The sequence below is a fragment of the Coregonus clupeaformis genome, unplaced genomic scaffold (genome assembly GCF_020615455.1).
Source record: "Coregonus clupeaformis isolate EN_2021a unplaced genomic scaffold, ASM2061545v1 scaf0164, whole genome shotgun sequence".
In the NCBI taxonomy this organism is placed as follows: Eukaryota; Metazoa; Chordata; class Actinopteri; order Salmoniformes; family Salmonidae; genus Coregonus; species Coregonus clupeaformis.
Window position 1 is genome coordinate 47,541 of NW_025533619.1, and position 65,609 is coordinate 113,149.

At 46.0% G+C, this 65,609-nt stretch overlaps 2 protein-coding genes across 2 annotated transcripts; one reads left to right on the plus strand and one right to left on the minus strand.

Annotated features, from left to right (window-relative positions):
• Positions 1-10,310: 10,310 nt before the first annotated feature.
• On the plus strand, positions 10,311-28,476 carry LOC121570713 (BAH and coiled-coil domain-containing protein 1-like; the record flags this gene model as incomplete). Its single annotated transcript, XM_045213873.1, has 15 exons — positions 10,311-10,431; positions 11,723-11,993; positions 12,445-12,645; positions 14,367-14,540; positions 15,423-15,709; positions 17,238-17,321; positions 18,324-18,465; positions 18,940-19,057; positions 19,849-19,924; positions 22,508-22,616; positions 23,801-23,917; positions 24,434-24,568; positions 24,737-26,016; positions 26,567-26,803; positions 27,205-28,476. Coding segments are annotated over 15 exons (3,568 nt in total), but the record flags the coding sequence as incomplete, so codon positions are not given.
• Positions 28,477-51,866: 23,390 nt separating this feature from the next.
• LOC121568699 (actin, non-muscle 6.2-like) lies at positions 51,867-56,137 on the minus strand. Its single transcript, XM_041879094.2, has 6 exons — positions 56,016-56,137; positions 55,363-55,489; positions 53,994-54,233; positions 53,296-53,734; positions 52,548-52,729; positions 51,867-52,338 (listed from the first exon to the last, which is right to left on the minus strand). Exons 2-6 carry the CDS (start codon positions 55,486-55,488, stop codon positions 52,255-52,257), a joined length of 1,071 nt encoding a protein of 356 aa, XP_041735028.2. The 5' UTR covers position 55,489; positions 56,016-56,137; the 3' UTR covers positions 51,867-52,254.
• Between the last annotated feature and the right edge of the window lie 9,472 nt (positions 56,138-65,609).

Sequence of the window (65,609 nt, forward strand, 5' to 3'; positions counted from 1 at the left end):
GTTGATCAGGATGCCGTTGGTGGGAAAGCGGTGATGAGAGTCCTATCCACAATCCGACTAGCTGGCACCCAGGTCCTTTCCTCAGGTCCATAGCCCTCCCAGTCAATGAGGTACTGGAGACCCCTACCCCTCCGTCTGGACCGAAGCAGGCGGCGGACGGTGTAAACCAGACCACCTTCGACGAGCCGTGGAGGAGGAGGACAAGGCGCAGCAGGGACCAGCGGACTCCTGGGCACAGGCAGGGGCTGCAGCAATCCGGCTGGGGGCTGGCAGGACGACTTGTGTTGGTTGCAGATGGGGCAGGCTTGGGACGAATTCCCGTACATCCTTCCTCAGAGAGGGCCACCAGAACCTCTGGGCGAGCAGGTTGTAAGTGCGGGTGGAGCCAGGGTGACAAGCTAGGCGGGAGTCATGTCCCCACTGAACGACCTGGGACCTCAGGTCTTCGGGGACAAAAAGGCGGTCAGCTGGGCAAGTGCTGGGACCTGGCTGGTTACGGAGAGCCTCCAGCACCTGTTCCTCAACAGCCCAGGTCAGAGCTGCAACGATGCAGGGACTTGGCAGAATCGACACAGGGTCCTTGGAGGGGTCAGGAGCGGAGTTAGTAGGTACTGGCCGAGGGGGTAGTGCGGCGGCAAGCAGGCAGGTTCGGTGGCAGTCCTCTCCCCACTCCCTGATCACCCCGGTCACCCAGTCGAGCTGAGGGTTGTGCCGGGCGGAGCCATGGGTAACCCAGGATGAGGGGTTGGCCTGGAGAGGGGGAGCAGGTGAAACTGGATAGTTTCTTGATGGTTTCCCGGACAGACCCATCGAGACCGGGGCCGTGACATGAGTGACCGATCCGAGTAAGTGTCCGTCCAGTGCCCGGGCAGGAATAGGAGGTGTCAAACGGAGGTTCTCCAGTCCCAGTTGGCGTGCCAGCTTGATGTCCATTATGTTGGCTTCGGCGCCAGAATCCACCAGAGCAGCCAGGGTGTGAGTTGAGTCAGGGAGGCGGAGGTGAACTTGCAGCAGGGGTTTGCGGTCGGAGGACTGGATGGTCATTGAACTCAACCGGACTCCCCCTATGCCCGGTGAGCTTCGGCCCTTTAAAGGGCAGGTTACCACACGATGTCCATCACCTCCACAATAGAGGCAGAGGTTTGAGGTGAAGCGTCGCTGGCGCTCTGCAGGAGTGAGAGAGGCTCGCCCAATCTCCATAGGCTCAGACTGATCAAGCTGACCTGGGTGAGTGGCAGTAGATGACAGGAACCCAGTCGGATCTCTCCGAATGCCGGTAGTAGGTGGACCTTGGCGCCCCCTCTCACGACGACGGGTCTGTATCCTACTGTCGATCCTGACAGTCAGTGCGATGGCTTCATCAAGAGTGGAAGGCAGTTCCTGGGAGACCAACTCGTCCTTGATATAGTCAGCCAAACTATGGAAGAACGCGTCCACCAACGATGGTGTGTTCCAAGAACTTCGTCTAGCCAGGGTTCGGAAGTCGATGGAATGGTCTGCGACTGTACGTCTGCCTTGTCGAATACTGAACAGTTCACGAGACGCCTCTGCGGTTGGTGAATCCAGGTCAAACACCTTCAGCATCTCCTCAGCAAACAGGTCGAAGGTTGCACATGCGGGGGTTTGACGTTCGAACTCTGCTGTTCCCCAGAGTCGAGCTCGGCCCGTCAGGTGAGTGATGGCATACCCAACCTTAGCCCCCTCCGTGGCGAAGGTCCTTGGCTGCAAGGAGAACTGAAGTCGGCAGCTAGTCAGGAATGGCCGGACCTGGGTTGAATCGCCGTTGAACCGCTCGGGGTTTCCAATCTTGGGTTCCGGAGCAGCGGCTGCAATGACCGGGGCAGGTAACTCGGGGCAGGGCTGGTGGGCAGACTGGCTGGGGTCAGGTTGGTGAGGAGTTGAATGATCATGGCGAGTTGTTGTTGCTGCTGCTGGGACTGCTGCTGGTGCTGCTGGAACTGCTGATGCTGTTGGTAGCCGGCCTGAAGCAGAGAGGTGATGTCGCCGCTCATGCGGCCTAGCTCTCTCTCAGTGTGTTCCAGGCGTAGCATGGCGGTGGGTTGCTCAGGTTCTTCGGTTTCCATGTCGGGGGAAGTGTGCGCTGGGTCCATGATGGTCAGATCGTACTGTCACGGTTCAGACAGACGACAAGAGGACCACAATTGCGTCACACCAGAAAGTTTATTTAAACTTAAGGGGAAAGGGATGTAGGGAGTGAGTGAAGGCTCCAGGGGTTATCCCGTCCGATGTGCTGGGTCTGTGCCTCCCCCAGTGGCAGCGATGCGTCCGATGACGCCGGTGGTTGGTGGTCCAGAAGTCCTGGGGGGGAGGAAACACAGACACAACGGGGCGGGAATGAAACCAGGCAGCAGTACAGTTCAAGGGAAATCCAAAATACGTAGTAGCAAGGCAGAAGGCTGGTCAGAGTTACCGGGATTGAAGAGTAGTCAGGAGTCGTAATGGCAGAAGCAGGTCTGGATCTCCTGAAGCAGAAGAGTATCCAAAAACCAGGCAGGTCCGGGGTCACAAAACCAGGGTGAGCCAGAAGCGCGAGCAAACAGGTTCCGGGTGTGAGCTTTGCAGACGATCTGACACCGGAGAGCTGAAAGACAGGGCCTTAAATACTGGGAGAGGTTAGTGGGTAATGCAGCGCAGCTGGCAGAGTAATTAGAGCCGAGCAGAGCAGGGACAGGTGGAGCTAGTTAGGCTGAGTAGAGAGAGGGAGGTGAGCAGAGTGGAAGATAGTGGAAACCAATTAAGGTGGTAACCCGGTGGAGTGAGAGGGCTCATGACAGTTACAGTAAGGTCTCCATGACTGGTCTCCAGTTTCAGTAAGGTCTCCATGACTGGCCTCTAGTTACAGTAATGTCTCCATTACTGGCCTCCAGTTACAGTAAGGTATCCATGACTGGCCTCCAGTTACAGTAATGTCTCCATGACTGGCCTCCAGTTACAGTAATGTCTCCATGACTGGTCTCCAGTTACAGTAAGTTCTGCATTACTGGCCTCCAGCTACAGTAAGGTCTCCATGACTGGCCTCCAGTTACAGTAAGGTCTCCATGACTGGCCTCCAGCTACAGTAAGGTCTGGGTGACTGGCCTCCAGCTATAGTAATGTCTCCATGACTGGTCTCCAGTTACATTAAGGTCTGCATGACTTACTCCAGTTACAGTAAGGTCTCCATGACTGGCCTCCAGCTACAGTAAGGTCTCCATGACTGGTCTCCAGTTACAGTAAGGTCTGGGTGACTGGCCTCCAGCTACAGTAATGTCTCCATGACTGGTCTCCAGTTACATTAAGGTCTGCATGACTGGCGTCCAGCTACAGTAATGTCTCCATGACTGGTCTCCAGTTACAGTAAGGTCTCCATGACTGGTCTCCAGTTACAGTAAAATCTCCATTACTGGCCTCCAGTTACAGTAAGGTCTCCATGACTGGCCTCCAGTTACAGTAATGTCTCCATTACTGGCCTCCAGTTACAGTAAGGTATCCATGACTGGCCTCCAGTTACAGTAATGTCTCCATGACTGGCCTCCAGTTACAGTAATGTCTCCATGACTGGTCTCCAGTTACAGTAAGTTCTGCATGACTGGCCTCCAGCTACAGTAAGGTCTCCATGACTGGCCTCCAGTTACAGTAAGGTCTCCATGACTGGCCTCCAGCTACAGTAAGGTCTGGGTGACTGGCCTCCAGCTACAGTAATGTCTCCATGACTGGTCTCCAGTTACATTAAGGTCTGCATGACTTACTCCAGTTACAGTAAGGTCTCCATGACTGGACTCCAGCTACAGTAAGGTCTCCATGACTGGCCTCTAGTTAAAGTAAGGTCTCCATGACTGGCCTCCAGCTACAGTAAGGTCTCCATGACTGGTCTCTAGCTACAGTAAGGTCTCCATGACTGGTCTCTAGTTACAGTAATGTCTCCATGACTGGCCTCCAGTTACAGTAAGGTCTCCATGACTGGTCTCCAGTTACAGTAAGGTCTCCATGACTGTTATCCAGTTACAGTAATGTCTCCATGACTGGTCTCCAGTTACAGTAAGGTCTGGGTGACTGGCCTCCAGCTACAGTAATGTCTCCATGACTGTTCTCCAGTTACAGTAAGTTCTCCATGACTGGCCTCCAGTTACAGTAAGGTCTCCATGACTGGTCTCCAGTTACAGTAAGGTCTCCATGACTGGCCTCCAGCTACAGTAATATCTCCATGACTGGCCTCCAGTTACAGTAAGGTCTCCATGACTGGCCTCCAGCTACAGTAAGGTCTCCATGACTGGCCTCCAGCTACAGAAATGTCTCCATGACTGGCCTCCAGTTACAGTAAGGTCTCCATGACTGGCCTCCAGCTACAGTAAGTTCTCCATGACTGGCCTCCAGTTACAGTAAGGTCTCCATGACATGTCTCCAGTTACAGTAAGGTCTCCATGACTGGCCTCCAGCTACAGTAATATCTCCATGACTGGCCTCCAGTTACAGTAAGGTCTCCATGACTGGCCTACAGCTACAGTAATGTCTCCATGACTGGTCTCCAGTTACATTAAGGTCTGCATGACTGGCGTCCAGCTACAGTAATGTCTCCATGACTGGTCTCCAGTTACAGTAAGGTCTCCATGACTGGTCTCCAGTTTCAGTAAGGTCTCCATGACTGGCCTCCAGTTACAGTAATGTCTCCATTACTGGCCTCCAGTTACAGTAAGGTATCCATGACTGGCCTCCAGTTACAGTAATGTCTCCATGACTGGCCTCCAGTTACAGTAATGTCTCCATGACTGGTCTCCAGTTACAGTAAGTTCTGCATTACTGGCCTCCAGCTACAGTAAGGTCTCCATGACTGGCCTCCAGCTACAGTAAGGTCTGGGTGACTGGCCTCCAGCTATAGTAATGTCTCCATGACTGGTCTCCAGTTACATTAAGGTCTGCATGACTTACTCCAGTTACAGTAAGGTCTCCATGACTGGCCTCCAGCTACAGTAAGGTCTCCATGACTGGCCTCTAGTTAAAGTAAGGTCTCCATGACTGGCCTCCAGCTACAGTAAGGTCTCCATGACTGGTCTCTAGCTACAGTAAGGTCTCCATGACTGGTCTCTAGTTACAGCAATGTCTCCATGACTGGCCTCCAGTTACAGTAAGGTCTCCATGACTGGTCTCCAGTTACAGTAAGGTCTCCATGACTGTTATCCAGTTACAGTAATGTCTCCATGACTGTTATCCAGTTACAGTAATGTCTCCATGACTGGTCTCCAGTTACAGTAAGGTCTGGGTGACTGGCCTCCAGCTACAGTAATGTCTCCATGACTGGTCTCCAGTTACAGTATGGTCTCCATGACTGGCCTCCAGCTACAGTAATGTCTCCATGACTGGCCTCCAGTTACAGTAAGTTCTCCATGACTGGTCTCCAGTTACAGTAAGGTCTGCATGACTGGCCTCCAGCTACAGTAAGGTCTCCATGACTGGCCTCCAGTTAGAGTAAGGTCTCCATGACTGGCCTCCAGCTACAGTAATGTCTCCATGACTGGCCTCCAGTTACAGTAAGGTCTCCATGACTGGTCTCTAGTTACAGTAAGTTCTGCATGACTGGCCTCCAGCTACAGTAAGGTATCCATGACTGGCCTCCAGTTACAGTAAGGTCTCCATTACTGGCCTCCAGCGACAGTAATGTCTCCATGACTGGCCTCCAGTTACAGTAAGGTCTCCATGACTGGTCTCCAGTTACAGTAAGGTCTGCATGACTGGCCTCCAGCTACAGTAAGGTATCCATGACTGGCCTCCCGTTACAGTAAGTCTCCATGACTGGCCTCCAGCTACAGTAAGGTCTGGGTGACTGGCCTCCAGCTACAGTAATGTCTCCATGACTGGTCTCCAGTTACATTAAGGGCTGCATGACTGGCCTCCAGCTACAGTAATGTCTCCATGACTGGTCTCCAATTACAGTAAGGTCTCCATGACTGGCCTCCAGTTACAGTAAGGTCTCCATGACTGGCCTCCAGTTACAGTAATGTCTCCATGACTTGTCTCCAGTTACAGTAAGGTCTCCATGACTGGTCTCCAGTTACAGTCAGGTCTCCATGACTGGCCTCCAGTTACAGTAATGTCTCCATTACTGGCCTCCAGTTACAGTAAGGTCTCCATGACTGGCCTCCAGTTACAGTAATGTCTCCATTACTGGCCTCCAGTTACAGAAAGGTCTCCATGACTGGCCTCCATTTACAGTAATGTCTCCATGACTGGCCTCCAGTTACAGTAATGTCTCCATGACTGGTCTCCAGTTACAGTAAGGTCTGCATGACTGGCCTCCAGCTACAGTAAGGTCTCCATGACTGGCCTCCAGTTACAGTAAGGTCTCCATGACTGGCCTCCAGCTACAGTAAGGTCTGGGTGACTGGCCTCCAGCTACAGTAATGTCTCCATGACTGGTCTCCAGTTACATTAAGGTCTGCATGACTGGCGTCCAGCTACAGTAATGTCTCCATGACTGGTCTCCAATTACAGTAAGGTCTCCATGACTGGCCTCCAGTTACAGTAAGGTCTCCATTACTGGACTCCAGTTACAGTAAGGTCTCCATGACTGGCCTCCAGTTACAGTAATGTCTCCATGACTGGTCTCCAGTTACATTAAGGTCTCCATGACTGGTCTCTAGTTACAGTAATGTCTCCATGACTGGCCTCCAGTTACAGTAAGGTCTCCATGACTGGTCTCCAGTTACAGTAAGGTCTCCATGACTGTTATCCAGTTACAGTAATGTCTCCATGACTGGTCTCCAGTTACAGTAAGGTCTGGGTGACTGGCCTCCTGCTACAGTAATCTCTCCATGACTGGTCTCCAGTTACAGTATGGTCTCCATGACTGGCCTCCAGCTACAATAAGGTCTCCATGACTGGTCTCCAGTTACAGTAAGGTCTGCATGACTGGCCTCCAGCTACAGTAAGGTCTCCATGACTGGCCTCCAGTTAGAGTAAGGTCTCCATGACTGGCCTCCAGCTACAGTAATTTCTCCATGACTGGCCTCCAGTTACAGTAAGGTCTCCATGACTGGTCTCTAGTTACAGTAAGTTCTGCATGACTGGCCTCCAGCTACAGTAAGGTCTCCATGACTGGCCTCCAGTTACAGTAAGGTCTCCATGACTGGCCTCCATCAACAGTAATGTCTCCATGACTGGCCTCCAGTTACAGTAAGGTCTCCATGACTGGTCTCCAGTTACAGTAAGGTCTGCATGACTGGCCTCCAGCTACAGTAAGGTCTCCATGACTGGCCTCCCGTTACAGTAAGTCTCCATGACTGGCCTCCAGCTACAGTAAGGTCTGGGTGACTGGCCTCCAGCTACAGTAATGTCTCCATGACTGGTCTCCAGTTACATTAAGGGCTGCATGACTGGCCTCCAGCTACAGTAATGTCTCCATGACTGGTCTCCAATTACAGTAAGGTCTCCATGACTGGCCTCCAGTTACAGTAAGGTCTCCATGACTGGCCTCCAGTTACAGTAATGTCTCCATGACTTGTCTCCAGTTACAGTAAGGTCTCCATGACTGGTCTCCAGTTACAGTAAGGTCTCCATGACTGGCCTCCAGTTACAGTAATGTCTCCATTACTGGCCTCCAGTTACAGTAAGGTCTCCATGACTGGCCTCCAGTTACAGTAATGTCTCCATTACTGGCCTCCAGTTACAGTAAGGTCTCCATGACTGGCCTCCATTTACAGTAATGTCTCCATGACTGGCCTCCAGTTACAGTAATGTCTCCATGACTGGTCTCCAGTTACAGTAAGGTCTCCATGACTGGCCTCCAGTTACAGTAAGGTCTCCATGACTGGCCTCCAGCTACATTAAGGTCTGGGTGACTGGCCTCCAGCTACAGTAATGTCTCCATGACTGGTCTCCAGTTACATTAAGGTCTGCATGACTGGCGTCCAGCTACAGTAATGTCTCCATGACTGGTCTCCAATTACAGTAAGGTCTCCATTACTGGACTCCAGTTACAGTAAGGTCTCCATGACTGGCCTCCAGTTACAGTAATGTCTCCATGACTGGTCTCCAGTTACATTAAGGTCTCCATGACTCGTCTCCAGTTATAGTAATGTCTCCATGACTGGCCTCCAGTTACAGTAAGGTCTCCATGACTGGTCTCTAGTTACAGTAATGTCTCCATGACTGGTCTCTAGTTACAGTAATGTCTCCATGACTGGTCTCCAATTACAGTAAGGTCTCCATGACCTGCCTCCAGTTACAGTAAGGTCTCCATTACTGGACTCCAGTTACAGTAAGGTCTCCATGACTGGCCTCCAGTTACAGTAATGTCTCCATGACTGGTCTCCAGTTACATTAAGGTCTCCATGACTGGTCTCCAGTTATAGTAATGTCTCCATGACTGGCCTCCAGTTACAGTAAGGTCTCCATGACTGGCCTCCAGTAACAGTAAGGTCTCCATGACTGGCCTCCAGTAACAGTAAGGTCTCCATGACTGGCCTCCAGTAACAGTAAGGTCTCCATGACTGGCCTCCAGTTACAGTAAGGACTCCATGTTTGGCCTCCAGTTACAGTAAGGTCTCCATGACTGGTCTCCAGTTATAGTAAGGTCTCCATGACTGGCCTCCAGTTACAGTAATATCTCCATGACTGGCCTCCAGTTACAGTAAGGTCTCCATGACTGGTCTCCAGTTATAGTAAGGACTCCATGTCTGGCCTCCAGTTACAGTAAGGTCTCCACGACTGACCTGCAGCTACAGGAAGGTGGGTGTTTTTGAATGAGACACGGTGCACACAGGGACATATTGGCCCAATGTTGTGTTACATTGGAGGGCTATGTAAAACCAATTTCCTTTGGTAGAGTTGCTTGGGCGCTTTGTGTTGCTGGCTGTTCTGATTGGACTGTGTGTGTGTGTGTGTGTGTGTGTGTGTGTGCGTGCGTGCGCACGTGCGTGCGTGTATCTGTATCTTTGTGTGTGTTTAACTCTGTGTGTGTGTATGCTTGTGTGTGTGCATGTGTGTGCGTGTGTGTGTACAATCTAGGAGCTGCTAATCAACTGTGTTTAATTAGTCAGTGTGGGGCTGTGTGCTTGTTCACCCTGCCGGCCCTCTGAGGGGATGGGCTCTGTCACGTTGTTTGTCAGTGTGTGAGGGAGGGAAGGGATCGGAGGGGTCCGCCTCTCAGGGACAGCTCACACTTCTGCCACCTCTGCCATTCTCCTGTCAGTCACACACACACACACACACACACACACACACAAATACACACACACACACACACACACACACACACACACACACATACAGACAGACCTGCGTCACATCTAGTCTACCCCTCTTTCCCTCCTTCCATCACTTTCTCTCCCTCCATCCATCTCTCTCTCCCTCTCTATCCCTCTCCCTCCCTCCCTCCCTCCCTCCCATCCTCCCTCCCTCCCTCCCTCCTTGCTATTACAGATGTACTTCAATGTGCACATATGAAGTACAAGCACACACACACACACACACACACACACACACAGTCAGTTTGTCACATTTTTACCTGGCACATATTACACACACACATGCACGCACGCACGCACATACGCTATTCTAGCCCGTGTGTAATGATGTAAACAGAGGACTTACAGCTCAGCGTAATAGATAGTTCCCTTTTAACTCTGAAAGGTTTTGAGCCTGCGATCCACAATCCCGATTAGGCGGGGGGGGAATGCCGCTGCTAGCTTTCCCAGTCAATTGTGACTGATGGCATGGCTAAGGCTGTGCACACAGTAGGAGAGGGGAAGTTAATCTTTTGTTTGAGTATGGTCTGGCTCACATCTGTGTGGTTGCCGGGCAGGTTTCCAGGGGGAAATTCAAGGGCATTTTCCCTCTGCTTCTATCCAGCCCTGTGATGTTGCTATTCTGTAGGGAGAAGAGGAGCTGCTAGCCACACTGATATGGAAATGGCAACTGGAGAGCTATGATATTCAACTGCCAGAACAATAGAAGCCGCATACAAATGCAGAACGTGCCTTCAGACCATTCACTGATTCCCTGTATCTTTCAAAGCGTCTCTCTGTGCCTGTATAGGCCAGGGGGAACTCCCTTGATAAAGCGTTCCGGCTTCTTATTCCTCCAACAATCCCAGGTTCGCCCTGTTAGATCCCAATTTTTCAAGCGTGCCGGTTTGGGGGTTTGGGAGAACAGGGCTCCGGGGTTTTCTCTTCTTCTGTTCTTGTGTTCATCAGCTATAACAACCCACAGAGAGGTGACTCAACCCCTCCTTTTCCCCCTCTGATCTTTCTCTCTTTCATTCCACCACTATTCTTCTTCCTCTCTAATGAATGCGTCTCCTGTTTTTTGACTGGCAGGTCGTTAGGGGCGGGACTTGGCCTGTCGCCCGAGGACCTGCAGGGAGGAGGGGGCGGGGACACCCAGAGGAAGAAGAAGAAGCTGTCCAATCGGGGCTTTGAGCGGCTTGGCGCGGCAGAGGTCAGGGTTCTTTAGTTTTATCTCTTTGTCCTCTATCCCTTCAAAACAGCTACACACTCTGTAGAACACCCTTACAGTTACTGAACTCTTTTCTGAGCCCCTCCATACAGTATTCTACCATTACTGCTATGTAGCCTGCTAGCCTTTGTGTTATACCGTATGCTATGTTAGCTAGTACGAACCAACACTGTTAGCCTAGCCCCGCTAATGCTAGTTGTTGTGTATATATTGTATGTTGTGTGATCTATGTTTACCCTAATAGCCTATATTTTAAATTAAAGTGTGAGGGTTTTGTACACACTCTTTGTTTCTTTTTTTCTTGACACATTTCTAGTCATTAGTACCAGTGGAGGCTGGTGGGAGGAGCTATAGGAGGATGGGCACATTGTAATGGCTGGAATGGAGTCAATGGAACGGAGTCAAACATGTGGTTTCCATATATTTTATGTGTTTGATACCGTTCCATTAATTCCATTCCAGCCATTACAATGAGCCCGTCCACCTATAGCTCATCCCACCAGCCTCCACTGATTAGAACCCTTAGGGGAAACTCAAAAGAGTCAAATCCCCAGCTCTCCATGTTAATATATTTTTCATTTGTGGATCTTCTTCTGTTCCTCTGGCCGTCTGTGTGCTGAGCTGAGCTATGTCCCTCTGGCCGTCTGTGTGTTGAGCTGAGCTCTGTCCCTCTGGCTGTTTGTGGGCTGAACTGAGCTCTGTCCATCTGGCTGTCTGTGGACTGAACTGAGCTCTGTCCCTCTGGCTGTCTCTGGACTGAACTGAGCTCTGTCCCTCTGGCTGTCTGTGGGCTGAACTGAGCTCTGTCCCTCTGGCTGTCTGTGGGCTGAACTGAGCTCTGTCCATCTGGCTGTCTGTGGGCTGAACTGAGCTCTGTCCCTCTGGCTGTCTGTGAGCTGAACTGAGCTGAGCTCTGTCCCTCTGGCTGTCTCTGGACTGAACTGAGCTCTGTCCCTCTGGCTGTCTGTGGGCTGAACTGAGCTCTGTCCCTCTGGCTGTCTGTGAGCTGAACTGAGCTGAGCTCTGTCCCTCTGGCTGTCTTTGAGCTGAACTGAGCTCTGTCCCTCTGGCTGTCTGTGAGCTGAACTGAGCTCTGTCCCTCTGGCTGTCTGTGTCCGGAAGTGTAACGGTCTCACTCTCTCTCTTTCTGCTCTCTCTCTCTCTGTTCTCTCTCAATTTATATTTCTGTTCTCTCTCTCCCTCTCCATCGCTCTCTCTTTCTCTCTCGCTCTATTCCTATCTCTTTCTTTCTCTCTTGTCTCTGTTCTGATAGATAAAGGTGCAGGGCAGCAGCAGAAAGAGTGTCCTCCATGGTGTCCTCAGCTCTAAGCTGGCCCGTGACGTGGCTCATCACCACCAGCACCTCAGACAGCACAAGGCCCAGGGCGGGAAGAGGACTGGGATGGGGGCGGGGCCACGGGATAAGGAGGAGGCGGCCTCTGCGTCTAGTTCCGCCCCCAAGCACCATGGATGTCGAGGCCAAGCCACCTCCAAGGCTGAGTCCCGACGAGTCATCAACGAGTCCGGCGGTCAGAGTGACACTGGTAAGATTCATGATGATTGATTTCATTTGCAACCTTTGGAGTTTTCTCACAATGTTGTGTTGTTTCAGTTATGTGACGGACATGTGACTTTATTTAGGCATGTTATTTGTGTCATATGATGTGGAACCACATGGTGGGAACCACACTTTTTTCTGTATTGGGATAGTGAGTGCATTCCTTATTTTGCCCTGACCTGAGCAGTGACTGGTGTGCTCTGTATGTGTAGGCTACCATAGAGAGAAACACTACCATAGCCCACCTATAATAATAATAATAATAATAATAATAATAATAATAATAATATGGCTGCCCTGTAGTTAAGTTATTAGACCGACGATGTCCGTTCTAGTGTTGTAATTCTATCTCTATGGTGTGTACCGATCTGAGTCACGGCACAAATGTAACCGGCGGGTCCTATACTCATACTCTATGTGTGTCCTCCCTCTCTCAGCAGCCAGTGGAGACAGCGGCGGCCAGGAGGGCTGGACGGGGACCCCGCTAATGATGCGTGGGGGCAGGAGGAAGGGGATGGGGATGGGGGGAGCTCTGGGGGTCCAGGGGTCCACACGGCTGCAGCAGCCCAGAGCCAGGAACCAGGAAGCCATGGAGGAGGGACAGACCACCCCCGCAGAGAGTGAATCCTCCGACCAGGGTGAGTGGGCTGAGGTGTCTGGGTGGAGGGGTGGGGGGGACAGTGTAAGAGGGGTGAGTAGGGGTCAGGGTGAGTGGGAGAGGTGAGAGTGGGTTATGGAGACAGGGACAGATAAGGTTGGGTGAGTGGGACAGGGAAACGGGGACAGATAAAGTTGGGTGAGTGGGACAGGGAGACGGGGTGAGTGGGGCAGGGAAACGGGGACTGATAAGGTTGGGTGAGTGGGACAGGGAGACGGGGTGAGTGGGGCAGGGAAACGGGGACAGATAAGGTTGGGACAGGGAAACGGGGACAGATAAGGTTGGGTGAGTGGGACAGGGAGACTGGGTGAGTGGGGCAGGGAAACGGGGACAGATAAGGTTGGGTGAGTGGGACAGGGAGACGGGGACAGATAAGGTTGGGTGAGTGGGACAGGGAAACGGGGACAGATAAGGTTGGGTGAGTGGGACAGGGAGATGGGGTGAGTGGGGCAGGGAAACAGGGACAGAAAAGGTTGAGTGAGTGGGAGACAGGGGGTGAGTGAGACAGGGAGACAGGGGGTGAGTGGGACAGGCAGACATGGGGTAAGTGGGACAGGGTGACGGGGTGAGTGGGACAGGGAGACGGGGAGAGTGGGACAGGGTGACGGGTGAGTGGGACAGGGAGACGGGGTGAGTGGGACAGGGAGACAGAGTGAGTGTTCAGGTGGGGTGTGAGAGATTCCTGTCCTACTGGCAAGCTCTCTTCTCCAGCCAGGTCAGGTACACAGGCACGCTATACCCTTCACTCAACACACTATACCCTTCACTCAACACACTATACCCTTCACTCAACACACTATACCCTTCACTAAGTGTGGAAGGCACCTCTGACCTGTCACCAAGCTCATAAACAACCTTCTTCATTAGTAAGCTACTTCTATAGAGCACGGGAAGCATTTAAAATCATATCACATTGTCTCATGCACTCTATACACAAGTTAAGGAATAAAATACACACACACACACACACACATTCAGAAGGCTGCCACTCGAGCCCTCGTGTGAGCTTTGTTAATTTGTTAATTACTCTGAAAGTGATCCCTGTCAGTGTTCAGAGGTAAGTGAGAACGTGTTGATGAACGCCTCGTAAATGACAAGTGGTGTCGGCAGCGCGCGGACACCCGACACCTCCGCTAGTACGTGTGTGTGTGTGTGTGGGTGTGGGTGTGTGAAGCTGGGCCACAGCTGTGGATAGCTGCCTGTGAGAAGCTCTGACAGGCCATGGAGACAAGCAGGCTGGACCACAGAGCAGTTACAGGCTGCAGAGACACACACCCACACCACGTGCACGCAACACAAGACCACACACACACACACACACACACCAAGACAGACATACATACACACGCATGAGCAAGCGAGCTAGCACATGCACGCAAACCCACACACACACAAACACACACATACACACACAATCACTCAGAACTCAGTACTCCAGACACACTTTAGGTCCCAGCCACAGAAAACAGCAGTCAGAAGCTCCTGGTATTTCATCATTATGAATGGTTATTTGTTTTCCTCCAGGAAGACAACAAGATAACAAGGCAGTTGCTAAATGTTAGAATGTAGAAAACAAGTTTTAGACAATGGGGAAATACAAGCCTCTAAATGCTTTCTAATGATAAGCAAAGGAAGTCTGTTAAAGGAACTAGATAGGCTGGATTTAAACACAATACTGAATGAATGTTGTTCTCTCTTTAGAAGAGGAAGAAGAGGAAGGAAGTTATGACAGTGACGAAGGACAAGACATTAAAGCACAACCCTCCCGAGACGTCTTATCATGCTCCGCCGTGATTGGTCCATCCCCCTCGTCTGTCGTCAAGCTGGAGGCCAATCAGAAAGCCCGGAACAAGAGAGAGAGGCAGGAGCTTTACGGTAAGAAGACAGGCCTGGTGTGTGTCTGTGTGTGTGTTTGTGTGTCTGTGTGTGTGTTTGTGTGTCTGTGTGTATGTGTGTGTGTGTGTGTGTATGTGTGTGTGTGTGTGTGTGAGTTACGCTATACCAATTCTGTCACCAGTGGAAATATCTAAAATGAAGAATCGCTGTAACATTGATCAGCTTTGACATGTTTACAATGTTTACTAAATATGTGTCATACACAAGTACAGATGCTCACAAGGGACATGGTACTATAAACATCTATACCCCCCCACCCCCCAAATTTGTTTTTAAAAATAAAAAAATACATCTCCACGAGAAGCATCTGTTTTGTTTTAGTCTGTGGGGTCATTACTGGTCTAAATTCTTCTCTAACTCCTGATTGAGAGAAAAGAAAGGAATGAAACACTGGTTCAGGACGAATAATACAGAGTATCTGTTAGTCGGTACCTCATCAACTGTTAGCTCCTACCTTACTAATTCAGAGAGCACATTGGCTCCCCTACCACTGACCCTCCACACTCACACCTGTCTACCATTGACCCTCCACACTCACACCTGTCTACCACTGACCCTCCACACTCACACCTGTCTACCACTGACCCTCCACACTGACACCTGTCTACCACTGACCCTCCACACTCACACCTGTCTACCACTGACCCTCCACACTTACACCTGTCTATTCTTACTGGCACTGATTTGACAGATTGTGTCTGTTTTGAGGAACTTGACTATAATATGTGGTTATTTTACCTACCTTTAGTTGAATGCACTAATTGGATTGTAAGTCACACTGAATTAGAGTGCTAAATGACTCAAATACTAAATGTAATTAGTCATGTATTACTACATATAATTATCGATTGAACCGCGCAGGTTCCCAGAGTCTGTCCGGGGCGGAGGGAGAGGTGAAGGTGAGGAAGAGGGCCCCCTGTAGGCTTGGCATGGTCACTGCAGCCAAGAAGCACCCAGAGTACCAGGACCAGTCAGAGGGGGTGAAGAGGGCTGGCGGACCCAGGCCCCAGGAGCCTCGCTGGGAGAGCCTAGGGACCAGGGGCAGCCTCTACCGGAGGACCATGGGGTCAGTCACCTTCTCCACCACCAGTGAGAGGCTGAAGAGGGCCACACGCAAGAACACCATGCTGAGAGGACCCATTAACAAGGTTAGTGTTAAGGATTTCACCCTGCTTGCTTGGCGAGTACCGCTTCCTCCTGTTTCGGGTCATACTAAGGCTCTAACCCAGGACCACTGCCTCACAAAGACACCTGACCTCCCTCCTGAAGAGTCTTACCCAGTCGCGTCACCGAAAAGCTAGCTATTCGGCACTGCAAGTGGAGACACAGGGTGTGTCCTAGAGATCAGGATTATTCAGTCATTGATATGCACCTGAGTGCCTAATGTACAGTGGTGTGTATGTGACGTATGGAATCAATCCAGGTGATGTTTCCCCTAGGTACAGTGGTGGAAAAAGTACTCAATTGTCATATTTAAAGATACCTTAATAGAAAATGACTCAAGTAAAATTGAAAGTCACCCAGTAAAATACTACTGAGTAAAAGTCTAAAAGTATGTGGTTTTACATGTACTTAAGTATCAAAAGTCAATGTAATTGTTAATATATATTTAAGTATCAAAAGTAAAAGTATAAATCATTTCAAATTCCTTATATTAAGCAAACCAGATGGCACAATCTTCCATTTTTTATTTATTTACGGATAGCCAGGGGCACGCTCCAATACTCAGACATAATTTACAAACGAAGCATCTGTTTAGTGAGTCCACCAGATCAGAGGCAGTAGGGATGACCAGGAATGTTCTCTTGATAAGTGCGTGAATTGGACCATTTTCATGTCCTGCTAAGCATTACAATTTTGGGGTGTCAGGGAAAATGTATGGAGTAAAAAATACATTATTTTCTTTAGGAATGTAGTGAAGTAAAAGTAAAAGTTGTCAAAGATATGATAGTAAAGTAAAGTACAGATACCCCCAAAAACAACTTAAGTACTTTACACCACTGCCTAGGTACAGATCTAGGATCAGCTTCTCTTCTCCAAATCCTAACCTTAACCAATAGTGGGGGAAAATGCGAAACTGAACCAAGTTACAATTACACAACTTCAATCTCTTAGAACATGTGAAGTTAACCAAGAGTGTGATACACTCTTAGAAAAAAGGGTTCCAAAAGGGTTCTTCGGCTGTCCCCATAGGATACCTCTTTTGGGTTCCATGTAGAATGCTCTATGGAAAGGGTTCTACATGGAACCCAAAAGGGTTCTACCTGGAACCAAAAGGGTTCTTTCTGGAACCAAAAATGATTATTCAAAGGGTTCTCCTATGGGGACTGCCGAAGAACCCTTTTAGGTTTTTTCTTTTGCAACATTTAGAATTTAGACAATTACACAACTTCAATCTCTTAGAATATGTGAAAGGTTAACCAAGAGTGTGATATATATTGCAACATTTAGAATTTCAACAATTACACAACTTCAAACTCTTACTCAATCTCTCACATAACCATTGCATAATCCGATTGCTGCCAAATTCAACCAACGCCATTCTCTCCTCACACTGGGATGTTTCATACTGTAGCACTAACTAGCGATGCAGAGATCCACGCAAGCGCACACATGCTCACACGCACACTAATTTACTCACTCACTCACTCCTCTCTTCCTGGTCACATGTTACAGAGGAGAAGTTGCTGGTCAGGCGGTGTCCAATCACCTCAGAGTAACGACAACACTTGCAGGGGGAGGAGGATCCGAAACAAACAGGTAATCAGAATCACTCAATCAGCCCTCAATGCTCAACTCTAACCTCTAACCTTTCATTTGGCTGATCTGATTTGCCGTTGGTAGGTCCTATATTCATAGGCTATATGATGCTCGGAGGTTGTTGTATGTACCGGTATGTCAAAGCGTTTAGCAAAGCATCTGACAGCCTGGAATTCAAAGTGATATGCTCTGTGTCACCATGGATATAGTTCCAGGCTACATCCGACTCCCTCCCTGCTGAGTACCTGTGTGAGAGTGGGCAGGAAATTGGGGGATGGGGGAGTGTGGATCACACCTTCTTATGTGGAAGAGTGAAACTATGTCAGGGAAAATGGCTACCTCCAGGGGACATATACATGCACTGTTTAGTGTCAATCTCTTAGTTGCATGCTAACTAACTAACTATCTATCTATCTCTCTCTCTCTCTCTCTCTCTCTCTCTCTCTCTCTCTCTCTCTCTCTCTCTCTCTCTCTCTCTCTCTCTCTCTCTCTCTCGCTCAATTCAATTTAAGGGGCTTTATTGGCATGGGAAACATATGTGTACATTGCCAAAGCAAGTGAAATGGATAAACAAAAGTGAAATAAACAATAAAAAGTGAACAATAAATATTACACTGACACAAGTTCCAAAATAATGGAGACATTTCAAATGTCATATTATGTCTATATACAGTGTTGTAACGATGTGGAAATAGTTAAAGTACAAAAGGGAAAATAAATGAACATAAATATAGGTTGTATTTACAATGGTGTTTGTTCTTCACTGGTTGCCCTTTTCTTGTTGCAACAGGTCACAAATCTTGCTGCTGTGATTGCACACTGTGGTATTTTACCCAATAGAAATGGGAGTTTATCAACATTTGATTTGTTTTCGAATTCTTTGTGGGTCTGTGTAATCTGAGGGAAATATGTGTCTCTAATATGGTCATACATTTGGCAGGAGGTTAGGAAGTGCAGCTCAGTTTCCACCTCATTTCTCTCTCTCTCTCTCTCTCTCTCCAGCCCAAGGGCCGTGCGGTGAGCCGGCTACTAGAGAGCATGGCGGCGGACGAGGGCTTTCAGATGGACGAGGATGATAGTAGCTTCTCCGAGGGGGATGAGGACAGTAACCCGTCATACCCTCACAACCCCAGGAGCCCACTAGGTGAGGAGGGAACACTGTCACACACACAGTTGTGTATTGCTATCCTTGTGGGGACCAAATAATTGATTCCCATCCAAAACCTCTAACCCTAACCCTAAAACTATACCTAACCCTAACTCCTAACACTAAACCTAACCGTAAACCCAAACCCTAACCTTAATTCTAACCCTAACCCTAATTTGACCCTAACCTAACCCCTAAGCCTGAAATAGCATTTTTCCTCGTGGGGACAGGCAAAATGTCCCCACTTGTCTGAATTTTCCTTGTTTTACTATCCTTGTGAGGACTTGTGGTATCCACAAGGATAGTTGAACACACACCCACACACACACGCACACACACACACACACACACACACACATAAACACACACACACGATAGGAGGGAACATAGATGCACTTCCATACACACTGTTGATGTGTGCTGTCTTTCATAAAATGACTGTGTGTGTATCTGTGTGTACGACTCACCCAGCAGCCCCCAGCTGTGTCCTGACCAAACAGCTGCTGACAGATGGACTCAGGGTGCTCATCTCCAAGGAGGACGAACTTCTCTACGCAGCCCGGGTCCACACACTGGAGCTGCCAGACATGTGAGCATACATTTACATGGACATTTGAGTCATTTAGCAGACACTCTTATCCAGAGCAACTTACAGTAGTGAGTGCATACACACGCACACGCACACACACACACACACACACACACACACACACACACACACACACATATATACAGTATATACAGTATCAACCAATACTCCTCAGTGGCTGGGAGCGATGGTTGGTCTTCTCTACAGTGAATCCACACACCCCCTGCAGAGCGCTCTCTCTTCCTTACTCTCTCATTCTTTCTCCCTCTCTCTCCTCCTCCTCCTCCTCACTCTCTCTCTCTAACCCCCTTTCTCTCCTCCACCTCCTCACTCGCTCTCTATCTCCCTCTCCCTCTAACACCCCCCCTCCCTCTCTCTCCTCCTGAACTCTCTCTCTCTAACCCCCTTTCTCTCCTCCTCCTCCTCACTCTCTCTCTATCTCCCCCTCCCTATAACCCACCCCCCCCTCTCTCTGTTACATAACTCCATGTCTTCTCACACACAGCTCACTCTGAGCAGAAGAGTGTTGATAATGCTGCTCCGCCAGCAGGCAATAAAAGGTGGAACGGGGGAGTGGGAGAGTGACACGTGAAGCCAGGCAGGCATAATACCCACACATCTGAAAATAGCTTTCTCTCTCTCTCTCTCTCTCTCTCTCTCTCTCTCTCTCTCTCTCTCTCTCTCTCTCTCTCTCTCTCTCTCTCTCTCTCTCTCTCTCTCTCTCTCTCTCTCTCTCTCTCTCTCTCTCTCTCTCTCTCTCTCTCTCTCTCTCTCTCTCTCTCTCTCTCCAGCTACAGCATTGTTATTGACGGGGAGAGAGGAAACCGCCCCAGAATCTACTCCCTGGAGCAACTGCTGCAGGAAGCGGTGAGTTCAGTTCCTACCCCCTCTTAGAAAACAATAGCTTCCCCCACCCCTAGACCTCTGGGCTGTGGCACCGCTGGACTAACCCTCTCTGGATCCTCCTCAACCCCCTCCCATTCCTCTCCTCTCCTCTCCTCTCCTCTCCTCTCCTCTCCTCTCCTCTCCTCTCCTCTCCTCTCCTCTCCTCTCCTCTCCTCTCCTCTCCTCTCCTCTCCTCTCCTCTACTGTCCTCTACTGTCCTCTACTGTCCTCTACTGTCCTCTACCCTCTTTGAGTTTCTGTGCCTGTGTGTGTGTACGTTAAAGTCACTGTGTAGGGATAATCCCTCTAGCACCTGCTCCATACATGTTTTGTGTCTTAATGGGAAACGATGCAGACTTCCCCTCCTGGTAGCACAGGCTACCCATACTGATGGAGACACAGGCTTATACTGTAGACAAACTGTAACTGCCAAAATAAAGGAAACAGTGGTGGTTCCTGAGTTAATGAAGCAATTAACATCCCATCATGCTTAGTGTCATGTATAAAAATGACCAGTTGCCCATTATTTTGGCTACCATGGCTAGAAGAAGAGATCTCAGTGACTTTGAAAGAGGGGTCTCAAAGGAGCAGAGGGGGTTTAACGGGTGTGTGTGTGTGTGCGTGTCTCAGTCACCAGATCTCAACCCAACTGAACATTTATGGGAGATTCTGGAGCGGTGCCTGAGACAGCGTTTCCCACCCAATTATGGATTTTCTTGTGGAAGAATGGTGTCGGATCCCTCCAATAGAGTTCCAAACACATGTAGAATCTATGCCAAGGTGCATTGAAGCTGTTCTGGCAGCTCGTGGTGGCCCAACGCCCTATTAAGACACTTTATGTTGGTGTTTCCTTTATTTTGTCAGTTACCTGTAGATGTAGCAGAACATATAAAGGACAGTTCAGGGTCATGTTCATTAGGCACCAAACGGAAGAAACCACACTGAAACAGGGAGGGATTACCTGGACGTGTCCAAGAAGGAAACGCTCTCTTCCAAATTTTGAAGCGCTTAAAAACAAATCCCGAATGAACACGACCCTGCAAATGATGAGCAGGATAGGATAGTAGCCTGCTCAGAGGAAATATATACCAGAATCTCAACCCTCAGTTAGATTTTCTTATTAGCACCTGGGTTTGAGTACCAGAGTGTGTGTGTTTGCCCTCTGTAGTTTCTGGTGGTGCTCCATGCTAAGCTAACATTACAGTTTATCTAAGCCATCAGTGAAATGGAGCCTAATTATACACTGTAAACCGCAGGGCATTCTTGGCGGGCGTTCATTTGCGTTTCGCTGTGTAACCTGTTCAAGCTAGCTTCCTCTTTCCTGTGTGTGTGTGTGTGTGTGTGTGTGTGTGTGTGTGTGTGTTTTCTCCTGGAAGGAAAGCTCTGCTGGTGTTTATTGTAAACCGAACCGGTGACTTTTGCCCCACATTCTGATGACATCCTGGTGCTACGGCTCAGTGGCAGCTGGGTCATCTCATAACAGAGACGTCAGACACACACACACACACACACACACACACCACACACACGCACACCTTCCTCCACCCAGAAGAGGAGAGGAGAAAGAGAGGAGTGTGTAGAGGACAACCTGGTGGTTCCTCAATGTTTTTTTGCATCACTTCTCCTTGCCATACTTTAGTAACTAGGAGGATCCTCTCTCTCTCTCTCTCTCTCTCTCTCTCTCTCTCTCTCTCTCTCTCTCTCTCTCTCTCTCTCTCTCTCTCTCTCTCTCTCTCTCTCTCTCTCTCTCTCTCTCTCTCTCTCTCTCTCTCTTCTCTCTCTCTCTCTCTCCTCTCTCTCTCTCCTCTCTCTCTCTCTCTCTCTCTCTCTCTCTCTCTCTCTCTCTCTCTCTCTCTCTCTCTGTGTGCCTTCCGCCGTGTAACGTGTGTGTGCGTGTCCGCTGTGTAAACGGCCGTCAGATAGCAGCTGTTCATAATTACACCATACTTCCACTTTCTTGTCTTTCAATTCTTCCAACAGCCATTCATGTATAACTCTTACACCAAGACCCCATATTCCCCTGAGCAGAGCCTGAGGTCCCACTCACACACACATATGCATGCACGTGCGTGTGTGCTCAGAAACATACAACCGTGAACACACAAACACACAGTCACACAAAAACACAACCAAAAAACACACATACACACGCCTGCCTATACCCCACACATCATCAGTCAAAGGACCCCTCTCCATGGCAACTGTAAATTAAAACATCCTGAAAGGGGCTCCACTGAGTGGCGGATGCTGGGCCCTGGCTGCATTGTCAGGGAGGAGAATCTGGCAACCTGCAATCACAGTCCCCCCATTCATCTCCTCCTTAGTATTACTTCAGCAAGTCAGGATTTACTGCATCACAGCTTCCGCTCCTTTCAGCTGTGACTGGCTCATTGGCATGAGATAATGCTGCTTGGCGGTGTGGCACAGTGACCAGCCGTGTGTGTGTGTGTGTTTGTGTGTGTGTTTGTGTGTGTGTTTGTGTGTGTGTGTGCGTGTGCGTGTGTGTGTGTCTTTGCTGTCTGTCTGTAATGAATCTTGGTGACTCAGTGTCTGTTTGACTTTCAGGTCCTGGATGTGCTTCCAGAGACAGAGTCGGTGCTCGCTGAGGGGACGAGGGTGTGTGCCTACTGGAGCGAACGCTCTCGTTGCCTATACCCAGGCAACATACGGAGAGGTGAGAGATAACAACTACAAACTGGCCTCACTTTCATCCATGGTGTCCACGTTCATCCATTTGTGTTATTATTAATTTTATTCATTTAGCATTGTATTCATTTTTTTTGCATTATCATTTCATTCCTATGTGCATTTCATTAAAAAATTGCATTAGCAATTTAGACGTTTGTTAGCATTTTATTCATTTTAGCATTTTACTCATTTCAGCATTTTTGTCAAATAAAATACAATTTTATTGGTCACATGCACATATTTAGCCGATGTTATTGCGGGTGTAGTGAAATGCTTGTGTTCCTAGCTCCAACAGTGCAGTAGTATCTAACAATACACAACAATACACACAAATCTAAAAGTAAAATAATGGAATTAAGGAATATATAAATATTACATTGAGCAATGTCGGAGTGGCATTGACTAAAATACAGTAGAATAGAATACAGTATATACATATGAGATGAGTAAAGCAGTATGTAAACATTATTAAAGTGACTAGTGTTCCATTATTAAAGTGGCCAGTGATTCCATGTCTATGTATATAGGGCAGCAGCCTTTAAGGTGAAGGGTTGCATAACCGGGTGGAAGCCGGCTAGTGATGGCTATTTTACAGTCAGATGGCCTTGAGATAGAAGCTGTTTTTCAGTCTCTCGGTCCCAGCTTTGATGCACCTGTACTGACCTTACCTTCTGGATGATAGCGGGATAAACAGGCTGTGGCTCGGGTGGTTGATGTCATTGTTGCATTTTAGTCATTTTAGCATTTTATTCATTTTTAGCATTTTATTCATTTTAGCAATTTATTAACTTTGACTATTTAGCTAACTGTAACGAAGACGCAGGAAGTCAGGAAGCAAGTGCAGTTGGTGAGTTTAATAACAAGGAACATGAAGATATACAAAACAGGAGTAGCGTACTAGACATGAAAACAAAACCAATACTGCCTGAGGACTGAGGCTACTGAGGGCTAAATAAAGGGGAAGTAATCAAGGTAATGGAGAAGTCCAGGTGTGCATAACGATGGGGAGCAGGTGTGCGTAATGATGGTTGCCAGGTGTGCGTAATGTGGGTTGCCAGGGCCGGTGGTTAGTAGACCGGCGACGTCGAGCGCCGGAGCGGGAGAGCGGGAGTAGGCGTTACACTAACAATGCCTGTGGTTTAAATGTGTCTATACTTTCTGCTCTTGCAGGTGGTTCAGGGGAGGAGGGGAAGCAGGGAGGTGTGATGGTGGAGTTCGATGATGGAGACAGGGGGAGGATCTCCCTCCCAAACATCCGCCTCCTCCCCCCGGGATACCAGATCCACTGTGAGTGTCTCTTTTGTATCGCTCTGTCGTCCACCTTGTATGCTTACAGGGTTACTGAATATACTAGACCTTCTAATTACAATTATTATGAGACCTTATAAGACCTTCCAATCACATTATGAATTATGGACACATTGGGAATCATGGACAATATCTTGCTGCTTTTTAAACATTACTTTTACTTTATTGACCAACTCAGTGGCCTGAAATTGGAAGGTTGGGAGTTCGATCCCTAGCCGAGTCATACCAAAGACCGAAAAAATGGGACCCAATGCATTAAGGAGATAGATTGGGGGTAATGCCCTGTGATAGACTAACGTCCTGTCCAGGAGGTGTACTAGCTGCCTCACACTACAGAAACAGGAGGTAGGCTCCTGCTCCTATCAGCTGTTCCGGCTCGCACTAGCCAAGGCTTGTGCAAGACTACTTACTTATACGTATTACTTATGACAATGATTATGCAAGTGTATGTTAGAGATGTATTAACCCCCATCTCCACTTCCTGTCCCTCTGTAGGTGCGGAGTCGTCCCCTGCCCACCTGGTGTCTAGCAGCCGGGCGGCTCGGAGGAGCTTCAGTCTGGAGAAAGCCCCCATAAATGAGAGACCCTCTGAGAGACAGGCCAACACAGAGCCTGTCAGGAGACGACCAGGTCAGACAAGATCATCTACATAGATGCTTTATATCCAGTAGATTTAGCCTGATGGGACGCAAAAAAAGGGTGTGTCATTCATTTCTTGAAACCTCTTGATCTAGTAAAGGTAGATGTAGTGTGTACTGATTGGTGACTTACCAGACATTCAATTGGTTTGAATTCCAGGGAGACCCAAAGGTTCAGGGAAGAAGAAGAACCTGTCAGACAGCACCAATAAGAACGCAGCCCCTCTGCTCAGCTGGCCGGCTGTGGCCGTCCCCAGGAAGAGGGCCTCTGAAAATCTGTTCCAGCTCAACAGGACTCCCAGGAAGGCCCTGAGGGGGACGAGGGAGGCCCACCTGTTCCCCCTGCCCCCGGCCCCTGTATCTGCCCCGGCCAAGGGCCTGTTCAGCAGCAGCTCCTTCGAGGTTGACTCCTTCAGCAGCATCGCTAACGGCTACTCCTCCTTCTGTAGCACCCAGCCCACCGGCATGTCCCTGGGTTCCAGGACCGGGCATTATGTCCAGAGACGGAGGCCCGGCGAGGTGCCGCGGAGCAGCAGGAAGAGCGGTCAGGAGTTCCTGGTCAAACTGGATCACGAGGGGGTGACTTCACCTAAGACGAAGAACAGCAAGGCCCTGCTGCTGCTGGGCGGCAGCTCTGGGTTCGGGGCCAAAGGCGTAGGCGGCCTCCCCAGGCCTGAGGCCTACTCCCACCCAGTCCTGCTGGTCAAGGACAACAGGAAGGGAGGTTCTGCCTCGAGGGCTGAGCTCCTCCTAAAGGGTGCCCCTCCTTCACAGAGGAAGGCTTCTCCCTCCCTGGCTATGGGGGAGTACGGTGTCGGCGAGCTGGGTCTCAGCTGCCACCGGGACTGCCACAGCTCCTACTCGGACCTGGACGACGAAGAGGAGGAGGAACAGGAGGAGAGGAGGAGGAGAAGGGCGGCTGCGCTGGCCACAGCAGCCTCTGGAGGCCTGAGGACAGCGGGAAGCTTCCTCTCGCGTCTCTCCGTCTCGTCCTCTTCCTCTGGTTCCTCAAGTTCATCCAGCTCGGGCTCCATGTCCAGTTCCAGCCTGTGCTCCTCAGATAATGACTCGTCCTACAGCTCGGAGGATGAGGAGAGCTCCACGCTGCTGCTACAGAGCTGCCTGTCCTCCCACCACGGCCTGTTGCAGCCCCCCGAGCCCCCAGCTGCAGCCGGACCCCACCAGGGCCAACAGTCCTTCGTGGCCAAGGCCGTGGCTGTATCCAACACCAAGGGAGGAGGAGGAGAGGCCCCCAATGACCACAGTGCCAACAACAAGCTTCTCAAGAGGAAGGAGTGCGGCAGCTCGTCCCCCTCCAAACCCCCCAGAGACCTAGTGAAGAGGCAGAAGATTATCCCCGATGATGCAGGCCCAAGACCCAAGATGAACACGTTCCTACCGGGGAGACAGATGTGGAGGTGGTCGGGGAACCCCACTCAGGTGAGACGAGTTGATAATTTTTTAAGATACGGTGTTCACACCAAAAACTATTATGTGGTCATTAAATGTATGCCAATCTATTACTGCCCCAATCCTTCCCCAATTCCTCCATATCATAGGTACATGAAACCGAAACCCTAACCCTAACCCTCCCCCAATCCTCCATAGCAGAGGTACATGAGACCCTAACCCTAACCCTGGCCCTCCCCCAATCCTCCATAGCAGAGGTACATGAGCGTTAGAGCTGCACAATTGACCAGAGATACAAACTACTTAAGGCGACTTTAAGCACACCTAGACTGGTATTAAATCCAACACAAATAATCAACCTGTCCACTGAGATTGATTTATAAAGGTGATTTCTCCTTGAGCTGACTACTTGAGTTGACAGCCACATCGTTTACAGAAAACGTGATCTCTGCAAAACATCAGGGAAATTGCTTTTAAAAGTTGATCGTATTGAACAGGATGTTTATCTGAGTTGGATTGAATCCCGGGCCCTAGTTCCTAGACATGACTGTGTGTACTGAGTGTACCTGCATCTTCACAGAGGCGGGGGCTGAAGGGGAAGTCCAGGAAGCTGTTCTACAAGGCCATCGTACGGGGAAGGGACACAGTGCGAGTGGGCGACTGTGCCGTGTTCCTCTCTGCCGGCCGGCCCCACCTGCCCTATGTGGGCCGCATCGAGAACTTCTGGGAATCGTGGAGCTCCAGCATGGTGGTGAAGGTTAAGTGGTTCTACCACCCAGAGGAGACCAAGCTGGGCAAGAGGCACCGCGACGGCAAGGTACATCCACATTCAGGTTTAGACCACTCTATTGCCATTTGGGTTGCAAAATCCTGGTTTTAGGAACTGGGCATCCTTCAACCGGGATTTCTGGAAAACCTGTGCATTTTGGAAATTTTGGGAACCTGTGAATTTTGGGATTTTTAGTTGGGAATGTGCCTTGATGTTGCTCAAGCGATAAAAAAATATGTTATTATACCAATCGTAGTGCACAGGTTGTTTATCTGTTTGAAATGCGACCATAGTGTCACATTACAGGTGGTAGCAAACTTTCATAGACTTTTGGTATCTCAGCATATTATGGTTTCAGAGTTGAAGTCGATTCAAAATACTTGCTGTTCTCTCTCTCTCTCTCTCTCTCTCTCTCTCTCTCTCTCTCTCTCTCTCTCTCTGTCTCCTAGCACGCTCTGTATCAGTCGTGCCACGAGGACGAGAATGATGTCCAGACAATCTCCCACAAGTGCCAGGTGGTGGGCCGCGAGGAGTATGAGGAGAGGACCCGCGGCCATAGACCCAGCAGCAGCGTGACCATCCAGGGCCTGTACTATCTGGCTGGCACCTACGACCCCACCAGCGGTCAACTGCTCACTGCTGAGGGGGTGTCCATCGTCTGCTGAGCTGAGGACATCTTGTCCTGAGGATACTACTGAACCACCCATCTGATGGGTCTGATGGGAAATGAAGGTGGAAGGTCCACACGGCTTTGCCTGGAGGTGCCCATGGCCTGACTCAGTCCATAGGAGGGTTCCCAGATGGGTCAGTCCTGGAGGAAGTGAAGGTCAAGGTGCCTGTGGCTTTGCCTGAAGGACCCCTGGCCTTACTCAGTCAGTGCTGACTACTGGGGGACGTCAGGGCCAAGGCAGGGCTGTCCCCTGTCTACACTGGATATCTCAACATACATGGCTGCTAGACTAGGGTCTAGTTAGAAGAAGGGGAGGGGGTAGCCATTCACAGCAGTGAACCCCGTTCTGCTCCCACCCTCACTGGGTAACTTAAGACAAAGATCTGGGTCCTGGACCTGAACAACCAGGACCCAAGAGTTCAATGACATCCGACTGACTTTCCATCGGTCTAACTTAACATCTCTTTAGTTTAGACTGAGGATGGCATGTTTGAGGGACAGTTTCACGCCTGATCTTTACACCACTCACCCATAATAGGTCACCAAATTAGAGCTGAACGTAGGTTTGGATTGGACAGCTCAAGGCACCATAAGGTCCCTCCGGACTAGGCCAGTGGAGCGAGTGAGGTATGGGATGTAGTCTCCATAGTTCGTCTTCGTGATTCCAGGGATGTTAAAATATGTATAAGATATCGATGATAAAGATGTAAATATTTGGAATGATCTTTCCAATCAAGCCATACACTTCAGTACCTCTTGTCTCTCTTATGGATCAGGTGTATATTGTATAGGTCAATTATTTGTTATTTTTGTTGTTGTTGTTGTCTATATGTATATAACAACTATTTTATATAGAAGTATATATGAAAGGTATCTTTCCATGTTTTTTTATTGATTTATTTTTCTATGAGGGGTGAATATGGCTCTTTGTGTTTTTCTTTGGGACGATGAGCTGAAGATGCACTACACATGCCCTGCTGAGAGAGAGAGACAGACAGACAGACAGACAGACAGACAGGCAGGCAGACAGGCAGACAGGCAGGCAGGCAGGCAGACAGACAGACAGACAGACAGCAGGCAGACAGGCAGCAGGCAGACAGGCAGCAGGCAGACAGGCAGACAGACAGAGAGAGAGCCAGACAGGCAGACAGACAGAGAGCCAGACAGGCAGACAGACAGAGAGCCAGACAGGCAGACAGACAGAGAGACAGGCAGGCAGACAGGCAGACAGGCAGAGACAGACAGAGACAGACAGAGAGAGAGAGAGAGGGAGGAGAGAGAGAGACAGAGAGAGAGAGAGAGCACAGAAATGAGAGAAGGATATGACAGGAGAGGTCTCACTCTCTCAGAGAGAGGAGCCATCCTGTTGAAGTGTAAATGTGTCCTTAAATGTGTTACTTTCCACATTTGTTATTTTGTTTTATAACCATCTTTATTTATGTACCTTTCAGTTTTTCCTCGCCACATAGCAGATCCACATGGACTGCATTCACGGGTTACAAAAGAATACTATTAACAAGTGTGAAATACATATATTTACATATATTTATTTTTATTGGTATTGAAATACATTCTAATATTGCCCTGGCATCACTTTAACTATGCCATTGTGGCATGCGCTCCAAATTATTCAATTCAAAATGAGTTGGTCTGCATATGCAGGTGTTTAGAAGTACTATACTTCAAGTACACAGTTGGACCCGTAAAAACCAAAGCTTCTACTCTGTAAGATCTTCATGAAGTACTATTGAAGTATTACTTACTGAAGAACATCAAGCAGCTGTATTATTCAGAGATCACTGGGAACTTGATAATCAAACTGTTTCTCACTCTGAGAATACAAGACATCCCCCTTTGCTTTGTGACAATGGGTTTTCTTGCACATGTACCTGTAGCTCTGTGAGGTCCAAAATCCCTGTGGCCAAAAGTCTTCGGTCACCTGAAACAGGTGGCTGATAAGGTCATACCAAGGTCAAGGTACTGTCAAAAAGTTTGAGTATTGACAATTTGTTGGAGATTCGTCAGTTGGGTTTATTGATTAATTAATAGACGTCTCTTAATTAGGAACACACATGCACTCAATGTTAACGGTGAAGGACAATCAAATTAACATAGCAATGGATATCGTTTAAAAGGCTCACTTAATCAAAATGTTTCTTTTAAATGTTTTATTTTATTTTGTGCCAAATACATTTTGTCTCAGTCTCTGTCGTTTTGATATGCAATCCTGACTGTATTTTCAAGTTCTTACAGTTTTTATTTGCTCATCATCAATCTTTATTTATTGTCGATGTTGCTGTTTGCTCGCCAAGCCAAGAGCTCTCTATGACAACGTGACGTTGTTTCTCCATGTGATGTCGCATTTGGATTTCTTAATAACAGTTAGGTCTTGTAGAGGCTGCATAGTGAAAAGGAATAAAGGAACACTGGATTATTCTCATCCACAACCCTCTCTGAATAACTTGACGTTTGGACCCTCCTGCTCTCTGTCTGTGGTGGCGCGACTGACTACATTGCAAACGTTGCATCAACCAATAGTTCTGCGCCACATCATCGACTGCACAGTCGGACATCAGATTGCTATGTCATATGATGTGGTTAGCTGATATGTTAAACACCTACCCAAGTGTTGAGATCTGGCAGGCGTCTGCAATGTAGTCAGGCAGGAACGCCACCTATGACTCTGCACCCCTGTAGCTCCATCTCAGGGTCCCTCAGTGTCTGTGACCCTAACTTCCTGAAAGATTGACCTCCCATTTGTTTCAAGCAACAAAAATTTTTAACGGTCTAAGGCCGGGATGTGTGTTTGTGTGGCCGGGATGTTTGTGTGTGTGTGTGTGTGCATGCGTATGTATGTGTGCGTGTACTTGCGTGCAAGATACTGCATGCCTGTTAGAGGCCACTGGATATGATGATATTAGAATGTAGGTTTGGAACTCACGTGTCTTCACTTGTCTAGCGAGAAAGACAGCCTTAGCATTTTGTTTGGAGGCCAGGTGCTATACTAAGATGGCTCAGAGAAGTTGCATTGAAGTTCAGTGATTGGGCAAAATATTGCAAAGGCTCATGGGCCAAATGAAATCAGGACGCAGGAGCATCTTTCTTTTCAACTGACTTTTGGTTATAAGGGAACGAAAATATAAGGTGTGAAAGGTATACAGTCTCCCATAGAGTTGCTTGGTAAATATTAACATAATTTTGACGTATTATGTTTATTATGATTCTTATTTTAATATTGTTAAATTGAATTATCTCCTGCGTGTGTCAATGTTGTAAAGACATGTAGATGTGTATAGCAAGTTTGGGGGTAAATGTTTTACAAAAATATACTTTAATAATATAAACCTGTAAAAACTGTTTTAGTATCAAGATTTTTTTATCTGGCTTATGAATAAATATCACATCTTAAAACGACGTATTATTTGTATTGCTAATTTATACACCTATGTCCGGCACCTATGTCTGGATGATAATTAACAATTTGTCTTGATTAATTATTTGAAAACAATATGAATTAGCCGCTTGTGCTGTCCTTCATTGGCCAAAAAGATCTTGATCGTTGGTGCTGGTGAGACTGCTCTGTTTCGACCAATGAGAAGGGTTGTGGAATCTGGAGTGCCTTGCACCACGTTCCATGACAAGCATGGATGCAGTGAGTAGTGTACTCACAGTGTGATGAGTGCAAGGTTTGGCTCAATCCCAATTTAATTTGAAATTCCAATTCGATTCTTGAATTCACTCATGAAGTGGAGAATTTATATTGAATACAATTTGAATTTAAACAATGTTCAAGTTTTGGAATTGGAATTGAATTGGAATTAGACGGTTTGGACTTTTTGTTTTAAATCATTTCAACTTTACCTCTATAATTCCAGTATACTGTATCTAGGCTGCCTGAACCGTGACATGATCAGCCTGAAACCCTGAGGGAATTTAATTGGAATGGGAATTTGTGGAATTGTTGGGGATAATATTGAATTAGGAATTTAATTATTGAAATTTACCTAACATTGGAATTGAGAGGAATTGAATTTTCTCTGAATTCCAAACTGACCTGGAATTTGAATTGAATTAAATGGAATTTACAGGGAGAGAGAATTGAATTAGAATCGAATTTGTGGAATTAACCCCAACCCTGGAGGAGTGTCTGTGTAAGATTCCTCTTTCTCAGTCAGTTATCACCACACTGAAGACCCGTGGATTTGCACATACAGAACTAACAATTGAGTTAAAACTGTTCAGTACTCAGCCAGTTAGTGTGTTCCCTCTGTTCTTCTCTCAGCACTGCCTCAAGGTCCAAGCTAAGGTGTCTCCCACATCCCACCAGCCATACATAGGTCTACCATATCTGCACATACAGTGCCTTGCAAAAGTATTCATCCCATTTGGCGTTTTTCCAATTTTTTTGCGTTACAACCTGTAATTTAAATGGATGTTTATTTGGATTTCATGTAATGGACATACACATTACATACATATATAAATATAAATACATACATATTATGGGTGGTCCTCTGTAGCTCAATTGGTAGAGCATGGCGCTTGTAACGCCAGGGTAGTGGGTTCGATCCCCGGGACCACCCATACATAAAAATGTATGCACACATGACTGTAAGTCGCTTTGGATAAAAGCGTCTGCTAAATGGCATATTATACACAAAATAGTCCAAATTGGTGAAGTGAAATAAAAAAAACAACTTGTTTCAAAAAATTCTAAAAAAATAAATAACGGAAAAGTGGTGCGTGCATATGTATTCACCCCCTTTGCTATGAAGCCCCTAAATAAGATCTGGTGCAACCAATTACCTTCAGAAGTCACATCATTAGTTAAATAAAGCCCACCTGTGTGCAATCGTAAGTGTCACATGATCTGTCACATGATCTCAGTATATATACACCTGTTCTGAAAGGCCCCAGAGTCTGCAACACCACTAAGCAAGGGGCACCACCAAGCAAGCAGCACCAAGAAGACCAAGGAGCTCTCCAAACAGGTCAGGGACAAAGTTGTGGAGTACAGATCAGGGTTGGGTTATAAAAAAATATAAAAAACTTTGAACATCCCACGGAGCACCATTAAATCCATTATTAAAAAATTTAAAGAATATGGCACCACAACAAACCTGCCAAGAGAGGGCCGCCCACCAAAACTCACGGACCAGGCAAGGAGGGCATTAATCAGAGAGGCAACAAAGAGACCAAAGATAACCCTGAAGGAGCTGCAAAGCTCCACAGATTAGACTAAAATTGAGCTTTTTGGCCATCAAGGAAAACGCTATGTCTGGCGCAAACCCAACACCTCTCATCACCCCGAGAACACCATCCCCACAGTGAAGCATGGTGGTGGCAGCATCATGCTGTGGGGATGTTTTTCCATCGGCAGGGACTGGGAAACTGGTCAGAATTGAAGGAATGATGGATGGCGCTAAATACAGGGAAATTCTTGAGGGAAACCTGTTTCAGTCTTCCAGAGAATTGAGACTGGGACAGAGGTTCACCTTCCAGCAGGACAATGACCCTAAGCATACTGCTAAAGCAACACTTGAGTGGTTTAAGGGGAAACATTTAAATGTCTTGGAATGGCCTAGTCAAAGCCCAGACCTCAATCCAATTGAGAATCTGTGGTATGACTTAAAGATTGCTGTACACCAGCGGAACCCATCCAACTTGAAGGAGCTGGAGCAGTTTTGCCTTGAAGAATGGGCAAAAATCCCAGTGGCTAGATGTGCTAAGCTTATAGAGACATACCCCAATTTCTATTTTTTTATTTTTTATTTAACCTTTATTTAACTAGGCAAGTCAGTTAAGAACAAATTCTTATTTACAATGACGGCCTAAATTGTATTGACTTTGGGGGGGGGTGAATAGTTATGCACACTCAAGTTTTTTTGTCTTATTTCTTGTTTGTTTCACCCCAAAAAATATTTTGCATCTTCAAAGTGGTAGGCATGTTGTGTAAATCAAATGATACAAACCCCCCAAAAATCCATTTTAATTCCAGGTTGTAAGGCAACAAAGTAGGAAAAATGCCAAGGGGGGTGAATACTTTCGCAAGCCACTGTATGTGTGTTTCCTCGACAACTTGACAAAGACAATCTCCATTACCAGACTCAAGTGAGATAACCTCGCTGGCATTACCGGAGGGTGGGCACAATATGGGTCACTGACCTTTCTCTCCGAGGGGCCTGGGGGTCCAGCGCCACATTCCCCTCCCCCCAACTCCTCCACTCCCCCTGACCTCCTCCACCTCCTCCTCCCTGGCTTAGACTGGGGGTTAATGAGACATCAGTCATCACAATCTCCACCAGTGGCCCCAGTGAACACAAACACTGCTGTTTACTGTGAGCAGCCCTTTGTGTGTTAACCATGGCCACTGCCCCATGTCCAGGCCAGGGCTCGCTCTGCGTCATTACTGCAGGGGTGGTAGGAGCTAGCTGGCCGAATCACAGTGCGGATGGAGGGTGAAGGTGGAGGGTAATTACCAAAGGGGTGGGAGAGGTGCCTCAAGTCGCCTCTCCGTGCTCCAAAGATATGCAATCAAAACAAAGACCTTAGAGTTCATTACAGGCTTGGGTAACTTCATGACAACATGGGTTTGAGTATAAACCTTAGTAACCTACAGTACATTTTGTTATTCAACCCTAATAGCACAAACGGGTCCATTTTGTCCCCAAGGGGTCAAAAACTTCATTTTCAAAACACTTTTTTTGGACTTTGTCAAGCAACTATTTACCGACATAAAACACAATTTACCATGACTTCTGTGTTAATATGGAGGAATGAAAATAAAATCTCTCTTTTGTATAATAGTGGTGCCTATATCACCCATACCGGTATGTCAGAGGAGCTCAATCGCCAATTTCTCAGACTAAGTATCACAGAAACAAAACACTTTGAATGAATAATAATTTATCTCCCGAGTGGCGCAGTGGTCTAAGGCACTGCATCGCAGTGCTAACTGTGCCACTAGAGATCCCGGTTCAAATCTAGGCTCTGTCGCAGCCGGCCGCGACCGGGAGACCCATTGGGCGGCGCGCAATTGGCCCAGGGTAGGGGAGGGAATGGCCGGCAGGGATGTAGCTCAGTTGATAGAGCATGGCGTTTGCAACGCCAGGGTTGTGGGTTCGATTCCCACGGGGGGCCAGTATAAAAAAAATATGTATTCACTAACTGTAAGTCGCTCTGGATAAGAATGACTGTAATGTAAATGAATAACAATAACTTTTCCTGACAAGTTGCTATGGATGATATTGATCAAAATAACTGTTCAAACCGTGAAAAACATACAAAAACGTATATTTCTTTTAAATAAATGTGGACAAATATATGCTTATTTTGGGGAATTAAAACAATTTGCTTAAGTAACAAAAAATCCATCCAAAAACCACTAATTCTTATAATTTACAGTGTTAAATAACACAAATATGTGAGAACTGTATTTTTTGTGATTTTTTTTTCATTTTGTCATTATAATATGGTTGGTAGCAACGTGAAAATCGTTGTGGAAATCTGTTTTAGCTCAAGTCGACTACAAAACCCACAATGCAATGCTGTCTATGTGCTGGCTAGATAGCTATAGTGTCAGTAGTGTTAGTAGTGTTAGTAGTGCTAGTCTATAGTGTCAGTAGTGTTAGTCTATAGTGTTAGTAGTGTTAGTCTATAGTGTTAGTAGTGTTAGTAGTGTTAGTCTATAGTGTTAGTAGTGTTAGTCTATAGTGTTAGTAGTGTTAGTAGTGTTAGTCTATAGTGTTAGTAGTGTTTGTAGTGTTAGTCTATAGTGTTAGTAGTGTTAGTAGTGTTAGTCTATAGTGTTAGTAGTGTTAGTCTATAGTGTTAGTAGTGTTAGTAGTGTTAGTCTATAGTGTTAGTAGTGTTAGTCTATTGTGTTAGTAGTGTTAGTCTATAGTGTTAGTAGTGGTAGTCTATAGTGTTAGTCTATAATCTAACACTTGTTTTTCCTGCCATGGCCTAGATACAGCCATGGTACCCCTAATCCATCTCTCTGTTGATCATTACCAGTGGGTTGTACAGATTCTGTATCGACTTTGCTAGCCAAGCTTTCCACAGCATTACATGGGATTACTGTCTCACCCCTACATATGGTGCTAACATGCTTATGCAATGATATGGCACTCTGTTGACAAATACTATTTACTGTATTTCAATTAATTTTAAATACATTTTAAGGAAGTATTTAGATATCTTTTTTGAAAATACAAGTATTTGGATATACATTTTGAAAGTATTGGCATGAAATACTCTTAATACACATTACATTGTATTTTCGCATACAAATATTGAAATAGGCAAGTATTTGAACCCAGGTCTGGTTGACTCAGTAACAACTGCAAGACACACATGCCGTGTTTTCTCAGTCTGTGTTAATTACTCAGTTTTTTTATTTTTTCAGACTCCCTCCTCCATGCCATCTCCCCTCATCCACTCTGTTCACTGTTAGGCCTCTGTTAAGACTCAGCCACTCCAGCTGAAAGATGGATGAGAATAGGTGCTGAAGGACAAAAACAGGCTGGGAACAGAATTGTGGTACTGTTCATGGATGATGCTATGTCTATCCAGCTGAAGTTTGCCCTTGGACCTGGATACTGGGAATTAAGGATTGATTAGGACCTCATATATCTTAGATCTCTGGTAAACACAATCATCTGTATACCAGCAACATGACAAATTAACAGATTATTTCATTAGATAACTCTTAGATAACAATAACCATACATGAATTATAAAATAAATACACTGAGTGTACAAAACATTAGGAGCACCTGCTCTTTCCATGACATAGACTGACCAGGTGAATCCAGGTGAAAGCTATTATCCTTTATTGATGTAATGTGTTAAATCCACTTAAATCAGTGTAGATGAAGGAGTGGAGACAGGTTAAATAAGGATTTCTAAGCCTTGAGATGATTGAGACATGGATTGTGTATGTGTGCCATTCAGAGGGTGAATGGGCAAGACAAAAGATTTGTGTTTTTGAACGGGGTATGGTAGTAGGTGCCAGGCACACCGGTTTGTGTCAAGAACTGAAACGCTGGTTTTTCACACGCAACAGTTTCCCATGTGTATCAAGAATGGTCCACCACCCAAAGGACATCTAGTCAACTTGACACAACTGGAGTCAACATGTTCTTAATGTTTTGTACACTAGAGAGAATGGTCTTCAGCCAAGCAAATAGCACAGAGAGAATAGGAGCACACCGTAAGAGTCTGTCCCTTACTGACATTGGCTAGCTGTTGGATGTTGGTGAGAGATCATGAAGCTTCTGATGTCTGCCAGGGAGGCTCCTCATGACGAGGGAGGACTCTTGCCTCCTGGCTGTGTGTGCTGTATGTGGCCCCACAGGGGGTGCTGTGCTGTGTAGCTTCGCTCTGCTACGGGACTTTAATAATAGTGGACGACTGCTAGACAGAGCTGTGAGGCTATCATAGGAAATTATAAGGCTGTTCTTTATGAGGTGGCTCACAGCGCCACTTCAAGGGTGTAGCTCTGCTGTTGGAAGTCACGAAGGGGATCTGCCTGCCGGCCACTGCCTAATAGCCCTCTATCACCTCTCAGGGTCTGTGTTTGATCACGCTCATTTGGGTACCCCCTGTCACTATGTCGGTGACAGGTTACAAAATGGCGTCGGGGAAACTTGAAGGAATGGGCCCTCGTGGCCTCCAAACCTTCAAAGTTGTCACCTGCACAAAATGTGTCAGTGGCCCCTGGCCCTGTGGGAACCAACAACGGCCAAAAGTTATGGGCTGTCATAAAACACCCTCTCGTACTGTCCCGTGTGTAAGTGGTGGGACAGCTGGAAAAGCAGCCACACCTCGTAAATAAGGAAGAGGGGCCTGTGGCTGTTATGGTTGTTATAGGCTTCCTTCTGAACCAGCAAGGCCAGTGAGACTGGAGCAATTAGCGGCAACCCTTCTACAACCTATTAGACTAGGGCTGTCCATAGATACTTAAACATGTCGGTGCATTTTTTTTTCTTGCTATGCATGGCCGTGTGGCCATCCACGACTCCAACACCATCATCAAGTTTGCCAATGACACGACGGTGGTGGACCTGATCACCAACGACGATGAGACAGCCTATAGGGACGAGGTCAGAGACCTGGCAGTGTGGTGCCAGGACAACAACTTCTCCCTCAACGTGGGCAAGACAAAGGAGCTGATCGTGGACTACCGGAAAAGGAGGACAGAACACGCCCCCATTCACATTGACGGGGCTGTAGTGGAGCGGTCCACATCACTAAGGACCTATCATGGTCCAAACACACCAACACAGTCATGAGGAGGGCAGGACAAAGCCTATTCCCCCTCAGGAGGCTGAGAAGATTTGACATGGGCCCTCAGATCCTCAAAAAGTTCTACAGCAGCACCATTGAGAGCGTCATGACTGGCTGCATCACCGCTTGGTATGACTACTGCTCGGCATCTGACCGCAAGGCGCTACAGAGGGTAGTGTGTACGGCCCAGTACATCACTTGGGCCGAACTCCCTGCCATCCAGGACCTCTATACCAGGCGGTGTCAGAGGAAGGCCCTAAAAATTGTCAAAGACTCCATCTACCCCAGTCATGACTGTTCTCTCTGCTATTGCACGGAAAACGATACCGGAAAGCTAATTCTGGGACAAAAAGGCTCCTGAAGAGCTTCTACCCCCAAGCCATAAGACTGCTAAATAGTTATCCAAATAGCTACCCGGACTATCTGCACTGACCCTTTTTGCACAAACTCTTTTTGACTATGCACACACAGTGGACTCTACCCACACACTCACACATACTTACATTGACACTCATACGCTGCTGCTACTGTCTATAATCTATCCTGTTACCTAATCACTTTACCCCTACCTTTATGTACATACAGTTGAAGTCGTAAGTTTACATACACCTTAGCCAAATACATTTAAACTCAGTTTTTCACAATTCCTGACATTTAATCCTAGTAAAAATTCAGTCTTAGGTCAGTTAGGATCACCACTTTATTTTAAGAATGTGAAATGTCAGAATAATAGTAGAGAGAATGATTTATTTCAGCTTTTATTTATTTCATCACATTCCCAGTGGGTCAGAAGTTTACATACACTCAATTAGTATTTGGTAGCATTACCTTTAAATTGTTTAACTTGGGTCAAACATTTCGGGTAGCCTTCCACAAGCTTCCCACAATAAGTTGGGTGAATTTTGGCTCATTCCTTCTGACAGAGCTGGTGTAACTGAGTCAGGTTTGTAGGCCTTCTTGCTCGTACACTCTTTTTCAGTTCTGCACACACATTTTCTATAGGATTGAGGTCAGGGCTTTGTGATGGCCACTCCAATACCTTGACTTTGTTGTCCTTAAGCCATTTTGCCACAACTTTGGAAGTATGCTTGGGGTCATTGTCCATTTGGAAGACCCATTTGCGACCAAGCTTTAACTTCCTGACTGATGTCTTGAGATGTTGCTTCGATATATCCACATACATTTCCTTCCTCATGATGCCATCTATTTTGTGAAGTGCACCAGTCCCTCCTGCAGCAAAGCACCCCCACAGCATGATGCTGCCACCCCTGTTCTTCACGGTTGGGATGATGTTCTTCGGCTTGCAAGCAACCACCTTTTTCCTCCAAACATAACGATGGTCATTATGACCAAACAGTTCTATTTTTGTTTCATCAGACCAGAGGACATTTCTCCAAAAGTACGATCTTTGTTCCCATGTGCAGATGCAAACCGTAGTCTGGCTTTTTCATGGCGGTTTTGGAGCAGTGGCTTCTTCCTTGCTGAGCGGCCTTTCAGGTTATGTCGATATAGGACTCGTTTTACTGTGGATATAGATACTTTTGTACCTGTTTCCTCCAGCATCTTCACAAGGTCCTTTGCTGTTGTTCTGGGATTGATTTGCACTTTAAGCACCAAAGTACGTTCATCTCTAGGAGACAGAACGCGTCTCCTTCCTGAGCGTTCCCCCCTCCCTCTCCCCTCTCCCCTCTCAACCTCCCCTCTCTCCTCCCCCCTCCCTTCTCCCCTCTCAACCTCCCTTCTCTCTCCTCCCCTCTCCCCTCTCCCCTCTCCCCTCTCCCCTCCCCTCTCTCTCTCCCTTCCCTCTCCCCTCTCAACCTTCTCTCTCCTCCCCTCCCTCTCCCTCCTCTCCCTCTCCTCTCTCGTCCCCTCTCCCCTCTCCCTTGGCCTGGCTTGTTCCTGGGAGTGTTGTGTAGTTTACCCCCTCATCCACAGCCAACACAGCTAGCTTCCTGAAACCCATGGCTGTTTACACAGCATTCTTCCTCTATTGACAGTGTTCTCCAGCTCTCTGGCGCAGCGCGCTACAAACAGCTGTTCAGCTAAGAGTGAGTGGGCTCCTCTAAACCACACAGGGCTCTCATGAAGCTTCCAGCTCCCAGCTCCTCTGATAACTGCCTGCGTGTGCTGGCACGGCTGGTACTGTTACCGCAGCACAGCGCACTGCCTCACACGCACACAAACACACACACGCACAGGCTAGATTAGGGTTGGAGCGAAAACCCACAGGACGGTAGCTCTCCAGGAACAGGGTTGGAGAGCCCTGATCTTTAAGGTATAGCAACAGGGCCACTGTCTCCACACTGAGTCAACAGAGTTGGACTGTCATGTTATTACAGTAACAGACTGGGTCAGGGTCATGCAGATCATGCTGCCATACTGCACTATGAATAGCCATCTCCTCCTGTAGGAGTTATTCCCCCCCTCCCTTCCTTGTGTTCATCCTCCCTTTTCCTCCCCCTCCTCATCACACACACACACACACACACACACACACACACACACACACACACACACACACACACACACACACACACACACACGTAACACACACACACACACACACACACACAAGCAAACACACACACACATACAACACAAGCAAACACACACAGCTGGTTGCTGGGTCAGGAGGAGAGGAGGAAATCTGAGAGAAAGGCTACCATCACCCTAAGCAGCAACGGGGACAGGAGACACCCCATTAATCACAATACAATGGCTCCTGCCTGGGGGGGGCATGGGAATATTGTAGGGGCCTGTTTGTGTGTAAGCATGTTTATATATTTATGTGAGGGTGTGTTCGCATTTGTGTGACTGAGTGTGTGTGTGTGTGTGTGTGTGATTTTGTGCGTGCATGCGATGTGCACGTGTGTGTGTGTGTGTGTGTGCATGCGACCCGTGCATGCATGTGTTTGTGCACTTGTGTGTGTGTGTGTGTGTGAGTGTGTGAGTGAGTGAGTGAGTGAGTGAGTGAGTGAGTGAGTGAGTGAGTGAGTGAGTGAGTGAGTGAGTGAGTGAAACAATAACTCTCATACAGCAATATCCATCTGACCAAGTTATGCATTCATGTACTATCTAAATCCCCCTCTACATGAAACACACAGAAAGCTGGAATAGCATAAAACTTCAAGTAAACGCTGTCGGAATAAACGCCTGTTTCAAATAAACGCCGGGTCTAAATGAATTGTTTATGAGGTTACCATATATTATCATGAATTGTTTATGAGGTTTAATGTTCAATTTGTTACATTAAATAATTCAGTAATGATTTGAAAAAATAATGGCAATCATCGGTTTTTATCGCCAGTAAGAAACTGCTAGCCATTGGCTGCTAACAGCTGAGAACTGCTAGCTAACTGGCAAGCACAAAAACAGTCAACAACTTCGGGAGTACAGACCTTTAGAAATCAGCCTCTAGTGGCGAACGTAAGAACTGATGAAATTGCACAGTCAAAGGGGAGAAATTACATTTCATTGCACAAATTACACACAGTCAAAGGGGAGAAACATTATTCTGTCAAGGAAAGGCATATTGAGACAAAAGAAACAAGTGTGTAAATGATAACACATTAGTGCAGAAAATGAAGAAATGTATTACAATTCTGGAAGTGAATGCTGGAATAAAAAAATGTACTATGCAAATGAGCAAAAGCTGTGTACATTAAACTGGTACCGGGCTACCTTCAGGTGAGTCTTGTGAGGCTTGTGGGCGTAGCTCTGTCACCTTTCACCGCAGATGCGGAAGGCCGATATTGGCGGATGCGGTGGATTGAGATACAGCCCATGCAAAAAGAACAGATATCTCTAGCTTAAACAGACATATTTTTATGTGGATTTTTATTATTATTCTAATTCGATTTCCACGGGGCTGTGGAAATGTACTCTAGAGGGTTAAGGAAATAGAAGCCTGGCTAAAATAGAAGCCTGTCTCTAATAAGTGTCTGTTGTGTTCAGTGATTGAAGCAAATAAACGCCAGAGCTATTTACCTTTTTATGGTAGGTATTACTTTAGTGATATAATCCACAGAACGCTAGGAGACAGTTGAATGATGGCAAAAAGACAATCACCACTTACTGCTGCCATGGTAACAGCACAGCAAATAGTAGCAGGGGGGACACCTCAGGACAAAGTCAACTACAATACTCAACAATGCAGTTAATTAATTGTTGTAGTCTGATATTAAATCCATGACCTCAGCTGTGGAGGCAGTTAGATAAATGCAGTTCCCTTTATGCTTGATACGGTCTCTCTCTCTTTCTCTCTCCGTATCAGCTTCCCACTGCCTCTCTCTTTCTCCCTCTCTCTCTGCCTCCCCTGCCCCCCTCTCTCTCTCTCTCTCCACCTCCCCTGCCACTCTCTCTCTAGCTTATCCTGATTTCTCTTTCACTTTGTTGAGTATTTGCTCTACAGCAACAAACATGGGTTGAATTGTGGGAAATACCACTGAGAAACAGAGATGACTCAGCCAGGCGAGAGAGGAGGATCTCCCTCCACAGAGGCCTGCTAGTGTACTATTAGACACACCTGTGTGCATGCAGGGACAGAGACAAAGAAGAGACTAGCACAGTCAGGCTACCCAATACCCTGAATACACACAATCACACACACGCACACACGGACACACACACGCACAAAAGCACGCACGCACATTCACTCACTCACTCACTCACTCACTCACTCACTCACTCACTCACTCACTCACTCACTCACTCACTCACTCACTCACTCACACACACACACACACACACACACACACACACAACAACAACACACACACACACACACACACACAAACAGGATATCTATTGGCTCTGTCCTTTCAAACCCCTCTGTCTGAGTTGTGGGAGTGTGTGGGTCAAACTGCTAGTCATTCTTGGGTATAAAAGAGTCTGCCCAGCTGCCAAGCCTCCAGTGCTGGCTGCCAAGGCCCCTAAACACGTCCTCCACTGTGTGTGTGTGTCCTCCATTGTGTGGCTCTCCGTTTATATTCAGCATTTAAAAAATATACTATCTGCTCAGAAAACACAGAGTCATACACTATGACTGACACCCTTACATCTCATCACAGTAAAAGCCCCTGGGCCACAAAGCACTCCTTTGATCAGACATTTTGGAGACATCTTTCATTTCCTTCAAACAAATCCAAAGGGTTATAGTGATGGTGAAACTCGACGACGCAATCTCAAAGCACAAAATGCACCTGGTGCAATAAGTAAAGGGCGAACAATGCCCATGTAACAGTGTTGATTCCATCCCTCTCCTCGCCCCAACCTGGGCTCGAACCAGGGACCCTCTGAACACATCAACAAAATTCACCCACAAAGTATCGTTACCTATCGCTCCACAAAAGCCACGATCCTTACAGTGCAAGGGAAACAACTACTTCAAGGTCTCAGAGCGAGTGACGTCACTGATTGAAACTCTACTAGCGCGCCCAGCTAACTAGCTAGCCATTTGCAATGTATGTGATTGTACAGTCTAGGGGATTGTAGTTTGAGTGTAGAAAAAAAGGTTATAGGAGGGATTTCTATTCCATCCCTACCACCCAAGGCGGAGGAGTAGAGCGGGACAGAGAGACAGAGGTGATAAATAGAGAAGGGGAGAAGGGTTTAGAGAGAGAAATACAGAGAGAGAGAAAGAAAAAATTTAACTTAAATTGTCCAATTCAGCTGTCAGAGCAACACAGAGAATTCACTTCATGTCCTGTTTGGTCTCCATGGAGACCCTCCTGAGTGGGGACTATTTTCTCTGGTCTGACTGCGCCTGTCAACTCATGACCGTTATTGATTTTAATACTGTTTATGCTCCTCTGGCCTGATCAGATCAATGGCAGAAACACGGCTGTGGTCAAGATCACCTAGGACACAAAACCCTAGCAATGAAGAGCGGTTGAGGCCAGTGTTTTCTTAACTTTCTCTTTGATTTGTCAATGCTCCTTTTGACCATTCACATCCAGGATCAATTCATGTAAATTCAGGGAGAGTCCAATTATTATCTGCAGTGTTTGTGGTAGAGAATGACCAACATTTTGGCCAACATCTTCTCTTCTCTTTCCCTATCCCAGAGTAACACAGTCAGTCATATGTGAGAGAAACTGATATCTCAGTCTTCCTGGTTGAAGATCTTGCAGGCATTTGCCTAGGAAGTCCACCACCACGACGTTGAATACATTAAGATTTAAACACACCAACCACCTGGGGGATAAGACTTTGGCTCAGCAAGTCCAGTGGCTTATAGTTTATAAATACACCCACAGCTTAATTTCTGTCTTATTCTTATAGAAAGTGTGCACTCAAGCCCTGGGGCAGTTGTCCATAATGACAGCCCCTCTCCATCCCCACTTCTCCCCTCCTCCCTACCCCCGGATTCCTACTTCCTTTGGTATCCAAACCACAGAGCCAGAGTACTGGGTTTAAGATGGCCTTTATCAGTGGTCTGTCCAGTGGTATCGGCTTACAAGGCAGCACTCTGTCCACACACACATTATGGAAGTTGTAATAGGTGATCAGAGCAGCTGTTACAGACGCAGTGCTGATTTACTGCCCCTCGTAGGGGCTTAATGTCTACAGGAGGCAGACGGCTCTTAAGCCTTTGATGTTCAGGGGGATAATGTTATATGATCAGGTGGCCCCCTTGGAAAACACACACACACGAAAACACACACGTGAATGTGCATGCACGTAAGCACACACACGCACATATATGCACACACGCATGCGCACACACACACACTCTTTTCTTGGATCACTACTGTAAGTGGAGAAGTGAAAGTCCTATTGAGGGTTCTGAGTCTACCCACCTGCCCCTCCCCCTTCCTAGAACAATACTCTCAGACATACTGCCCACCTGCCCCTCCCCCTTCCTATAACAATACCCTCAGACATACTGCCCACCTGCCCCTCCCCCTTCCTAGAACAATACTCTCAGACATACTGCCCACCTGCCCCTCCCCCTTCCAAGAACAATACTCTCAGACATACTGCCCACCTGCCCCTCCCCCTTCCTATAACAATACTCTCAGACATACTGCCCACCTGCCCCTCCCCCTTCCTATAACAATACTCTCATCCATACTACCCACCTGCCCCTGCCCCTTCCTAGAACAATACCCTCAGACATACTGCCCACCTGCCCCTCCCCCTTCCAAGAACAATACTCTCAGACATACTGCCCACCTGCCCCTCCCCCTTCCTATAACAATACCCTCAGACATACTGCCCACCTGCCCCTCCCCCTTCCAAGAACAATACTCTCAGACATACTGCCCACCTGCCCCTGCCCCTTCCTAGAACAATACCCTCAGACATACTGCCCACCTGCCCCTCCCCCTTCCAAGAACAATACTCTCAGACATACTGCCCACCTGCCCCTGCCCCTTCCTAGAACAATACCCTCAGACATACTGCCCACCTGCCCCTCCCCCTTCCAAGAACAATACTCTCAGACATACTGCCCACCTGCCCCTCCCCCTTCCTATAACAATACTCTCAGACATACTGCCCACCTGCCCCTCCCCCTTCCTATAACAATACCCTCAGACATACTGCCCACCTGCCCCTCCCCCTTCCAAGAACAATACTCTCAGACATACTGCCCACCTGCCCCTCCCCCTTCCTATAACAATACTCTCAGACATACTGCCCACCTGCCCCTCCCCCTTCCTATAACAATACTCTCAGACATACTGCACTTTCAGCTCCCACTAACATCCAACACTACTATCACACTGCCTCTGTAAGTTCTTAAACACACACACGCACACAAACAGAACACTTGCATTTCTTAAAACAAGTTGACAGGTGGGGCATGCTCAGGGGAACACAAGCCTTATACAGCACAAAGGCTCCCAATAGGCTTAGCACTTCAGCACCGACCAATTGGAGTAGTTATGCAGGAGATTCTGCACTATTCACACCATGCCACCTCCCTCTTTGAGGTCAAGTGTCACATGCTGTTTGCACCTCAAAGACATCAATATCCTCTTTCCCGCTGCACCCTGCAATACAGCTGGGCAAACAACAGAAGAAAGCAATGATAATTGTTCAACTGAGTGAAAACCCAGACAGTTACTGTACTGGCTTGAAATCTTGCCTAGAAATGTAGCATCGGCCCCATTCTCCAATCCTCGGGCGATGGCCGCTGGACTGTTGTCCTGTTCTGTTTGCCAACCAGGATGTAATCAAAAACAGACTGAACAATCAACTAAATGTATTTTATTGGGGGAAGAATGGATCTCAGTAGTGCATGAATTAGAGTGAAACGGGCACTGGGACTGATGCTCTGCTAACAAACCCAAGCCAAGTCGTCGTCTCTCGATGCCAGATGAGAGAATGCCAAGCACTTCCTTCTGTAAACAATCTAAAAGACAAGAGTGGGAAAATCACTAGAAGAGAACTACAGAAGGGCCTGATTGTTAAATCTACTTATTTTCTGTAAACACATTGAGATCAGTTTGTCAGAGAAGTTAGGCTCAATGTGTGTGTGGGAAACAAGGAACACTTCTATCTACTTCTACACAGACAGACAGACAGACAGACGGCACCTAGAGCTCACCATAGGGGTTGTCTAGGGGACCTGGGATGGTCCCCTAGACAGCCCCCATATTAAAGACTAGCTCAGATTTGGTTCAGATGGCAGTAGTAACATCATTCAGATGGCAGTAGTAACATCATTCAGATGGCAGCAGTAACATCATTCAGATGGCAGTAGTAACATCATTCAGATGGCAGTAGTAACATCATTCAGATGGCAGTAGTAACATCATTCAGATGGCAGTAGTAACATCATTCAGATGGCAGTAGTAACATCATTCAGATGGCAGCAGTAACATCATTCAGGTGGCAGTAGTAACATCATTCAGATGGCAGTAGTAACAGTAGTAACCAGCCTCTGTGACCTCCCTACAGGAGAACCAGCACCAGCCTCTGTGACCTCCCTACAGGAGAACCAGCACCAGCCTCTGTGACCTCCCTACAGGAGAACCAGCACCAGCCTCTGTGAACTCCCTACAGGAGAGCCAGCACCAGCCTTGGAATCAGCATGGGAGGAGTAATACGCTGTATCACAGGACCACAGAGTATTTATTACATTTCACAGTGTCTGGTTGTGGAAATGCAGTTAAAGCCATGGAGGAGAAATGCAGTGGGAGCGAGGTATATCCGGCCCCTGTAGCATGGCAGCTATCGTACGTAAACCTCTGTGAATACAGGGGAGGAGCAAGATGTAGGTACAGTCCACACACAAAAGCATGAATATGTGCATCTGGGCAAACACACACACATGACACACAGACACGCACGCACGCACACACACACATACACACACACACACACAAACACACACACATCTGCCAACACACCTGCCAGTGTAATTCATGTGGTCATTTTCCTTACATGAAAGAGACAGGCTTCTGTGAGAGCGGAGGGAGCTGCTGATGCCACAGATTACCTTTCCTGTCTGTCTGAGCCTGTGAACAGAGAGGAGTACAATAACAGGGCTGCTGCTGTCCCCAGAAGGCCTGCCTGGGCTGGCCCTAAGACCACCATTCTATCCAGACCTGGGTTCGTATAGTATTGGTTTTCTTTCAAATACTGTGAGCGTTCAATTGAGCCTGTCTGGAGTGCCAGATGGACAGTTTGCACTTTCGGGACTACTCCATTGACCCCGGTTTGCCAGGAAAGCTCAGTCAAGGGCAGCTGAAGTATTTGGAAGAAAACAAATACTATTTGAACCCAGGTATGTCTCTATCTACACAGGGCTCCCACAATCATGTACAACCAGTGATTTAGAGCCGAGAGGTTTTTACAACAACAAACTATGAGTATGTTGTATTGTGCGATATGTCAGAATTAATCGTTGGAACCTGAAAGTAAGTAAAATAACCTGCTCTGTTTGCATGACCGCTTTTGTCTTTACACCACAGGAGGCTGCTGAGGGGAGGACGGCTCATAATAATGGCTGGAATGGGAGTAAATGGAATGATATCAAATGCATGAAAACGTGTTTGATGTGTTCGATACCATTCCATTGATTCCGTTCCAGCCATTACTATGAGCCCCGTACTCCCAAATTAAGGTGCCACCAGCCACCTGTGCTTTAGAGTGAGAAAATAAAAGTGTTTAACAAGTTGGCTCACGCTAAAAACACATGACAGCTCGCAAAACAATGTGCTGTTACAACTTGGCATTAAAAGAGCGGACGTTTACTGAGGCTCATTTAAATGACTGCCTGCACAGCACTCACCAGGTAACCCCTATTATAACAGGTAGAGAGCATGAGTGGGTGGGTGGGTGAGTGGGTCTAGGCTGGGCTGGGTTGTACAGTGAGCCTTTAACAGGCTTGTGGGAGGGCCATCCTGTAAATGAATGAACACCTGGATTAATAGGGTCACAGAACACAGACATGTTGAGGAGGGAGAATCCCAGCCAAGGCTGCCCTTTTAATCCCATCGCCCCTTTTTTCGGCCATGCACCATTTAAAAGCAATGTTACCGCGGTCGTGGAGATCACATTCAAGGTAAATGCTAAAGATGTTGGCTCAATCTGAAATTACCTTTAAATGTCAAGCGCACTACAACACGGATCTTCCACAGTCCAGATTGAATCCTGGCCTAAGTAACAGCACATTTCAACACATTTCTCCTCCTCTGGTCCTGCATGGTTTAGAGGGGGAGCAGGTGGAGGAACTACAAGCTTACAGATGGAAGAGGAGAGGAGGCATGGAAGCTCTGGGTCCATCTAGGGGAGAATCTCCACGCCTCCTTCTGAAAACCCATTGGATGAGAAGGTCAGAGCATTGGATGATAAGGTCAGAGGTCCCTCCCCTCTGACCTTCTCATCCAATGGGTTTTGCATAGGGGGGAGGAGAGAAGACGTGAGGAAATGCAATTGAGATTCTCCCTATAAATATTCTGGGTCACTTGAAGATGTCATGTACAGTAGCCTTTCATCATTCTAGCTATTTCACTTTACATATGGGAGAGAGAGAGAGAGAGAGAGAGAGAGAGAGAGAGAGAGAGAGAGAGAGAGAGAGAATTGAGAGAGAGAATTGAGAGAGAGAATTGAATTGAGAGATGGAGAGAATTGAATTGAGAGAGAGAGAGATCAAGAAAATGAATGAATATAAGTCTAAACTGGTAATACACACAGGCTTCTAAACAAAGTGGTTGGGTGACCCAGCAGGAGAGAGGGATGAAGAGAGAAGAAAGCCTGATGTCCTCATCAGCTCATTAAGACCTTCATCTGCCAGCACTCTGGCTCACCCACCTGATGGTGCATTAGAGACTTCCAGACGTCAACAATTCAACTTTATAGTACCCCCCACACACACACACACACACACACACACAAACAAACACACACACACACACACTTAGCCTACACACACATACACACACACTCACATATATACATGCATACATGCTCAAAAACACACACACACATGGATGCACTCACACAGTGTGGTACTCAGGGGGCCAAACAGGTCATTCCCAAGCATAAGACAAACAGGTCATTCCCAAGCTCCAGCTTAACGCTCCTTTCAGACACTGATCTAGGATCAGACAGCAGGAACAAGTACTTTTTATACCTGCAAACTCGACAGACAGCAAAGTTACTATATATCATAATTGATCATCAATTATGATTTATGGTAGGAGTGCAAAATGGCTGTGGTCTGCCCCAAATTACACACACATGACTTGAGTTGATCTCTGTGTTGGTTGACATACCAGGGGTTATTATTATACTGAATTCCCTTTAAATGCATTTTAGACAGTAGGCATAGTGTACATGGAATTATGACTGAGGGACTGGTCATCCAGAATATTCCTAGATGGAGCCAGAGCTTCTATACCTCTCCTCCTCCTGCTGCCCCTCCAGACCAGACCAGGCCAGACCAGACCAGACCAGGCCAGACCAGACCAGACCAGGCCAGGCCAGACCAGGCCAGGCCAGACCAGACCAGGGGAGGAGTAATGCGTTTGAGAGCAGATATGCCGTTTGTCCATTGCTTTGTTTTATTAATGGATGGATGATATTTATGGATGATTCTATCATTGTTTGGGGATGAAATAACAGTTAAAATTAAATATTCAATGACATCAGAACATAGTTGTAGCTGTTATCCAAATGTAAAATCCAATAGATAACTCACTCATCCTTTACCTCATTTTCAGAGAAAATGCAGTTATTGATCAATGAACTCACCAAATTGTCTCAATGATCTCATACCCCACAAGGGGCCAAAGCTACATGGATTTCATTTTTTATTTTTAATAAATTCCAGGGAATTGAAGAACCCGCTCTAAAGGATGCAAAACAATAAACAGCTAGTTGGGTGTAAAACTGTCTATGGATTGGTTGTTCATGCTATTCCCGCCCATTTCAAAAGACTGTATTGTGAACCAAATTGATTTAACACACGTGTCAAACTCATTCCACGGAAGGCTGAGTATCTACGGGTTTTCACTCCACCCTTGTACTTGATTGATGAATTAAGGTCACTAATTAGTAAGGAACTCCCCTCACCTGGTTGTCTAGGTCTTAATTGAAAGGAAAAACCAAAAACCTACAGACAATCGACCCTCCGTGGAATGAGTTTGACACCCGATTTAACCTATGATTCTATACAGCAGGGATATTCAAATCATACCCTGGAAGTCCGGAGTACTGCTGGTTATCTGTTCTACCTGATCATTAATGGCACCCACCTGGTATCCTAGGTCTAAATCAGTCCCTGACTAGAGGGGAACAATGAAAAATAAAGCAGTGGAACTGGCTTCCAGTCCAGATATGAATAGGTAGGTACATGCAGCCACCAAACAAACTTAACATAGACTAAGATCCCTAAGGGTTTAGATTAAACCACTGAGGTTCTCCCATGCTCAGTCAGCACCATCTTCACTACCAGTGTAAGTCATGTGACAGAATGTGAAATCAGCACCATTTTCACTACCAGTGTAGGTCATGTGACAGAATGTGAAGGCAGCACCAGCTTCACTACCAGTGTAGGTCATGTGACAGAATGTGAAGGCAGCACCAGCTTCACTACCAGTGTAGGTCATGTGACAGAATGTGAAGGCAGCACCAGCTTCACTACCAGTGTAGGTCATGTGACAGAATGTTAAAGCAGCACCTTCTTCCCTACCAGTGGTCATGTGACAGAATGTGAAGGCAGGGCCTTCTTCCCTACCAGGGTAGGTCATGTGACAGAATGTGAAGGCAGCACTGCCATCTAGTGAACATAGTATGCGCATGTAAATCAGGGATCTTCAACTCTGGTCATGGAGGCTGTGCAGGCATTACTTCCAGCACTAACCATAGAGCGGTTCTATAGGATCATTAAATTGCACCCACCTGGTGTCCCAAGTCTACATTAAAAGTCAGTGGAACTGGCTTCGAGTTCCAGATTGAAATGTTCCTGCCATATGAAGTCCCAGCCAGTTGACAAGCCCTACCTAAGCCCGTTTTGGCATTGGGTCAAGAGCGCCCTCTAGTGATCTCTGGTTGGTACCAACACATCTGCTTCAGTCAGATTTAATTACTTGAATCAGGCATTTTAGTACTGGTGTAGAACAAAAGCCTGCAAAGCTTTTCATGACAAGACCCCCTGATATAAAACAATTAGCGGTCCTCATGTTCATTCAGTCACTGTGATGTGATTAGAACAGCTACTTCCGTTCATTAGCATGTACTCCTGTCAAAGACAGTGGGCCATCAGTGTACATTATAGAAGTAGCTTCTTCCCCTTGCCTTTATCTATTGATATGAAAGAATGTCATTCCTGGTCAGCACATACCAAAGATCTGAAGCCAGACTCACCAAGAAAATATAACAATGAGAAAAGTTTGATTCACCCATTTGATTTCTAAAATCATAACCTGCGGTGCGTTCCAAGTATGCTGGTCAATGACAAATACATAAAGGCATCTGATCTGCAGGCCTGCCATGACAAGAAACATGCAAACGTTTCACTTTCCAGGAGAAAGAGGAGGCAATAGTGCCAGCCAGTATCTCAAACCACTTTGTTCCCAATTAATGTTTATAATTGCATCTTTACCTGAAATTATCAGTAAATCAAAACAAAAAGTGACAAATGCATTTTGAACATATGAAAAGCCTTAATGTTGCAGATAAAGAGACTACAGAGTATCACGTTACTGTGAACATTTATTGAATGGCCCAGGAGCAGCCGTTACATGGTACTGCAAGACTTACAGTAACAAATACAAAACAAGGCAGAATGACAACCCAAACACTGTACCTACCCAGAAACCACCCTGTCACCACCCCCCCAGGACACTATGTAGAACTGAAACAATATGGCTGTAGCTCCACCATGCTCCGATTAGGATAGGTGGAATTAGCATCTGATCATTTTAGATCCACACAAATGCTTAGGGGATAGGGGCAAGGTGCTTGCTTCTGGACAAACAGATTCCCTGAAAGGAGTGTAACACTGAGGTTAAGAGTCAAGGCTTTAGAAACATTTGCGGTGGACGATGGAAGGGCCGGACTCGTCGTATTCCTGCTTGGAGATTCACATCTGCTGGAAGGTGGAGAGAGAGGCCAGGATGGAGCCGCCGATCCATACAGAGTATTTACGCTCTGGAGGGGCGATGATCTGGAGACGACAGATTTAAATATATTTATTAGGCACAAAACAGGGAGGTCATCTAAAGTTGTTTTAGTGCAGAATACATTAATGTGATTTCTGATAGCTTGTTATGCAAGTATTTTGGAAGCCAAAAAGAGACTGCGGGGATAGGGCTAGTTGAAAGATGCCACAATGCTCATGGGCTGAAATTCACAGAATCACACATGAATGCCCACCTTAATCTTCATAGTAGGGGGTGCCAAGGCGCTGATCTCCTTCTGCATTCTATCGGCGATGCCAGGGAACATGGTGGTTCCACCAGAGAGGACAGTGTTGGCATACAGGTCTTTCCTGATGTCCACATCACACTTCATGATGGAGTTGTAGGTGGTCTCGTGCACTCCAGCGCTTTCCATTCCTACAAAAGAAATGTACATGTCGATGGCAGCCCTAGGAACAGAAATGAATAGGCCTACGAGTATGGGTCTTATGAGGACAGTGAACACTCAACTGTCATGCTTCTCACGGAAAGCCCCATAGGAACATTGTGAACATGGCTCGTGTAGTGGTGAATGACTGTCACTAAGCGGCGTAACATTGTCTAGACGAGCACTTGTACATGCGCTAAAGAGCGACTCCAGTGGCTGAATGCAGCCTATGTCCGCTGATTTTCAAAAAGTTGGGTGTTTAGTGCTTATGAATATTCATATCAATATATACAAAAATATTTAAAACAAAAAACAAAACAAAAAAAAGAGGGTGCGTCTTGAATGTCACCTCTACCAAGAGAAACATCACCATTTTCAGAGCCTCCGTTTTAGTAGTGGATAGAAACATTTATGACAAAGCCCCAAACTATCACATTTTCACCACCATGTGGAGTTCAGGACCAGAATTACTATAGTCACCAACCATAGACAAATGGCTTTTAACAAGAAAATGTTTAGCTAAAATTCCTCTTTAATACAAAGAAAAACATCTCACCAATGAAGGACGGCTGGAACATGGTCTCAGGGCACCGGAAGCGCTCGTTGCCGATAGTGATGATCTGTCCATCAGGTAGCTCGTAGCTCTTCTCCAGAGTGGAACTGGAGGCACAGGTCTGCATCTCCTGCTCGAAGTCCAGTGCCACGTAGGACAGCTTCTCCTTGATGTCGCGCACAATCTCCCTCTCGGCCGTGGTGGTGAAGCTGTAGCCACGCTCAGTCAGGATCTTCATGAGGTAGTCCGTGAGGTCGCGTCCGGCCAGGTCCAGACGTAGAATGGCATGGGGAAGAGCGTAGCCCTCGTAGATGGGCACCGTGTGGCTGACGCCATCCCCGGAATCCATCACAATTCCTGTGGTGCGGCCAGATGCGTACAAAGATAGCACAGCCTGGATACCTACATACATGGCGGGGCTGTTGAAGGTCTCAAACATGATCTGGTAGAATAAGAGAAGGTGGGAATTAGGACTACAAAACGTTTTTTAACACCTACAAGTACTGCTAGGAATATGAGGCCCACCACTAATCGATACCTACCCTCAGGCAAGGTGAACAGAGTAACCCTGATATCTACTGCTCTACATTCTGGTAGTGGATGAGGAGTTTCTTCACATTATGCAGTAAATAAAATGGCTGGGTTTATTTACTACTGCCACAGTGTTTTAGAGCATCCCGTCCTGCTCCACCCCCCATTACCTGGGTCATCTTCTCCCTGTTGGCTTTGGGGTTGAGGGGGGCCTCCGTGAGCAGGACGGGATGCTCTTCGGGGGCCACACGCAGCTCATTGTAGAAGGTGTGATGCCAGATCTTCTCCATGTCATCCCAGTTGGTAACAATGCCGTGCTCGATGGGGTACTTCAGAGTCAGGATGCCTCGCTTGCTCTGGGCCTCATCTCCCACGTAGCTGTCCTTCTGTCCCATGCCCACCATCACACCCTGGGGAAAGACACTACCGTTACACTTTGTCCCTGCACTACGCATAAACTCAAGTTACGATACACTATAGAAGTTGTTTCCATGAAATGTTGGCTTGAGAGTTGCCTGCATCTTTCACATACACATCACCTCATGAAACCACAATCTTTAGTTTTAGGCTACCAACAATTATGCTTTTGTTAATGGGTTTGGGGAGAGGTCACTTTCTTTTTTAATGAGGCAATTTTTGGGTGGACCTCGCTTTGTGCACCGGGGCATTGTCATGCTGAAACAGGGAAGGGCCTTCCCCAAACTGTTGCCACAAAGATGGAAGCACAGAATTGTCTAAAATGTCATTGTATGCTGTAGCGTTAAGATTTCCCTTCACTGGAACTAAGGGGCCTAGCCCGAACCATGAAAAACAGCCCCAGACAATTATTCCTCCAAACTTTATAGTTGGCACTATGCAGTCGGGCAGGTAGCGTTCTCCTGGCATCCACCAAACCTAGATTCAGCCGTCGGATTGCAAGATGGTGAAGCATGATTCATCACTCCAGAGAACGCGTTTCCACTGCCCCAGAGTCCAATGGCGGCTAGCTTTACACCACTCCAGCCAACGCATGGTATTGCGTATAAGGATCTTAGGCTTGTGTGCGGCTGCTCGGCCATGGAAACCCATTTCATGAAGCTCCCGACAAACAGTTCTTGTGCGGACGTTGCTTCCAGATGCAGTTTGGAACTCGGTAGTGAGTGTTGCAACCGAGGACAGCACTCTGCAGTCCCATTCTGTGAGCTTGTGTGGCCTACCGCTTCGCGGCTGAGTCGTTGTTGCGCCTAGACGTTTCCACTTCACAATAACAGCACTTACAGTTGACAGGGGCAGCTCTAGCAGCGCAGAAATTTGACCAACGGTCTTGTTGTTAAGGTGACATCCTATGATGGTGCCACGTTGAAAGTCACTGAGCTCCTCAGTAAGGCCATTCTACTGCCAATGTTAGTCTATGGATTTTATACACCAGTCAGCAACCGGTGTGGCTGAAATAGCAGAATCTACTAATTTGAAGGAGTGTCCACATACTTTCGTATATATACACTATATAGCCTATATCAAGTGAATCAGAGATATCCAAGAGACCAGTATGGTTCCAACCTGATGTCTGGGTCTTCCAACAATGGAGGGGAAGACAGCACGCGGAGCGTCATCCCCTGCGAAACCAGCCTTGCCCATGCCTGAACCATTGTCGACCACCAATGCAGCAATATCGTCTTCAGCCATTCTGCAAAACAATTGAGGATTAGTGAATCAAGGCCTAAAAAGCAGGAACAAAGCCATACATATTAAAATTGCCTGGTGTAGGTTATACCTTCAATACATACCACCAACTACAGTATTATTTATATTTTACAAATTAGGAAGTCGTCATTAGTAAGTGTATACATAGGACCATTGCCAACTTGAATTCGAAACAATTCATTAGTTAAAATGTTTAACCACAGTAGTAACTGTTTAAGAGCACTAGTCTACTAACAGACCCTGTAAAACAGTAGAATTGAACCAAATATGATAATTTGGAACAAAGTAAAAATAATTCCAACCAGTCATTAATTCTCTCTCAATATATTGCTCTGATTCCAACAGCTCAACCGCGTATTCACAGACAAATCCAAGCAAAGCGGTTTTTCAAATCAAGTGATTTTAACCATTGCTAGAATAGTAACACATTTAATGATAAAACTCGACTAAAAAGGCGTCACCATTTCAGATTGGCTTTCCCAAACGTTGGAAGAATGGCGTTTGCTTACCTGTCAGTTAGGATGTTTTCTCTTCAAGAATCCGGCAATAATTATGTTTTCAGCAAGGTGTGCGCGGCATCCACGTTTCAGCAGGAGGCTACCTCCTTTTCTCCACAACCGTGCATCATCCTCCGCCTTCGCGTTCACCTGCTCACACCAAATATGGGCATAGTTTTCAGAAAAAGACACCGGATTGGATTGGAACGTGTTTTACGGTGGAGTGACCGACCATCGTAATGTCATTCACAGGGTAGACGACATTAAAGAGACTGAATTTACTGGAAGGGAACAGGTACATTGGGTTAGCCTACAGGTTTTGGGTAATTTAAATTCAGTAGAATTTGGAAATGTAATAGACGTTGTGGAATGTGTTAGCAGAGAGAGGACGCACCATAAACATTGTGGAAAATAAAATGGGAAAAGAGGACTGGTGCGCTCATTTTGCAGTGAGACAAAAGTAGCCTATAGTGCGCGACCAGATATAATACCTCTATGTGCGCGATCACCTCGTAATGTATGAACATGTCTTCATAATGTTCATAATGCATTGCATTAGATCTGCGCGCCCTGGACCAGAGCGTTGCATAGTGCTATGCTACCCTTCATAGTCTGTAGACATTGATCAAATACATATTAACCCATGTCAAATACGTGACCTGTGCTTCATCATTCAGTACTTTACAATGGAATCATTGGGATACTCCCAAAAGTGCAAACTCAAAGCGCGTAGTATACACATGAAGCCCTGTTCGGATCTGATTGGTCAAAATACCAAACATAACAGAGGGCTAAGAGGGAATTCTTGTCTAAAAAAAACGTTAAGGTGTGAGAGGCCTGTACTTGTCTGTAGGGCTATAATTGGCTAACAGGTAGTAGTGGTGCATGAGTAAAATCACTGGGGAAGCTAAGCCAGAAGAAAAGCCATATTATGACCTATGTGTTGTGATGATTGCTCTATAACCTGTTAGTTCATATGCCTTGCCACCATGATATATAGGCCTAAGGCCGAGACAATAAGAAGACACAGTGGCAGAATAAATTCAATCACACCTTTGTTTCATCACAAAACCGGAGAGCAACATCTGCCTGGTAAAGTCCACAAAGCATATTTCGTGTAACAAACAGTTACATGACCTACATCATGGTCAAGCAAGTTAATGTTTCCGACATTTTTGGACTACAAAAAAACTATTGATTTAGAACCATGGAGAGTTACTGCAAGTTGCAAATTATAACAGAAGCTGCCTCCACTAGTTCAGCAATATTTAAACTTTAACATTTCAACATCATCAAATCACCTCTGCTTAGTCTAATACAGTGACAACTAAAAGATACCAAAAACTATTAAGTCCAATCAATGTAAGCTAAATATGACCTGGCTGTCCATGGTTCTGATTTCTGTGTGTGTGTTCTTGCAAGTAGAAAAAAAAAACATGTTGACTCACCCTACTTGTTGAGAAACGCCAATGCCATCCTCCTGTCTTTCATGTTGACGAAACGGTCTATGACTCTGTCATACAGTACAGTACACGCTTTAATTTTTGGTTGTCCTAGGCAACATGGCTAAAATGCTTTTTCGCTGGCCTGACTTCCTTTCATGGGCAACGATGAGCCAGCTACTTAACATTAGCCTACTACATCTAGCTACATATTGAACTTCCATCCTCTCAGGCCAGGGCACAATGTATGAATTTATGGTTGGATCAGCATTTCCGTTATAATCATTGGCCAGTATGGAGAATGAAGTAAAACCACAAGTCCAAATCCCTATCTCCATCCATGGCTAATTTAGGAAAGGGACAATTTTAGCTAGCTAGCTAGCCACCAGAGGACACCAACACAACGAGATGCAACAATTCAGGGTTTTTCTGTCAATGACGTTTTGCTTTGATGTGATGTGATTGGTGTGAAGCCAAATCCAATCTGGCTTCCCTTTTATTTGGTGTGCCAGGATCATTAACAGTTGAGCTCACCCAGTATAGGTCATTGCTGATTGGCTATTATATAATACTTTTTTTATCAAGGGAGGCCAAATGCTTGCTGGCTTCCCTTGCATTCAAAGCTATGGGTGGCAACAATGTCATACTCTTTTTGACCAGACAGCATCGGATAGATGGGCTACACATACAGAGACAGAGGGGCGCTGTTTCGCTTGCTCGGATGCTTTCTCCGGTGAGATACATTCAGCCTCTTGCGAATTGAAGGAAAATTATGAAACACAGTGAGACAAAAAATTAATTATTTTATCTTTTTTTCTTTTTTTCTTGGTAAATGTTGTGGGGAAACCTGGTTTCCCTTGGCAACCATGAATACACGCCACTGCTAACAGGGGTAGTAAACTGCTCAACCTGCTTAGAATTCTAAACTCGTACAAATGTACTTCTCTATAGGCCTACAAATAAACTGTATTTTACCAGTGAAATTGTATTAAATTTGATTTAACCTTTATTTAAGTCATGCTGAGACCACAGTCACTTTCGGAGATGAGCCCTGCATGAACACATCAATAAACAACAATTACGCTATACATATCTATATACACATCAACTACACAATACATGAAAAGCAAACACAAAACACGAAAAGCAAAACACAATCATATGAAACAAACACATTCTACAGTAAGAAGGCCCTCTAACATCCACCTGAATTGCCCTAGAGGCACCAACTTCACCAACTTTAATAAGGACTTTTGGAGGTCATTCCACATGAGAGGCGCAAAAAAACTAAAAGCAGATTTACTTAACTCCATGGAGATTGAAGGGATCTCCAGTGTTAACCATCCCTGACTCCGGGTCTGGTAACTTATACAGTGCATTCGGAAAGTATTCAGGCCGCTTGACTTTTTGTTACATTACAGCCTTATTCTAAATGGCATATTATATTATTATATTATTATAAAGAAAAATCTGGTTTTCAGACATTTTTGCAAAAAATGAAAAAAAAAACACGGAAATATGACATTTACATAAGTATTCAGACCCTTTACTATGTACTTTGTTGAAGCACCTTTGGCAGCGATTACAGCCTCAAGTCTTCTTGGGTATGATGCTACAAGCTTGGCACACCTGTATTTGGGAAGTTTCTCCCATTCTTCTCTGCAGATCCTCTCAAGCTCTGTCAGGTTGGATGGGGAGCGTCGCTGCACAGCTATTTTCAGGTCTCTCCAGAAATGTTAGATCGGGTTCAAGTCCGGGCTCTGGTTGGGCCACTCAAGGACATTCAGAGACTTGTCTCGAAGCCCCTCCTGCGTTGTCTTGGCTGTGTGCTTAGGGTCGTTGTCCTGTTGGAAGGTGAACCTTTGCCCCAGTCTGAGGTCCTGAGCGCTCTGGAGCAGGATTTCATCAAGGATCTCTCTGTACTTTGCTCCGTTTATCTTTCCCTCGATCCTGACTAGTGTCACAGTCCCTGCCCCTGAAAAACATAACATTTACATTTTAGTCATTTAGCAGACGCTCTTATCCAGAGCGACTCACTTAGTGAGTGCATACATTTTTTATTTTATTTTTATTTTTAAACAAACATCCCCACAGCATAATGCTGCCACCACCATGCTTCACCGTAGGGATGGTGCCAGGTTTCCTCCAGACGTGACGCTTGGCATTCAGGCCAAATAGTTCAATCTTGGTTTCATCAGACCAGAGAATCTTGTTTCTCATGGTCTGAGAGTCTTTAGGTGCCTTTTGGCAATCTCCAAGCGGGCTGTCATGTGCCTTTTACTGAGGAGTGGCTTCCGTCTGGCCACTCCACCATAAAGGCCTGATTGGTGGAGTGCTGCTGAGATGGTTGTCCTTCTGGAAGGTTCTCCCATCTTCACAGAGGAACTCTGGAGCTCTGTCAGAGTGACCATCGGGTTCTTGGTCACCTCCCTTACCAAGACCCTTCTCCCCCGATTGCTCAGTTTGGCCAAGCGGCGAGCTCTAGGAAGAATCTTGGTGGTTCCAAAATTCTTCCATTTTATGAATGATGGGGGCCACTGTGTTCTTGGGGACGTTCAATGCAGCAGACATTTTTTGTTACCCTTCACCAGATCTTTGCCTTGACACAATCCTGTCTCGGAGCTGTACGGACAATTCCTTCGACCTCATGGCTTGGTTTTTGCTCTGACATGCACTGTCAACTGTGGGACCTTATATAGACAGTTGTGTGCCTTTCCAAATCATGTCCAATCAATTGAATTTACCACAGGTGGACTCCAATCAAGTTGTAGATACTTCTCAAGGATGATCAATGGAAACAGGATGCACCTGAGCTCAATTTTGAGTCTCATAGCAAAGGGTCTGAATACTTATGTAAATAAGGTTTTTTTAATTTTTTAATTTTTTTATACATTTGCAAAAATATCTAAAAACCTGTTTTTGCTTCGTCATTATGGGGTATTGTCTGTAGATCGATGAGGATTATTTTTTTTTAAAATCCATTTTAGAATAAGGCTGTAACGTAACAAAGTGTGGAAAAAATCTAGGGGTCTGAATACTTTCCGAATGCACTGTACGTCTGAAGGTTAACAATGAGGTAAGGTACAGTGTGGCAGAAGTTTATGCAAGAGGGCTTTCTAGACAACTCCGGATCTGGTAACTTATACGTCTGAAGGTTAACAATGAGGTAAGGTACAGTATGGCAGAAGTTTATGCAAGAGTCAAAAAGAGTGCAATGCATTGATCTACGAGACTTCAAGGATAGCCAGCTTATTTTCTGATACAAAATGCAATGATGTGTACTGAACCTATTGCCCGTAATACAGCGCAATGCGCTATGATAAACTGCATCTGATGGCTTCAAAACAGTGGCAGCTGCATTCATATAAACGATATCGCCATATGTAATAACTGGAATGAATTATTTGTTTTCTGCTATTTAACGAAAGACATGACCTGTTCCTATAGAAGAAGCATATTTTAATTCTTAATTTCTTAACTAACTCATCAACATGCTTTTTGCTTTTCGTCAATCCAGATTCCCAGATATTTATACGCAGGGACACAATCAATGAGGGCACCATCCAAAGTACATATGCATAAATCATCAGATACATTTAAAAATCAATAATGGAAATCAAACTTTTTGCAGCATAAATGTATCTTCTGCACAATTTCCTCTGCTTGATGTTCCTCATTATAATCCCTTAACAAAATATGTGAACATGCCATTCCTGCTTGCTATGCTCAGACGAAAGAATGCTTTATGGTTAATTGCTAATGAGCAAATCGATGGATCACTGATATCTGAAACCATTTCCTTATGTTAATTATAAAACTGGGTGGTTCGAGCCCTGAATGCTGATTGGCTGACAGCCGTGGTATATCAGACTGTATACCACGGGTATGACAAAACATGTATTTTTACTGCTCTAATTACATTGATAACCAGTTGATAATAGCAATAAGGCACCTCTGGGGTTTGTGATATACTGTATGGCCAATATACCACTGCTAAGGGCTGTGTCCAGGCACTCCCGCATTGCGTCGTGCATAAGAACAGCCCTTAGCCGTGGTACAGTATATTGGCCATATACCACACCTCCTCAGGCCTTAATGCTTAATTAGAACATATAAAACGTAGGCTTACATAGCCCACAGGAGCTGTGTAGTAGAAACACAGTATATTTATTATGGTGCATTTAACACATAACCTTTAACCTTTAACTTAAGGGGAAGAAGCTGAAACTCTTTATTCAAGGTGTATTTTTCACATTCTGGAAAGCTTTTTGTGACAGAAGAACCTGTTTAGTAGTAAAGATGATTCATGTCTGTGTACGTACTCCAATGGTCTTGCTGGAGACACTTTCACAGTCAGTCAGAAAAAAGAGATCTATAGATCTGTGTCATACAGTGAGGGAAAAAAGTATTTGATCCCCTGCTGATTTTGTACGTTTGCCCACTGACAAAGAAATGATCAGTCTATAATTTTAATGGTAGGTATATTTGAACAGTGAGAGACAGAATAACAAACAAAAAAAATCCAGAAAAACGCATGTCAAAAATGTTATAATTTAATGACGATATTTGTAAAAAAAAAAAAAAAGTATAACAGTGCGTTAGCTGTATACTAACCAAATGTAGCTTTGCTAAGTGCTAGCTAGCTCTAGGCTAGTGGGTTTCAGCTATTGTTAGCTTACGTGTTAATGGTTAAAATGTAATGGCATTGTTTAGCACAGGCCTCCAGTCATTTATAGCTTTTGAAAATTGACACTGCTAGTACAGTAAGATATATATATATATATATATATATATATATATATATATATATATATATATATATATATATATATGGATATATATATATATATATATATATATATATATATATATATATATGTGTATATATATATATGTATATGTACATGTATATATATATATATATATATATATATATATATATATATATGTTTTTTCAATGACTGGAGGCCTGTGCTAAACAATGCTACAACCGTTACAGCAACGGGTCATTATGAGATATTCCACAACAAACCAGTGATCATGGCTGTCATTCCTGCTTGACAGAAAGGTCATAGGTCAATAGGTTGTGTACGGTCCTGACACGTTGCACAAGAGTTACAGCTATTGGGCAATACCTATACCTTATCTATACCTAATCTTGTTGTTAAAATAGGGCTTGTTTGTTTTGCAGAATAAGCCAGGGGTTTCATTTAAAAAAGGTTGTTACTCACAACTTTGTAAAAAAGGTTGTTACTCACAACTTTGTATACTTTACATACAATAAGTCAAAGTCCACTGTAAAGGTGAGATTTATAATGCTTAGACTTGATGTGAAAATGTGTGATTTGGTTTGATTGGCATTACAATGTGAACCCACTTACTGACGTTTATTCGTAGGTGTAGTCATACAAACCTCATATGTTAAGAAGTGAACATACCAGGAAAGACATTTATACAAATTAAGACCATGGGAGAATCTCAATTGCATTTCCTTGATTCCTCGCAGTCTTTCTCCTTGCCCCCTTCTCAAAACCTGTTGGATGATAAGGTCAGGGGGGTGGGACCTCTGACCTTCTCATCCAATGGGTTTTAAGAATGTTGTAATTGAGGCCTCTGGTCCAGTAAGCGCTCCTGAATGCATTCAAGCAGCTCCCACATCGCCCTCTATTGGCCATTTGTGTTTGAATGAATGACTAATAGATTAAATCCAATTAGATTATCACACCATGCATGGCTGGTTTAAACCCTCCTAGAGAGAAGCAGTGCCAAGGAAAATGAGTAACGCATATTACCACTACACAGAGATAGACAGTGATAGGAGAAAACAAACTGCAGTCATGACATTAGGCTGCGTCTGGTCCGGCATGTTCTTGACTTTGGGTAACCCATGCACTATACAATCTACAAAATATGCGGTCACACTTTATTTGGATAGTCTGGATTTTCCAGCTGTAAATGCTCTACTGGTGGTCATACTATCAACAAAAAATACAAACTATGTTACAGAAAATACAACAAGCAAGCCCATTGAGAATTCAATGTCAGCGCAACAACTGAACAAGATTGTCACGATCGTTGAGAGACGGGTCAGACCAAGGTGCAGCGTGGTATGCGAACATGTTTGTTAAATAATAAACACAAAACAAACCAACGTAACGTGAGGTCCAAGGCTATACACGGAACAAGATCCCACAAACATAGTAGGCAAACAGGCTACTTAAGTATGATCCCCAATCAGAGACAACGAGCGACAGCTGTCTCTGATTGGGAATCACACCCGGCCAAACATAGAAACACAAGACCTAGATCACAAACATAGAATGCATCACATAGATTTCCACACCCTCACTCAACATACAAGAGTTCCATACGTCAGGGCGTGACAAAGATTTACATGTTGTGTCCAATTAAAGTACTACTTTGATCCTTATTGGAGATTAATGTTATGAGATGAGCACTTTACTGTGTGAAAAAACAACCAGGTTGTATTCAGTGAGTTGAACCATTTAGAATGTTGTAGATAGACATTCAATTAATAGAGCTAGCATGATTCCCTATTCTACATGACAGACAATCAAATGTTCTACACTATACATTTCGATCTGATTAATTAACCAATGATGACTCGAGGCTAAAACTGCATGGGGTCTGTTCGGGTGGACCAGTTTTAGCCTCTAATCATCATTGGTTAATTAGTAGCTTTCACTTTAGATTACATCTGAGAGAGTTAGATTTAACCTTTGTATGGTGGTCTGAGAGTGCTACACTCTTAGAAAAAAAGGTGCTACCTAAAAGGGTTCTTCGGCTGTCCCCATAGGAGAACCCTTTGAAGAATCCTTTTTGGTTTCAGGTAGAACCCGTTTGGTTCCAGGTAGGACCCTGGTTTCTTCTTCCAGGAGGCGGAAACTTGGCCGCAAGTGGATCTTCCAGCAAGACAATAACCCCATGCACGCATTAAAATCCACAAAGAAATTGTTTATTGCTCACACAATCAACATTTTGCAATGGCCGTCTCAGTCTCCGGACTTGAACCCCATTGAAAACCTGTGGCATTAAATGTAGAGGGCAGTCCAGAAGCGCAGACAGAGGAAGTAAAGGATCTGCATGGGGGAATGGTCTAAGATTCCTCCCAATGTGTTCTCCAACTCATAAAACATTTTAGAAAAAGGCTCAGTGCTATTATCCTCGCAAGGTGAGGTATCGAAAGGTGCCAATAATTTTGACCCCTATCTTAAAAAAAAAAAGTATTACTTGTTAAACTAAATCTCTTTCTCTGAGCAATTGTATTTATATAATAATATAATGTTCCCCCCCAAAATTGCACAATATATCTCAGTATTTTGTATGACCGTATATACAGAACTAATGCAAAACAAATTGTGCGTAACGCTACTAAACTCTGAGGCAATAGATTGAGCTCTCACACAGCCTTGTGCACAGACAGACGCAGTGTTTTGTGTTTCCATGACTTCTGTGCATAAGACACTCCTTATGGCACCAGAAACCTTAGTGAATGAGATTGGTAATGCTCTTAGGTAGGGCCATCATAACGTGTGCCCTGGAGAAGGTCACAGGTCATGATTGTAGCGTGTGCCCTGGAGAAGTTCACAGGTCGGGCAGCAGACTGTCAGGGGAGAGTGGTCTGGGGTTAGCAGCAGACTGTCAGGGGACAGTGGTCTGGGGTTAGCAGCAGACTGTCAGGGGACAGTGGTCTGGGGTTATTAGCCAGTGTTAAACTAAAGAAGGGATATTTAGATATTATCAAGTGACTGTTTGATGGAAAAGAGATCAATATATCAGTCATAGTAAATTGTAATTAAAGTGAAAGTGCTGAATGGTTCCTAGTGTTAAATACACTAATGGCAGCTAAACTTGTTTAATGTTTTCCAAATGGCATTCTTCGGTCAGCCCAGTTCTCTCAGTTTATGACTTTAAATCTTGTTCTCTTGAATATCCTGGAGTAGTTTATGGGTGTTAGACCAAACAATGTTGTGGTCCTCTGTAGCTCAGCTGGTAGAGCACGGCGCATGTAACACCAAGGTAGTGGGTTCGATCCCCGGGACCACCCATATACAAAAATGTATGCACGCATGACTGTAAGTCGCTTTGGATAAAAGCGTCTGCTAAATGGCATGTTATTATTATTAATGATTTGGTCAAACAA

What these genes read in the sequence shown, in the direction of transcription:
- LOC121568699 (XM_041879094.2), bottom strand. Translation starts at nt 55,488, where the DNA reads ATGGCTGAAGACGATATTGCTGCATTGGTGGTCGACAATGGTTCAGGC. An exon ending in GTTCCAGCCGTCCTTCATTG is followed by an intron (nt 52,730 to 53,295) that starts GTGAGATGTTTT and finishes TTTCTTTTGTAG; the next exon opens with GAATGGAAAGCGCTGGAGTG. An exon ending in CCCCTACTATGAAGATTAAG is followed by an intron (nt 52,339 to 52,547) that starts GTGGGCATTCAT and finishes TGTCGTCTCCAG; the next exon opens with ATCATCGCCCCTCCAGAGCG.